This window comes from Crassostrea angulata, chromosome 3 (genome assembly GCF_025612915.1).
Source record: "Crassostrea angulata isolate pt1a10 chromosome 3, ASM2561291v2, whole genome shotgun sequence".
Classification (NCBI taxonomy): Eukaryota; Metazoa; Mollusca; class Bivalvia; order Ostreida; family Ostreidae; genus Magallana; species Magallana angulata.
The window spans coordinates 15,535,001-15,592,579 of NC_069113.1; the positions used below are offsets into that span (position 1 = coordinate 15,535,001).

At 32.3% G+C, this 57,579-nt stretch overlaps 6 protein-coding genes, 1 long non-coding RNA gene and 1 pseudogene across 8 annotated transcripts; 7 read left to right on the forward strand and 1 right to left on the reverse strand.

Annotated features, from left to right (window-relative positions):
- The first annotated feature begins 917 nt into the window (after positions 1 to 917).
- LOC128175748 (PPE family protein PPE10-like) lies at positions 918 to 1,843 on the forward strand (annotated as a pseudogene).
- Positions 1,844 to 8,014: 6,171 nt separating this feature from the next.
- On the forward strand, positions 8,015 to 9,823 carry LOC128178559 (ATP-dependent RNA helicase glh-2-like). Its single transcript, XM_052845794.1, has 3 exons — positions 8,015 to 8,111; positions 8,848 to 9,614; positions 9,705 to 9,823. Exons 1-3 carry the CDS (start codon positions 8,015 to 8,017, stop codon positions 9,711 to 9,713), a joined length of 873 nt encoding a protein of 290 aa, XP_052701754.1. The 3' UTR covers positions 9,714 to 9,823.
- A 5,881-nt stretch (positions 9,824 to 15,704) lies between these two features.
- LOC128175291 (ctenidin-3-like) lies at positions 15,705 to 16,707 on the forward strand. Its single transcript, XM_052840807.1, has 2 exons — positions 15,705 to 16,498; positions 16,592 to 16,707. Exons 1-2 carry the CDS (start codon positions 15,707 to 15,709, stop codon positions 16,598 to 16,600), a joined length of 801 nt encoding a protein of 266 aa, XP_052696767.1. The 5' UTR covers positions 15,705 to 15,706; the 3' UTR covers positions 16,601 to 16,707.
- A 4,656-nt stretch (positions 16,708 to 21,363) lies between these two features.
- On the forward strand, positions 21,364 to 22,598 carry LOC128175292 (acanthoscurrin-1-like). Its single transcript, XM_052840808.1, has 3 exons — positions 21,364 to 21,449; positions 21,602 to 22,386; positions 22,480 to 22,598. The coding sequence occupies exons 2-3, from the start codon at positions 21,604 to 21,606 to the stop codon at positions 22,486 to 22,488; spliced, it is 792 nt and encodes a 263-aa protein (XP_052696768.1). The 5' UTR covers positions 21,364 to 21,449; positions 21,602 to 21,603; the 3' UTR covers positions 22,489 to 22,598.
- Positions 22,599 to 37,528: 14,930 nt separating this feature from the next.
- On the forward strand, positions 37,529 to 39,572 carry LOC128175457 (elastin-like). 2 transcript variants are annotated; one of them, XM_052841089.1, is made up of 4 exons: positions 37,529 to 37,583; positions 38,293 to 38,865; positions 38,908 to 39,341; positions 39,450 to 39,572. In XM_052841089.1, the coding sequence occupies exons 2-4, from the start codon at positions 38,295 to 38,297 to the stop codon at positions 39,459 to 39,461; spliced, it is 1,017 nt and encodes a 338-aa protein (XP_052697049.1). In that variant the 5' UTR covers positions 37,529 to 37,583; positions 38,293 to 38,294; the 3' UTR covers positions 39,462 to 39,572. The 2 variants fall into 2 exon arrangements, with proteins under 2 accessions (XP_052697049.1, XP_052697048.1); XM_052841088.1 differs by having other exon boundaries at positions 38,293 to 39,341.
- Positions 39,573 to 39,918: 346 nt separating this feature from the next.
- Positions 39,919 to 40,961, forward strand: LOC128175749 (elastin-like). Its single transcript, XM_052841586.1, has 3 exons — positions 39,919 to 39,949; positions 40,100 to 40,758; positions 40,868 to 40,961. Exons 1-3 carry the CDS (start codon positions 39,919 to 39,921, stop codon positions 40,877 to 40,879), a joined length of 702 nt encoding a protein of 233 aa, XP_052697546.1. The 3' UTR covers positions 40,880 to 40,961.
- Positions 40,962 to 46,540: 5,579 nt separating this feature from the next.
- LOC128177944 (uncharacterized PE-PGRS family protein PE_PGRS10-like) lies at positions 46,541 to 48,406 on the forward strand. Its single transcript, XM_052844876.1, has 3 exons — positions 46,541 to 46,603; positions 47,146 to 48,173; positions 48,284 to 48,406. The coding sequence occupies exons 2-3, from the start codon at positions 47,148 to 47,150 to the stop codon at positions 48,293 to 48,295; spliced, it is 1,038 nt and encodes a 345-aa protein (XP_052700836.1). The 5' UTR covers positions 46,541 to 46,603; positions 47,146 to 47,147; the 3' UTR covers positions 48,296 to 48,406.
- Positions 48,407 to 49,118: 712 nt separating this feature from the next.
- On the reverse strand, positions 49,119 to 53,525 carry LOC128177597 (uncharacterized). The gene is made up of 6 exons (XR_008242852.1): positions 53,459 to 53,525; positions 51,882 to 52,052; positions 51,574 to 51,735; positions 51,238 to 51,408; positions 50,911 to 51,072; positions 49,119 to 50,125 (listed from the first exon to the last, which is right to left on the reverse strand). It is a non-coding gene; the product is annotated as an uncharacterized LOC128177597 (long non-coding RNA).
- Positions 53,526 to 57,579: the final 4,054 nt, after the last annotated feature.

Consider the following 57,579-nt stretch of genomic DNA (forward strand, 5'->3'; position numbering starts at 1 on the left):
CCTTATCATATATGGTCCTTTATATACGAAATACTGAGATACATCCACACACCGTATTGTTGACATTTACATAACCAAGCTTTAAGCCTATAATAATGCTATTAATTCCATTACACTCTGCTTAGATAGAATAATCTAACTCTCTCTCGGGACAGGCCTTCACCACAGTTAAAATGCCTCCCATACACCCATTTATTCTAAACATGGTCATCAAACAATATTTGGGGCCTGGTGTACATGCTGATGACGTCACCTCAAATTATAAAAGCTAAAACCTGCAGCTTGCAAACCAGGACACCTAACAGAGCCTCAGAGATCCGAGATACAGGTAAGAGATCTTATTATATCTGAGTCTTACATATGGATGCATTTATGATTCAAGTGTATTAATAATGTTTCAAAAGCAAGAGAGAACATAAGTGCGGTTCGATAGGAAAATCACTCCGAAGATTTTTATTTTCAAAATTGTCGGAATAAAGAGAAATAATTCAAAAGAATTATTCCTTGCAAGTAATGGTGTAATTCAATTAAAAGGGAGGTATCATTAGAAATGAAATTTCTTTCATTCTAACTAATTGCTCATTTACTGAGGAACGAAAATTTTTTATTTGTTTATATTTCTAAAGTAAAAAGAACACATTCGAATCCATCATAAAGCGAAATTATTCCAGCTAAATTTCATTTCTTATGAAATATATGTTAGTATATATATAAAAAAAAATCACATTAATAAATTACATCTTTTTGATAAAAATGAATTCAATAGGGATATTTGGGGGGATAGTATATCCAGTAAAAATCTAATATATTACGGAAATTGCAATATAGCTTTTAAACTAATCCATTATCCCATGTCTTTTTAACTTCACTTTAACTTATAATTATCTTCAGTAAAATTCATCATTTTTTCTTTAGTCATGTTCCGTGCAGCAGTTATCCTTTGCATTTTGGCATCTGCCTTATGTGACTATGACAAAAAACTCTCGTACGGCATTGGACCTTTGTCAATAGGAGGGTTTGGCGGAGGAAATCTTGGAGTCGGAGATTTTGGCATTGGTGGAGGAAATCTTGGATTTGACGGTTTTAGCGGAGGTAAAATCGGATTTGGCAATATTGGTGGACTCCAAATAGGAGCACCTTCGTTTGGTAGAGTCAACTTTGGTGGATTTGAAGGTCAAAGTTTCAGATCCTTCTTCTCTAGTCCCGGAGGTGCTGCTGCATCAAGTGCTGCTGTTCCGATGGCCCGTTTGGTGGATCTGCAGCATCTTCTTCCGCAGCTTCTAGTGGATTAGGAGGTCCCCAAATCTTTGGTGGTAACTTTGGCAATACTGGATTTCAAAGCTTCAGATTCCTCGGTCCCGGTGGTAGCGTAGCTACTGGTAGTGCTGCCGCCAGTGACGATGGGTCGGCTGCTGCTTCGTCTGCTGCAGCTGGTAATGGAGCTGCCGCGGCCTCAGCAGCTGCAGCATCTCCATCACTCGGATTCCCTGGCCTAACGTCATTCCCAGGCAGTTACTATTCTTATCCTGGAAGTTTCCCTTCCTATCGCGGAAGTTTCTCTTCCTATCCAGGAAGTTTTTACTCCTATCCCGGAAGTTTTTCCTCTTATCCCAGAAATATCTACTCCTATCCCGGAAGCGTTTACTCATATTCTGGAAGTTTCAATTCCTATCCCGGAAGTTTTTACTCATATCCCGGAAGTTTCTACTCAAATCCCAGTCAATACTATTATCCAGGAAGTTTAAACACCTTTCCTGGTAGTGTGTACTCCTACCCTAGTGTTGATTACTCTAGGTACTTCGGCCGTCTTGTCCGAAAATCAAAGGTAAGACAAATGAAGTAACACTTAACCAAACAAATTCTTTCAAGAAAGTTAATCTAGATATTGAATTAGCATTATTTTTTACAGGTTTATTAGAGACGGTCTCTTTGACATTGCCTGACCCTTGGATTGTCCGAAGAACAGTTTGTTTTAATTTTGAATATGTTGAATAAATGTTTTTTTAGCATCCAAAAAGTCCAATCGTTGATCGTTTTTTGAAAAAAGAAAATGCTCATTTCTGTTCCGACTTTTTTGTTCATAAAATCAGTTCAGTTTACATTTTGTATAAACAAGATGTACATGGTCATAACATGCCTCACAGATAAAAGCCCTAAAAAAAGAATCAAAAGAAGAAAAAATTAAATTACAATGCCTGAAAGAAAAAGGAAAAAAATCTTGTTTACACTAAATGACTGCTTCTATCACAGGTTTTAAATTATCAGTAGTACTAGTATCTACAGAATATTGGTACATAGCATTTATATAAAAAAGCATTTTCCAAGAAAAAAAAAGTTAAATACATCATATGTATCATATTTTAACAAAGGTAATAAATAAATTGTGAAAAAAACCCCCAAAAAGACCCCCCTTGAAACAAACAAAACAACCCCCCCCCCCCCCCAAAAAAAAAAAATCTCTCTACAATCACATCTCAGTTTCAGAATAAACTTTTCAGTTGCAGAAATAATGATAGCAGGGAAATGAAATCAAAGACTGCTTTCAATTTTACAATTTTGCATCATTAAAGGGTGAGAGTGAATCGAACCGCTTCATGGTAAAAAAGTTTATCATTAGCGGATGAAGATGTTTCATTAAGCGTTGGGGCTACTGTGCATTTTTGACGTTTTATGATACAATTTAATCGCTAAGCGATATATCAGTAGCTATTGGCAATGTTAATTGTGAATGCAATAATTTATAGCATTATGGGCTGCATTTTCAACGCATAATGATATCATTAAGCGGTGTTGTATTATTAACGCTTGTTACAAAGGATATTTGTTGCAGAATGAGTAGTACTAGCGTCAGTTTTCCGTTCGACGGCGCCACACGTTATACAGTCATATGCAAAAATATGTTCGGAATTTAAACAGGAAAAATGTCTAAAGAATTCTAAATAATTTTCGACATATCTCTGCTTGGGAGAATCACTGGAAGCGACCGTCTGTTCATTGGAAGTAAATTTCACTTTGCAATAAATCAAGTGAAGTAAACGTCATGTACAAATTAAACGTCATGTACAAAATGCCAAAATTGGCATGCCAAGTTTAATCAAGAAATTGGTTTATAGTAACCACAGAAAATTGTTTAAAGTATCAGACTTGAAGTTTTAAATTCTATTGGTTTTTTACTATTTTCAATTACCCACGTCATTATTATTGTGCATTGCAAGAATATGAAATCAAAAGTATTTGAACTATATAATCTTCAACAAAGAATGTTCTTATATGCTGAGAAATTTTACTCAACGCAACTTGTTTTCTGTTTGCTGAGGCAATGTTTTCAATATAGTAACTTTAAAAATCACATTGCAGTTTGAAAAGCATTTATTAACAAATCTTAAACCAGCATACAATGAAGGATAGGGTCTCATTTCACGTTTTAAAGTGATTTTTTTCTCATGACTATTATTAACCATTTTTCATAAAAAATATTCTGTTTGTAAATTGTTTATATAGTTTATATATAGTGTTTTTGGTAAGATATATTTGAAAAAAATATCAATCCGCTGATATTATTGATCATAAATATGTGAATATTTAATAACTTATTTTATTTTTTCTTTCATAATCAGTTGTACCCATTACCTCCGCTTAGAAACCCCACCTATCGAGTAAAGAGAAAACTTTTGAAAAGCGTAATCTAATTTTTACAAATATTCATATGTAGGGATGCTGAGAGCTTAAGGGAGAAATAAAATTTCGCAGTCTTTAACTCTCTCAACTTTCCTTCAAATGATACATACCAGATACATGTATAAACAAGAATTGCCATAACGAATTTGAAAGAAGCTAATTTAAATATTTATTACCATTCATTATGAGTAATCATAGTTTTCACAGATATTGCAAATAATGAATGGTCCATCGTAAGTATAACTACGACAGACGAATAGGGCCACGTTATTACGAGATCTTTTCTCGTAATTACGAGATAATTAACTCGTAATAACGAGATTTTTTCTCGTACAAACGAGATAATTATCTCATTATTACGAGATCTTTTCTCGTAATTACGAGATAATGACGAGATCTTTTCTCGTAATAACGATATAATTAACTCGTAATCACGAGATCTTTTTTTGTAATAACGAGATCTTTTCTCGTAATTGCGAGAAAATTAATTCGTTAAAACGAAATCTTTTCTCCTAATACGAGTTTTTTCTCGTAATTACGAGATAAGAATATTTTTTATGTCGCCCCTTTCGTCTTTCGTACATAACCGAAATGGAAGAAAGGGAGAAAAACTACCATATAGTAGGCTGTCCGTGGGGGTAACCTGGCTATAAAAAGGATGAAATGATACTATATAACCAGTTCTCGTTGTGGGAGAATCTTCTATATACCGTAGAAGCAGAAATATTCGTTAAGGATAAAAAATTAATTTCGATATTTTCGTTCAGCAGTAATAATCAACAAACTTAAATCCCAGACGAATTTTTAACCTAAATATTAGCTAAAACAGAGTTGATATCCAATACATTCTACAATATGACGAAATTAAATACCAACTAAATTATTTTATTTAAAAAAAAACAACAAAATTTTAACCAAACGAAAATTTGTCCTTCAGTAGTCGGTTTTGCGAAGGGGCTACAATAAAGCCATTTTTTGGGGTAAAGATGGCCAGAGGGAAAACAATACCGGATAACGTATTTTAACAATATCTTAAAATATTTATATCAACATATTTTGGATTTGCTAATATTTCTTAAAAGTCAAGAAAATATTTCATAATTTTGCCTTTAATTATTATTAAATTTTACATTACAGATCCATATTATAGTTTCATTTATTGAATTTATATAAGGAATAAGGAATCATTCTTTGAGTGTTATGAGGTGATAATTTTGGTCGGGGCGTGATCAAATCCAATAAAGCCCGATGGGCTTTATGATAGATTTGATCACGCCCCGACCGAAATTATCACCTCATAATATTCAAAGAATGATTCTTTAGTACTTTTATTTATATTATTTTAGGCCATCGCACGATTAAATCTTTAGATATAAATAAGCAAACCCCACCGTCGCCTCCATTTGGCGTCATTTGTATTATGAATTATATAGTACAAAATCGATACGTACCGTCATCACAGACAAAGACACTGGATAATGTAAATATAACTAAAAGAACCTGAGGAAAAGGCGATTTATCTATAAGTTGCACTTTGAGTGCTGAGAGGTCATGTTAAATTCTCTGCGTCGCCGGAAAAAACCCAAATAGACTCTTTCTTGTTTTAAATTTTAGTTAATATGAAGATCTTTAAAAATACGTTAAAATATAAAAACCTTAAGACTCTTAATACAGATATTAAGTGCGAATGTTAATATATTCAAAACGGTTTTTCATTTTTGTTAAAATTCTAATAAATTTTCTTACAACATACCACTAGTGCTTGAGGACAGAACCAATCCCTCCCCCATCCCTCCTCCCATCCGAGATTTAAAACCCAAGGATAGTTGACTTTCTTGATAGAAATTCCCATTCATGTATCCAACATAATCAATTTCAAATATCTAAATTTTACGGAAAATAATCATATTATTTCAGATAAGATATCTTGCTTTAAATACTTTATTATAACTAGATAAACGGAACCATTAATTTTTTACCTCTTTTGGTAGGCCTAATTAATGTGCAATTATGAATCTTTATACTAAACATTTTTTTTTACTTTACGGCGTCGGATTTGTTTTATTACAAAAATTCCCATATATTTTCTATGCGAAATATTTTGACATTTACAGTTATTAAATCTATGTAACGCCAGACAATAACAAAGATGCAGAATCATGATTCTACATGTACAAGGAAAAATGTTATACTGGTATTTAAGGTTTGAAATTTATGCATGTACATTAGGTGTATTGCAGTACGTCAATAAACACATTTAAAACGTGTCAGGTTAAATTAATATAACTAATCTTAATGGTTAATTTTGCGGCAAAAGCCATCCTAAAAATAGTTTGCCCTGCAATACAGGTTAATTACTCATAAATATTGTTACACTCTCTAATGATTATTAGATGTTGTAGTAATTCTATTTTTAACTGTTTGGTTGTTTTATTGAAGATTTCTCTTTTTACTTTGGCATTCATAACCCCTTGTTTTAAGATTGTGATAATTGTTTTTCCAGTTTGTGAAAATTCGAACATTTTTGGTTTAAAACTACAGACAGTATTTGTCGCCACTCGCAATAGCCATTGTATACGTACAAACACAAATGTATGTTTATTAAAAAAAAAATACCCCTCCCCCCAAAAAAAATCAATAAATTGATTGGCAAACCTGCAGCGTCACTGCCACACAGACGTATTACTGTAACTACATACAGTCCGATGTATTTGCCATGCTCCAGATTTGTTTGCTTTTGCAAACATTTACCGAGTGAGATTCGTCTTGAAATATATAGTTCCTTGTTATCTAAATCTTAAATTTTGTTTCTATTAAGAATAACAGGATTACAGGGGTATAAAAAATCCACTGTGAGGAACGAAAAACTATTTATTGTACATTGTAGCCTTACTTTTTGTAATAATATTTTTTTTTTCAAATATGTAAGTCAATGACCTACTTTTTATCGAAAAATTCCTCACAATTGTCCACCCTTACCACATTTTCTTTATTGTTAAACTTTTATAAATAATAAAACAATTTTTGAGGCCTGAAAACAGTGAAAAACGGATAGCTTTACTAATTGAATAATTACAAATTTTTTTCTCAAAATCAAAAGTTGAATTTAATTTGGTCTGAACTTCCCCTTTCAACATTCCAAATTCTATCAATTTTTTACAAGTATTATAGAAAACTCACCAATAAGAGTTCAAAAGTTCAAAACCATTGGTTGCCTTGAAATAGATATGTTGTATGTATTTAGTTGGGTTTTTAATCATACAACGTAAATGATACTAGCTCTGATATATTATATCTCATAAACTGATTTTGTGTATTTTCTTTTAGATTTTCCTATTGCGTGCCAGTAAGTGATGTGATATTATATATGAAATAATACAACCATAAAAATATGTAAAATGACATGACATAACACATAGGAACGTAAGTTTGCAATTACTGAGTATATTACCACAAAAAAATTCCGAGGAAAAAACAATGAATTGAAACATTAGTCCGAATTTCCTCTGTTTCAATAAAGGTAGTCTACCTTTGTAATAGCATATCATCCTAAAATTTACAAAACATAAATATTCAAAACAATTTTTGATTTCAGACTCTGAACTTTGTAAAACAAGTTTTTGAAATTTCAAACTCTGAGTATACTTAATCCTTAAGGAGGGCCATGTCTTTTAAAAGTTTTTTTTTTTTTTGTTTTAAGAAGTTTTTTTTAAATAAATGGGAAGGTGAAATTGAATTAAATTCTCATTTTTTACACAAAACAATTTTAATGATGGCGAGCATTGTATAATTGTCTGCATATTGTTTCGTTTAAAATTTACACTTAAAATGGTGTTATTAGTGAAATTACACTTTTACAAAAAAGTCATATCAATTAGTTGATTGAATAAGGACACAGAACGTGTACATCGAGATGTTAACTTATTACTAATCAAGGTAATACACATGAATTCATCCCTAGCATGCATCAATTATTATACTTGCAAAGTCCTGAAAACATTTACAGCTACTATTTTTAGGAGTTGAATTTTCTTCTATCATGCGTTTCTAAGTAAGCTTTATGAAATTATAAAGTTGATCATCGGTATGTATAGAAAAAATGTTCATTTATACATATCTTTATATATCCCTGAGAGCGATATCGTAAACGATGTTGTCAAATGAGAGGTTGTAGTGAAGTCTTTTTTTAGCAACAGCTATGTCATATTGCCACTTCACATTATTTAAAGTGCACAAGCTAATTAGATGAGGTTTTCGTTGACCATTTATACAAGTATAATAAATGACTATATATTTCATATTTGAAACACGTTCATTAAATGATATGTTGATCAATATGTACACCTTAATGACGTCACTTAAGACTATAAAAGTAAAAATCTGCAGCTTGCAAACCAGGACACCTAACAGAACCTCAGAGATCCAAGATACCGGTAAGAGATCTTGTCATATCTGCGTCTTGCATAAAAATGTATTTATGATTCTAATATATAAGGTTTCTTAAGCAAAAGATAGAATATAGAATCTGTTTAATAAGAAAATAACTAAAATCATTTTCATTTTCGAAATTGTAGGAATCAAGAATGATAGTTTTAGGAAACTCTGCTTTGCAAGATTTGCATTTATTATTACGTCAGTGATTTAGTGATTTTTCTTTAGGTTCTTTTCATATGGAAAATTACATAAATTGTAAATTCTATAAAAAAGTTGGCTTAAAGGGTAACCATTACACGACATTAAATCTTGAAAAAAAATGTCTTTTTTGTAATCACAATTTCCCAAAGTGTAATTATTTCTTTAATAATAACAAAATGTTCTAATAAAGTATATATTTTTCAACTGGTAAATGGTTTTGTTCTGCAAAGTAAATATTCCAACTATCATATTAGAATAATGATACAGAGCAAGCTTCAGTTATTATAGAAGCTCGTTATTAGCTAATAATTAACTCCATCACGATTTTTATTTTGCCATCTTACAAAAAGGTGACCATGGGGAAATTTAATTTAGTGTTTAGCGAATTATTGTCTTAAAATATTGTGAAAATCAACATTAACGTTCGATTCAAAAGTTCATGAAAAAAATCCCCCGTACATTTATTTCTAATAAATCTCAATCTTCGTTATGATATTGCATATACTTATTTCTATTGGGTATCTGTTCTTTCAGCAATGTTTCGCGCAACTGTTCTCCTCTGCATTCTGGCCTATGCCTTCTGTGACTACGACAAAAAACTTCCATACAGTGCAAACTATTACAGTCAAGGGAGTCTTTTCTCTAGGGGAGGATTTGGTGGAGGAAACATAGGATTCGGCAATTTAAGGGGAGGTAATCTCGGATTTGGCAATGTTGGTGGACTCAGAATAGGAGCACCTTCTTTTGGTGGAGTCAACTTTGGTGGATTTGGAGGTCAAAGTTTCAGATCCTTCTTCTCTAGTCCCGGAGGTGCTGCTGCATCAAGTGCTGCTGCTTCTGGTGGCCCGTTTGGTGGATCTGCAGCATCTTCATCCGCAGCATCTGGTGGATTAAGAGGTCCCCAATTCGTTGGTGGTAACTTTGGCAATACTGGATTTCAAAGCTTCAGGTTTTTTGGTCCCGGTGGTAGCGTAGCTACTGGTAGTGCTGCCGCCAGTGATGATGGCTCGGCTGCTGCTTCATCTGCTGCGGCGGGTAATGGAGCTGCCGCGGCCTCAGCAGCTGCAGCATCTCCATCACTTGGATTTCCTGGCCTAGCGTCATTCCCAGGCAATGTCTACCCCTATCCTGGAAGTTTCCCTACCTATCCCGGAAGTTTCTCTTCCTATCCAGGAAGTCTCTACTCATATCCTGGAAACGCGTACTCCTTTCCAGGTCAATCCTTTTATCCTGGAAGTTTAAACACCTTTCCTGGTAGTGTGTTACCCGGGTCCATTAATCGTCCTTTACACAGATCAAAGGTAAGAAACAAATCAAACCAAACTCTGATGAGTTGAATTTGCAAGAAAATGCAAATTGACTTTTTATCACATATGCAACACTTTTTACAGGTTTATTGAAAATGATTCGTTTGAAATTGCCCGACTCCTGGCTGCCCGAAAGACAAGGATCCTGTTCATGTTGTGTTATTATTGAATTTGTTGAATAAATGTTAAGCATCCACGAAAAAGCAGATTTGAGTTTTTGTATTAAAGTGTTAATGGAACATACGGCATACATTTTCACTATTAACACTCTAAACCATTCCTCTACGCTGTTGGGTAAAAATATTGGGAAAGAAAATTATATATAATCAAATTGTTCTGAATATTGTGAACAATTGAAGCAATCCTTGAATTCACAAAAATTGTACATCATGTAAATAATTGCTCAATTCTATATCAGGATCAATATAAAAAGAATGTTGTATGTTTGCACATATTAGTGCTTCCATTATACACATGTCTAAAAAGTTGCCAATTTTTGCCCTATTTTTTGTAATCGCAAAATGCATTTCAAACATTTAAGGCCAATAACAATCAATTTATCTCTGAGTCAGAACTTTTAAATAAGAAAATCAGCTTATTCACAAAGAACCCTTAACACTAAAATCATCTTATAAAAATTTGAGGTACCCAATGTACGTTTTGAAATAGAATAAGAGATACATAACTTAAAAAAAGTATTTCAAGCAACTTTTCAAACATTTCAAATAATACAATACGTATGACGTAAAACTGCAATCATGGATTTTCATACATAATCAACAATAAATATTGTGCGTCATAAAAGCTGTAACAAGTTGCTAGAAAACCTAACTTTCATACATTACATTTTCTTTATATATGTACTATATTATATCCAAAAATCTGTTATATATTCAGTAACATACTTCTGAAACCTACCGAGTACAAGACGCATTATAATAAAAGTCAAATTTGGCTCAAACAAATCAAACCATCAAAGGTTTTTAAGAAAGATTTGTTCTATCATTCAAAAGCTAAGAGATAAATTCTGCAAGATATTTATGGAAATATCAAACGTCTTTTATAATAGCGTTTAAGAAATTATTTTGTTATATAATTTTTAGTCTAGTTTATTTGCTCTTATTTTAATGAAGTTGCGTTAGAAATTACGCCATTAAAAAAATTAGGAGGCTGGATGGCCAACAAACTTACCGACAAATGTACCAAAAATGTTCAGATATGAATTTTTAAGCTATTTACTTTAATATCGTAAATTAATAATCCATTTACTTAAACCTTTGAAATCTGGGTATTTTCCTATATTTTTATATGGATCTCTTCTTTTAAATGATATCAATACACTCTAAAAATGGCAATGACCATCATACTCTCTTAAACTGGACAATATTATGCTTTGTGTTTGAATGTAAAATCTTAAGAGCAGCTTTGGGCAAACTATGTAAGTCATTATTCACTAATTTATAGATAAAGTTTTGGGTGGAATTATTGTGTCTGTTCAAATTAAAAAATGTCTGATCTATATGTATATGGAACAATAAAAAGATCGAACATTTTTCCTCAACTAACTATGCAACATGTATAAAATATTGAATTTTATGAAATATTATGGTTGTTCCTTATCTTTATATGACTACAGGAACATTAGTAACATCGAAACGTTATTTTAAAAGATCTGATTGAAGTTTTACGAAATTCTGATTTATATTCTGAAGTGTAATCCATATCCAGGAAATCATCACTCTTATCCCAGCATCAACTACATCATTACGGGATGTGAGAACTTATTTTAGGACTAGTATGGCAACTTTCGATTTAGATTAAAGAAAACAAATGCATTTCTACCTACTGGACGGCTATTGGTGATATACTGGACTGGTGTAGATAATTGGGATATAATAATTACAAACGCACAGAAACACAATATGAGAACAACGACTGCTTTCTCTGATTTTATGGGTATTTATCAGCTGTCAGTAGAAAATAAATAGAATAGAATATCTGATAGAATTGAAAGTTACAGACCCAAATACACGAAAAAATTATGTGAAAAAAGCTTATTGCAACAATTCTAAATTCATAATCTAAAATAAGTATGAAGTGTCTGATTAACGTCGTTATTTCTTTCGGCAATATAAAACAATCCAAAAGCTCTGAGCGAAATTCAACCGAATCGAAAGTGTTTGTGATATTAAGCAAAGGTCAAGATTCCGGGTCGCCACCAGAGGTCAAGGTCAATGCATGATTGTTAACTATTTGAAAGCCAAGTTGAAATCAGTCACCCCGACAACAAGACAAATAAATGTGCTTGTTGTATATAGAAAATACATAATAGTAGGTGATCACTTAGAAGTTTTGTTAAATGTAATTAATGTTTTTTAAAAATGAGATGGATAAACACTACAAATTTACAATTGTGACAATAATCCACTTAAGAAGAAAACCCATCAAAATACAGTTCATATAAAACATGAGAAGTGTTCACATAACAAATCATCAATAGCTCTGTTCCTTGCTTGTAACTTGACAAATGTTTCAAAAAGTATTTAATCATTAGAGTATTATAAAATATTTTAAAATTCATGCTGCTCAATGAAAGAATTTAGTAATAGTTAGATCATATTAAATAAAATTTCCGCGATTAAGAAGGGGGCGGAGAAAGCAAAGCGACCGGGCCCCTTCTTCATCGTGTAAAGTTTACTTTATATAATCTAACTTACTAAGAACATAACCCACTTTTTCATTCGCTGATTAAAAGCTCTGCACCAATCAAATATCATCTCTCTTTTGTTTTTGGCTCTGTATGCTGTCAATCGGAATGTGACGTTTCTGTGAGCTTAGAAAAAGTCTTAATGATTAAAAACATCACTTAATAGAATATTTAGCGACTGCGAATTGGATGAAAAAGTGGGTTATGATCTAAACTTTTAAATTCAATAGGAAGAAAGTAATTTCTGATATACCCTCCTTCTTTAATTGCAGTATTTCATACTAGAAAACAGTTTGAATATTTGTTAATATGTCTCATAAATGTAATATTTGCAATGCCTTCTGATAAGAGTATTTATCGATCAAAAATCAAAAATGACCTTTGTAATTTCTTATCTCAAAATATTGAAAAGGATATATTTCTTCAAAAGATCTTAATTACTGCATAAAATGATATTTTTGTATCAAGTTAATACTAAAACAGATAACAAAGATCTATTCTTATATTTTAATGGTAATTTCTTATACTAATATTAATTCAGATAGATGGTATTTTCTTCCAAACATTATAATGTAAAAAAAAAAAAAACGATCGCTGGAAACTCGATTCAAATGCTTATAAATAATGCCCTTGTTTGTGTAAACCAATCATATGTAACTTGATTTTTTTGTGGTTTCCTTTTGCGGAAACAGACAAAAATAAAAAGTACGTACTGCATTATGCAACACCAACGCTTACACAAGGCGTGGCGATCAGAGTGGGATAAACGTAATTGAAAAGACCCAACAAAAGAGATGAATTTTAATTTAATCCATTGGAAGTGAAAATTAATTGAGAAATTTGAGTTCACGAAAATTAGTGACTCTGGGATTGAAATAAAAATAGCCAGCCAAGAAAGACGACTTACATTCAACCTTTCCCATGATTTATTGATCAAACTTTAATTACGCAGCCTTATTTATTTTCGCCACGGGCTTTGATCGATCATTTCAAACAACCAGTAATATAATGTCCGTTTAGGACGACATAAGAACAGTTGACCTGGTATTAATCAATACATTTTTATTAGTGTAAACTGATTTGGAAATGAATGCCTTTTTTTTTTTACAATTTTCACTCGTTTGAGCATAGCTTTTTGTAAAATATGAATACATAACGGTGTGCATAATTAAAAGCATGCATAAATCATAATGTGTTAGAATCGAAATAATACGGTATTGATTGATTGATTTTTGATGTCGTCGTATAAATATATGCCATTACGTGAACAGATTGAAAAAAACGTTATGATTATTTGTTTGCTCAACTGACGAAATTAATTGACACAACGACATCAAAAAATCATTTACATTCCATTATCGACAAAATCAATTATTTTATCAAACAAATCGGTAAAAACTGATGATTACGGAGTAAATTAGTTACAACAATAACAACTGTTTTCTGATACCGGTTGAAACTGGTAATTGCATATTGTTTTGAGATGATTGGAAATGTAATCCATGAAAATTTACTTTTGTGCCTTTAACAATATAACAAACATTTGTTGAATGGTTGACAAACATGGAGTTTCAATTATGTGTATGAACAATATTTAAAACCAAAAACATAGAAATCAATGTTTTGTAACTTCGTATGTGAATTACATGTAATTTCATTCGCTGTGATTTGGTATTTTGCAATTATAGACCAATAAAAATCACAGAAAATACAGTAAAATTATAAGAAAAAACCCTTCACATGTTCATATATGCAAAGAAAACAAATCGGTACATTAAAAATATGATGTTCCATTTTAGGGTGCCATTTTAGGCCTTTATAGAATTTAGTAAGATTATAAGCGTCCATCATCGATTTATAAGTGAGAAATTTAAAAGATCTTACAATTAATTTGCAAAAGGAATAGAGCTCAGGCATGCTTTTGTTTGCAAATTACGTACTGAATAGAAAAAAACCCTAAGATTTAAAACAAAGGACTGTATATGATTTGGGACTAAAATGGCCACCTAAAATGAACATCATTATTTTACTGTAATTATTTGTAGTATAATAATATCCTTAAGGCTATGATTGGTGTTAACTATTAAAAAGTACATGTATATTGCCCTGCATGGTGTTGATTTAATTAAATTGATGTATAACGTGAATTCCAAAAGGGGTCTAATTTTGCATTATTCTTTTCATATGTATCCCTAAAAAAGAAAAAAAATATATTAATGAAAGTGATAAGCAGTATGGTCAAAGAATATGACAAAAATATGGTCAAAATACAACAACAATAACAAAATTGAGAAAAAGGAAAATATATTTATTTGAAATCTTTCGCAAGATCTTCTTTAGGTAAGTCGTAAATTTTTAATGTGTAATAATCACTTTAAAAAACGAGTTTGAAAAATTTTCTGACATTAATTTTGTTTCTGAATTGTCACTTAATTTGTATTTGCTAATATGTTTATTATTCATAGCTAATAGGCATATAAAACAATTTGTTAACTTCGTTATATACATTTTGTACATATGTAGATGTTTTGGTAACTTTTTCAACACAAACGGAGTAAGCCCATAATATAAAACAAAATGTATAGTTCGCAAGTTCAAAGAACTATATACATGTATACTATTAACATGCAATATACTCGCATAAGATACAATTGACATAGAATAAAATTGTGATATTTTATAATTTGTCTTATAAAACTGATAATTTTTAGTTTCCATTAGCAAGCAATACTTTTAAAAACTACAGAATTTGAGAGTGATTGAACAACTATTTTTAAGATATTGAATCTTTCAAGGTAAACAAAACAGAAAACTTGATATTTTGCAAACATTTTAAAATGTATAACTTATCAAAAGAAATGAAACAATAAATACTAAAAATAAAACTATAATAGTTTTTAATAACTTACAACTCTAAAGATTAGATTCAATCCGTTTTTCTATAAAAGTATTTGAAAACCATCATATTTTTTCTTCATAACATTTCTTCATAACATTTCGAGAAAAGAGTTTTAAACAAGTACTGAACAATTAATGACGTTCGATGAAAATCTAAAACACAAATATAATGCGCATTAAAATTTGGTATTTTTGATGAATAATTAAAAACACGTTTCATTATAAAATGATGTTGGTGAAGGGTTACGTCACAGAAGTATATAAAAGGAGGAACTTCCAGTCCACTAGTCAGGACATCATTCAGGGCCTCAGGGATTCAAGATACAGGTAAGATATAAACAACCAATGCAACGCAATGTTCCTTATTGAAAAGATACGCTATGTCTATACATAGCTCTATATCCATTAATGACTGCTCTTATCAAATATATGACGATATATGATGATGAAGTTATATTTCCTAAGTATTTATATTGCAGTCATGATCCGCGCATGTGTTTTCCTTAGCATTTTGGCATTTGCCGTATCTGATTACGATAAGAAATACCATTATGGCACCAACATTTACCGTCCAGGAGGAGGAGGGTTTGGTGGAGGAAATCTTGGATTAAGTGGTCTTGGCGGGGGAAATCTTGGATTAAGTGGTCTTGGCGGAGGAAATCTTGGATTTAATGGTATTGGCGGAGGAAATTTTGGATTTAATGGTATTGGCGGAGGACAATTTGGCTTAAGTGGTCTTGGCGGAGGAAATCTTGGATTAGGTAGTCTTGGCGGAGGAAATCTTGGATTAGGTAGTCTTGGCGGAGGAAATCTTGGATTAGGTAGTCTTGGCGGAGGGAATCTTGGCTTAAGTGGTCTTGGCGGAGGAAATCTTGGATTAAGTGGTCTTGGCGGAGGAAACCTTGGGTTTAGTGGTAACTTTGGTGGACTCCAAGTGGCAAGACGTTCATCTTTTGGGCCAGGAAGTGCAGCCTCGGCAAGTGCTGCTTCTTCTGGTGGATCTGCTGCTGCTTCAGCTGCTGCATCATCTTCATCCTTAGGTGGCTCAATATTCCCAGGAAGGGTTAACTCTTTTCCCCAACCGTACAGATTTCCTCAACAATATGGCTTTCCTGGCGGACAATACAACTTTCCTGGCGTACAATATGGATTAACCGGACAAGATGGCTTTTCTGGACAATATGGCTTCCCCGGACAAATCGGCTTTCCTGGACCGTTCAACTTTCCTGGTCAACAATCCCAGTACGGGATCAGTCCTCTCCCAAAGAGAAAGGTAAGAACAATGAAATCAATTTTTATTAAAACCTTTGTGTAAAAATTCGGACACATCAACATTTATTTGATATATTTTATTCTTTTATTACAGGTTTACTAAAGAATATTCGGACAAGCACCCGCTAGAAAATGGATCACTGGATACACAATGTTATTGTTGATTTCGGTTACTTGTTGGGGTTTTTCAATAAATATTATATGAGCATTCTTCATGGTCGATCTCGTGTTTTGATTTTACCTCATTTGTGTAAATTCCTTTTCTGCTTTTAAGCAAGCACTTTTAAATGGTCTCGACTACACAGACATTTCTCTCTACTCTTTTTTGTTTTGATGTTCAATAGGATTTTTATAACATGCGCGACTTTTAAACCAGTATTGGTGAACATTAAGCGTGGCCAGTAAAACATTTACTTAAACCGACGTGACTAAAAAATAAAAACTTACGTGAATAAAGCGAAAAATGCAAGATTAAGACAAAAGCGAACATTTATTGTTGTAAGTATATAAATATAGAGGTAACTAGATACAACCTCGTTACGAGTAACGAGAAGGTCCTCCGTCCGATTTTTTTAAAAATTAATTTAAATGATACCATGAAATATCGATACAATTTCAAAATTAACACCCCCTCCCCCGAAATTTTAAGATAATAAATAAAAATTCCCAATCACGTCAAACATGGGCCTGACGATGACTTCTTCAAACAGATATTGTAGCGATCAACAACTTTGATTCTATAATGCATAACAAAATATTTATCGTTTCGACGTTATTCGTAATTGATTTTACGAGTTTCTTGGTCCCTAAATAAAGAGGCCAGCCCCCTTTTCTTCATTTTGTTGGATAGAACTTTTGATTCTCTACTACTTTTGTTCTATATGTCTTTACAAAATATCAACCAATAAAAAGATGCTGATCAAATCGTATGAAAATTTTGATTCAAAATCTGTACCCCATTTTCGTGGCTAAGCGAGCTCCAAGGAATAGTGCCACTGGTGCAAAACAACTATATAGTGCACAACCTCAAACCATGGTCTACCTATCCTGAAAATTTCAAAGTCATATCTCTAATAGTTTCTGAGATCAGCTCTGCACAAAACTGGTCGTAAAAAAATAAAAAATCTACCGTAAATTCGGACCGGAAGTGAGGACGAAAAAAAATTTCAAAAATATATAAAATTCAGATAATGTCCCATCATCTGTGAACAAATTGTCGACATCAGTTAATTGTTGTTTTTGAGACATCGCGTGTTTTCTTTTTTATTGGGCCTCCTCAGTCTGAAAAATGTAAAAATGATTTGATGAATTTCTTGGATTTATGTGGAAGGATTAATATTCCAATTAATGATAAGAAAACTTTCTGGCCAGTAACATGCATCACCATTTATGGTATTGAGGTTGATTCTATTGATATGATGAGTCGGCTGCCACCAGACAAATTAGAAAAATGTAGGACTCTTGTATATCAGTTTAGTAGGCGTAAAAAAGTTACTTTGCAGGAGCTTCAATCATTAATTGGAGTCTTAAATTTTGCTTGTTTGGTAGTAGTTCCTGGTAGGGCATTTTTACGTCGTCTGATTGACTTGACTATAGGTGTGAAAAAACCTTATTATCGAATAAAATTTAATAATGAGGTAAGAGCTGATTTAGCCATGTGGCTACATTTTCTTCAAAATTTCAATGGAAAATCAGTTCTTCTTCCAGAGGAATGGGAATCTTCAGATGTCACGCGACTATTTACAGATGCTTCTGGTTTGTTAGGATTTGCTGCTGTTTTTGGTTCAAAATGGTTTGCTGATGAGTGGACACAAACTCTTCTACCTTTGCAAATTGCGGTAAAAGAATTGTTTCCAATTGTTTTGGATTAGGAAATTTGGGGTTCAGAGATGGCAAATAGAAAATCTTATTTATGTCAGATAATATGGCAGTGGTAGAAGTAATCAATAAACAGTCCAGTAAGGAAAAGTGCCTCATGCATCTACTTCGGCGTTTAGTGTTGGTGTGTTTATCTAAAAACATATTTAAGGCAAAGCATATTCCTGGAAAATATAATGTGGTAGCTGACTCCCTGTCACGTTTGCAATTTCAGAGAGCCAGGGAGGCAGCACCATATCTAGACCAACAACCAACTGCCATTCCCGAGCATCTATTGCAGATTTGTCCTCAACCATCCAAACAATCTTAGTAGCAGCTTTATCTCCCTCTGCACGTTTATCATACAGACGTTCATGGGAACTTTTTCTCACATTTCGAAATAATCCAGTGTCGTTACCTTTGTCTACCATTGATATTTGTAATTTTATTCGTTTCCTGTTTGAAAAACAATACAGTTCCAGCAGCATTGCCTAACATGTATCTGCTCTGAGTTATATACACAAAATTGTAAATGCGCCTGATCCAACACAAACATTTATTGTTCGAAAACTTCTTAAAGGATGTCACAAGCTTCTTCCTTCACAAAATGCTAGATTACCAATAACACTGAGTATAATGCACAAAATTCTCTCTGCATTAGTTTTCACTGTTCCAAATGCATCAAATCGGGTACTTTTGCAAAGTCTTTTTCTTCTTTGTTTTAACGCCTTTTTACGTTTAGGGGAAGTTGTCACAAAAAAGGTATCAGATAAAGACAGAGTAATTCAAGTTCAAGACATTACTTTTATGGGAGATCAGAACAATCCTTCAGCAGTTCAACTTGTTTTACGATATCATAAATCACAAAAGAAAAATGATCCTATAATCATATCTATAGAAACCAACCCTGTTTCTAATTTCTGTCCAGTACAGTATCTCTATAGATATAGATCACAATTTCAACATGTTTCAGGCCCCTTTTTTTCAATTGATCAATGGCTCTCCAGTCACATATTCTTATGTTAGCAGTGAGCTTTCGAAAGCCATAGCATTTGCGGGTCTTGACCCCAATAGATATAAAGGGCACAGTTTTCGGATAGGGGCAGCAACACATGCTGCACAGTTAGGCTATTCTGAGAGTTTTATTCAGCATTTAGGCCGCTGGAACTCCAATGCATTACACAGATATATTAGAATACAATCGTTTCAACTGTAATTATTTGTATCTACAATCTTTCTTACCCCTGCAGTTTATTTATAGCAGGCCAGTGAGTAACTGATGCTATTGATCTGTACCAAAAAAAAAAAAAAAAAAAAAAAAAAATGTCCTTATGTTTGTGACTTTTTCCATAACAGAATCTTGTGCGTAAAATACGGAGGGTGTCTCAATTAATTTTATTAGTTATAGTATGTTTACAGGTGTAGTAATGTGAAATGGTAGGTCAGTGTTTAACTGCTATTTTTTAGTTGCACATTGTGTCTTTAGATAGTTAGTTAGTACAAATTTTTAAGTTAGTTTATTAGTTTGCTGCGGGTTTCACCTTGGAATTGCCATTCATGTTACGTTTGTACGGGTTATAGTATAATGAATTATATGCACTTATTGCCAGGTCAGTGTGTAACTGCTGGTAACAGTATGCCAAGTCAGTGTTTAACTGTTGGTATATTTGACTATAAACTGTGATTTGTGTATGTGTTCACATCAGCATCAACAAGTGCACAACTCACCTTAGATGGCACAATGGAATTGCCAATTGTCATTATGCAATTCACATTTGGTGGCATATTTTATTTTTGAGGTGCCATCTTTTTGCTGGTTTTGTATATATTGTATATAATTTTGAACAAAATATTGTTTTTCTGTATTTTAAGGGGATCAGCATATTGATAAGTTATTTAACATTTTGTGTGAACAGCTTTGGGTCTGATCCCCTACTATGTTGTTTATATTTTTCTTTACTTTCGTCATTTTTAATAAATGACATATTTCATCATGCACAAGTGTTGAGTTCATTTATCAGACAGCAAAAACTGAGCTGCGGTGAGGTTGTGCAGCATGAGAAAACATAAAATATATTAATGAAAGTGATAAGCAGTATGGTCAAAGAATAAGACAAAAAATATGGTCAAAATACAACAATAACAATAGCAAAATTGAGAAAAAGGAAAACATATTTGTTTGAAATCTTACGAAAGATTTTCTTTAAGTAAGTCGTGAATTTTTAATGTGTAATAATCACTTTAAAAAACGAGTTTGAAAAATGTTCGGACATTAATTTTGTTTCTGAATTGTCACTTAATTTGTATTTGCTAATATGTTTATCATTCATAGCTAATAGGCATATAAAACAATTCGTTAACTTCGTTATATACATTTTGTACATATGTATATGTTTTGGTAACTTTTTCAACACAAACGGAGTAAGCCAATAATATAAAACATAATGTATAGTTCGCAAGTTCAAAGGTCTATATACATGTATACTATTAACATGCAATATACTCGCATAAGATACAACTGACATAGAATAAAATTGTGATATTTTATAATTTGTCTTATAAAACTGATAATTTTTAGTTTCCATTAGCAAGCAATACTTTCAAAAACTACAGAATTTGAGAGTGATTGAACAACTATTTTTAAGATATTGAATCTTTCAAAGTAAACAAAACAGAAAACTTGATATTTCGCAAACATTTTAAAATGTATATTAACTTATCAAAAGAAATGAAACAATAAATACTAAAAATAAAACTATAATAGTTCTTAATAACTTACAACTCTAAAGAATAGATTCAATCCGTTTTTCTATAAAAGTATTTGAAAACCATCATATTTTTTCTTCATAACATTTCTTCATAACATTTCGAGAAAAGAGTTTTAAACAAGTACTGAACAATTAATGACGTTCGATGAAAATCTAAAACACAAATATAATGCGCATTAAAATTTGGTATATTTGATGAATAATTAAAAACACGTTTCATTATAAAATGATGTTGGTGAAGGGTTACGTCACAGAAGTATATAAAAGGAGGAACTTTCAGTCCACTAGTCAGGACATCATTCAGGGCCTCAGGGATTCAAGATACAGGTAAGATATAAACAATCATTGCAACGCAATGTTCCTTATTGAAAAGATACGCTATGTCTATACATAGCTCTATATCCATTAATGACTGCTCTTATCAAATGTATGACGATATATGATGACGAAGTTATAATTCTGAAGTATTTGTATTGCAGTCATGATCCGCGCATGTGTTTTCCTTAGCATTTTGGCATTTGCCGTATCTGATTACGATAAGAAATACCATTATGGCACCAACATCTACCGTCCAGGAGGGTTTGGTGGAGGAAATCTTGGATTAAGTGGTCTTGGCGGGGGAAATCTTGGATTAAGTGGTCTTGGCGGAGGAATTCTTGGATTTAATGGTATTGGCGGAGGAAATCTTGGATTTAATGGTCTTGGCGGAGGACAATTTGGCTTAAGTGGTCTTGGCGGAGGAAATCTTGGATTAGGTAGTCTTGGCGGAGGAAATCTTGGATTAGGTAGTCTTGGCGGAGGAAATCTTGGATTAAGTGGTCTTGGCGGAGGGAATCTTGGATTAGGTATTGGCAGAGGAAATCTTGGATTAAGTGGTCTTGGCGGAGGAAACCTTGGATTTAGTGGTAACTTTGGTGGACTCCAAGTGGCAAGACGTTCATCTTTTGGGCCAGGAAGTGCAGCCTCGGCAAGTGCTGCTTCTTCTGGTGGATCTGCTGCTGCTTCAGCTGCTGCATCATCTCCATCCTTAGGTGGCTCAATATTCCCAGGAAGGGTTAACTCTTTTCCCCAACCGTACAGATTTCCTCAACAATATGGCTTTCCTGGCGGACAATACAACTTTCCTGGCGTACAATATGGATTAACCGGACAATATGGCTTTTCTGGACAATATGGCTTCCCCGGACAAATCGGCTTTCCTGGACCGTTCAACTTTCCTGGTCAACAATCCCAGTACGGGATCAGTCCTCTCCCAAAGAGAAAGGTAAGAACAATGAAATCAATTTTTATTAAAACCTTTGTGTAAAAATTCGGACACATCAACATTTATTTGATATATTTCATTCTTTTATTACAGGTTTACTAAAGAATATTCGGACAAGCACCCGCTAGAAAATGGATCACTGGATACACAATGTTATTGTTGATTTCGGTTACTTGTTGGGGTTTTTCAATAAATATTATATGAGCATTCTTCATGGTCGATCTCGTGTTTTGATTTTACCTCATTTGTGTAAATTCCTTTTCTGCTTTTAAGCAAGCACTTTTAAATGGTCTCGACTACACAGACATTTCTCTCTACTCTTTTTTGTTTTGATGTTCAATAGGATTTTTATAACATGCGCGACTTTTAAACCAGTATTGGTGAACATTAAGCGTGGCCAGTAAAACATTTACTTAAACCGACGTGACTAAAAAATAAAAACTTACGTGAATAAAGCGAAAAATGCAAGATTAAGACAAAAGCGAACATTTATTGTTGTAAGCATATAAATATAGAGGTAACTAGATACGACCTCGTTACGAGTAACGAGAAGGTCCTCCGTCCGATTTTTTTAAAAATTAATTTAAATGATACCATGAAATATCGATACAATTTCAAAATTAACACCCCCTCCCCCGAAATTTTAAGATAATAAATAAAAATTCCCAATCACGTCAAACATGGGCCTGACGATGACTTCTTCAAACAGATATTGTAGCGATCAACAACTTTGATTCTATAATGCATAACAAAATATTTATCGTTTCGACGTTATTCGTAATTGATTTTACGAGTTTCTTGGTCCCTAAATAAAGAGGCCAGCCCCCTTTTCTTCATTTTGTTGGATAGAACTTTTGATTCTCTACTACTTTTGTTCTATATGTCTTAACAAAATATCAACCAATAAAAAGATGCTGATCAAATTGTATGAAAATTTTGATTCAAAATCTGTACCCCATTTACGTGGCTAAGGGAGCTCCAAGGAATAGCGCCACTGGTGCAAAACAACTATGTAGTGCACAACTTCAAACCATGGTCTACCTATCCTGAAAATTTCAAAGTCATATCTCTAATAGTTTCTGAGATCAGCTCTGCACAAAACTGGTCGTAAAAAAATAAAAAATCTACCGTAAATCCGGACCGGAAGTGAGGACGAACAAAAATTTCAAAAACATATAAAATTCAGATAATGTCCCATCATCTGTGAAAAAATTGTCGACATCAGTTAATTGTTGTTTTTGAGACATCGCGTGCACAAGATTTGGAAAAAAAATAAACACTACGAAAAGAATATCGTCTTCCGTTGGAAACGGAGGACCTAAATAAACAAACGCAATTGAGTAATAAAAGATAATCAAAGTACTTAGGTACTGAGGGGAGTTGGTTTTATCGATTATCATTTATTTTAAAATAAACTTATTTTGCATGGCAATTAGTTTCTAGTCTGTATTTGAATTACGCACTTGTTTATTATATGAATTTTTAGACTTTTCCGACAAGAATTTCGAGAAACCCCATATGAATCAAGTTGTGTAATATTTAAAGATAGATTTCAAATTAAACTATATATTAGTAATCGAAACAATTCTAAAAAACGTATGGTTCCAAGCACTATTGATATCGAACTCTAGTCTCGTTTAACTAGACCTCTCTGCTTGTCGGAGATTTACGGAGACAGCCGAGCGTCTGGTTGAACGAGACTTTATTACACTCTGGCGTAGGAACACATGAGACTACAAACATATCTAAATTGTTCGTATTTTTATAAAATCTGACTATTTTTAAAGTGTTTATAGATAAGTTTCCTTGAAAAACAATGCTTCATCATACGTTACATCGTATTTTTGTATTATTTTCAAGAACTCAGTCTTGTCAGCGGCGATGAATTGTGCTTAGGTCCAAACACTGTTTCACTTTCGATTTGCCAGAGTAGCTGCATAGGAGAATTAATTAAAATCAACTCCCAAAAACCTTGTAGAACATAAACCTTTTGTTAAAATAATTGATAACTATAGATACAAAAGATCGATTGTTAAGCAAGAAATGAAACGGATTTCCAAACTTTATTAAAACCAAACCTACGTTTTTATGTAAAAAAGTTATATAAGTTATCTGCCCTTTTTGCCAATTCCAAATGTTAATTTTTATAAAAAGCAATTTAAGTAATAATCATAAAACTGCAATTCTACTACAGATCCAATATACCACGAACGTCATCAGTAAAATATTAGATCAGAAACACCTATTTGTCTCGCACTGATCATGGAAGTACAACTTCAAACCGTAAAAAGTTTTAAAACCATGTCAATTTCACGTGTTAGTTCCAGCCAAAACAATTTGTATCGTCTCAAATCTTTATTTTTAAGAGATCAATGCGGTTGTTCCTAGCACCTCCCTAGCACATTTTCATTGCGTGTTTTTACATAAAATATATAACGTGTAGTGTTAATATTCGTATTAAATTGCCCTTAAAATATTAGAAATGTGATTCAAAGATATTTGTAAATTAGTGAAGAGTATTATAATCCCAAGAAAAAGTCTGTCGTCTGCATGTAATTCCTTTGATCGATACACATGTAAACATTACTAACAAAACCGTTGGGGTTACACGGAACAGCCGTCAAAATGACTTTGATCGTCTCTCTATAGGAGAAACGATCTGTAGAAATACTGGGCTTTTAGTAGAATAGAAATAAAGTTCTTTTTTCGTGAATGTTGCAGGATAACCTCCTCGGTCTCGAAATGTTGCTTGAAATATAAAAGCCTCGGCTAACGCCTCGACTTTTATATTTCAAAACAATATTTCTCGACCTCGGAGGTTATTCTGCAACATTCACGAAAACTCGTACTTTATTTCTTAAATAAAATGCAAATAACCCCAGAACTTTGCTCACAAACAAAATAGAATCATTGCTAAATTTCATGTCTCATAAACAGTATGCTTAATAAGTGAACCGTTCTTTTTTAACACAATTTTTTTATTTAACGATTAAAATCAAATAATGAATAATTTAACAATTGTAAACTAATAACATCAATATTTATCGCCTAATTTGGTTGTTCTACACATGTCTTTAATGTTTCGTTGTGCATTCTCGTAAGATAGGAACTACAATTTTTAATATAGTTATAAACTTTAGCCAAAGTAAATTGTTATATATTTTACAATTATAGACTTCATTTTAGGTCAATATGTTGTTAGATGGACTCATGTCAAGTGATATCGACCGAAGACACAGAAAGTAATATCGACCGAGCTTGCTATTAATTGACGTCGATATCACTTAACATGGGTTATTTAACCACATATCGACCGTAAAATGGTTATATTATATAATAACTCGCAGCACAGTAATGGTTGTCATGAAATTCTTTGATAGACCAAAAACTTTGAAAAATCTAAATTTTGACGTAAAAATAATCTACAGTTTTTTAAAATACTTTGATAAATCATCAACTAGCAATTTAAGATATCTATTTTTTTATAATGACCACTAGCATATTACAACATTTTCAGTGCTATCATTTATTTAGAAAATCCTGCAAATTGAATAAATAAAAGCGAAAGGCCGATCTCGCTTCACAGTTAAATTAGACGTCATCTGCCTCTTGATGACGCACTATTTGAACAGATAGCAGGGTATAAATAACAGTTTTAAAACAAAGAAAAATTATTTTGTTCCACCGTCGATTCCTTCCCTAGTAGGGCAATTATTTCTATGTAGACGACTTTCTTTACCAAAGAGGAATAAAAAAATTTAAAAAATGCCAAAACGGAAACACTTTTTATTTGGAAAAAAATGAGTTTCATACGTTCGTCATAGTTTTACTTTCAACTTTTCAAGCGGGCTTTGAAACAAAAGCCGCCACGATTTTTCAATCTCGGCTATGACAAACTGGGCATGCCGCTTAAAATTGTAAATTTGCATAGATTATTTTCTAAGTTGATGGTCCCTCGTCGCGAATCATTGCCAATATATTCTTTACAAACAGAGAGAGAGAGAGAGAGAGAGAGAGAGAGAGAGAGAGAGAGAGAGAGAGAGAATCAATCTTAAGATGTACATTTGACCATACCTTGGCTACTGACATTACCCATTGTCGGTCTTCCATTTTAGGATTTTCAGGATTTTGAGAAGTTCCCTTTTTTGGCAAGATTTTTTTTAGATGAGGTTGCCCCTACCCCCACCCACACACACACTTTCAAAAACGATGGTTCGTGCCTTTTTGAAAGTCAAATTATTCAATTGGCGTAATTTGGTATAATATGACACAGCATAAATTGCTAAATATACGTCATTTACTTTTCCACCTTCTAAAACTTTACGTTACCATGCAAAAGAGCAGTACCGGAGTGACAGTGAAGGGGTTTACTATTTTATTTATCAATTCTAGAAACTTTTATCGTTATATGTCTAGAATTGTATAATTCAATCATTTACTTGGCATTCAGTTTTATTGCTCATAAGCTGATTCATTTTATGTACCTGAAGAACAAACACCTTAAAAAAGAGAAAGAAATGATAATGATTTATTATTCAACACAAATTAAAATGAGAAAGGATGCATTGTGGTAACTAAATGAATAGTACATGTGTACTTTATTCTTCTTCTTCTTCAAAATATGCAGAATTAAAGAATTTGCTAGCTGACTTGGATCGTCTTTTTTTGCTTTAACAGCAATCTACAAAAAATAGAATATCATATATTACTATTCTCTTGTACAATGTTTCCGCAATATCCTAGTAGTGGATATTGCATTACATAAACTGTTAAGGATATATACATATATTTGGGTGAATTGTGTGCAAAACTGAGAGAAAATCTTCATATTTACTATCAGAAAACTTTGCATACTAAATGAGCATTCTTAATTTTAAGTCAGTTCCTAATAATTAGCAAAAGTATCAGGGAATAAATTTTCAAGATGATATCAAATATAATCAAGTAGATGAAACTAAATTTTATGCATGTGCAAGAAAATTAGAAAGCAGCACGACTTTAAAAGAAGACATAATTTCAAAGAACATATTACGATTGGTCAGGTAACATTGTGTGTGTATATATTGGAAAACATTTAGAACATTTAGAAAATAACATATATTCCATCAAGGGAAATGATCTTGGCATTGGTCATAATTATCAAAGTTTTATTTACATATTATCGCTGAATGAATGAAATCTTGCTTACACCTTGATTTGTGCTGAGTAATGGTATATTGCTGATTCTGAATTATGTGAGTTATTGTCTCTGGTGTGATCCATAACTTGTCTCGTCTGAAATGCATGTCACCATGCAAAATCCCTGGGTCCTGTAAATAAACTCCACTATACTGTTACTTCAAGATAACATCGAATTCTATATTGTGTTTTGGTTGAAAGGCACTTCAAAATATTGTACAATAATATGTAACCATGATCACACCAAATGCCATGCCACTGTATTAAAATGTATATGAAGAGGTACATTGAGAAATGCGCAAACTCAAATTTATACTAACCTATTGAAAAAAATAATTTTTTTTACTGCCACACACAAAATATGATATAAACATATTTTTCTTGATCTTTTCTACCAGGTATTCAAAATGTGAAAATTCATTAAGGGAATTGACAGCTTTATAGTAGCAAAACATTATTTTTAATTTTTATGACTTAAATGAAATGAATCAAAGCATTAAATTAATCATAAATATATTATGCGCATTTCTATCGAACATAGCAACCAAAAAATACAGTTAGAAAGATAGCCATATATTCTGTTTTCAAATGTTAACATATATCAAATTAATTTTTACTGTCCAGTGTGTTTAACAAATCATTCTTAAGATACACGAATAAATCTGATGCTGACTCTTTAAAACCGTCAGAGTTGTAATTACAATTATCCAATGTTTCTACAGTATATAAATTAACGCTAAGTCTAGATTACATGCATGTACAAATTTATCCGTACATATTTTCATGAACCTATTGCTTCATCCCCGATTCAAATTTTTCTAAATATTTTTTTTGCTTTTAACAACCTGTTAATGTATCTTTAAATCACCATATCCTGTTATTTCATAAAAAGGGTGAACAATTAACTTTTTACATTGATGCATACTGAGTACACTGTTTTAAAAATTTTGTTCAGAAGAAAATGTTTATCAAGTTTATTACGGGGACTTCACACAGTAATGTTAATAATAAATAAGCACGCAAGCAAAATATTACATTAACAAGAGTTTAAATAACTTTATTCTGACATCTTTAAATTATCTATATACATTTACTTTACCTTTCTATGCAATTTAAAGAAATATGCATAAAAATTCAACTTTTTCGTGATTCAAACCCCATCTAAAATGTAAGACACGGTTAAAATCCATTCTGACTGCGTTACCTCGACTAATCAAGACATGAACTACAGAAGGTATTAATGATTTTTTCCAAAAGTCAGATTTATTAGGAATATGCCTCTTTGATATAAAAATCGGAAATGGCAGTTTTCATGAAATTGTTTTACTCTAAACTTAAGTTTAAATTAATTTTCTTTCAAAGAAGCAGTTTTTCACAATGATGAGGATTCTTTCAAAAAAGCGTGAAATCTGGCACAATCATAAATCGGTTATTGATATCTCTAAAATCCTCAATAATATATATATATATATATATATATATATATATATATATATATATATATATATATATATATATATATATATATATATATATATATATATATATATCAGGTTCCAGTAAATGTTTTACCAAACATTTCTCTTTACTCCTTACTAAAATTCTTACAGTAGTGAAGGAGAAACTTCAAGAGTACTCCACAATAATATACCTTAGAAGTGGTGTGAATCAGATGTAGATACTAAAAATCTCTAAAGAATTATTAGAAACTTTGAGGTCAAAAAATCTTACAAAAATCAATAGCATCAAAACGTACTATTTTTCAACGCTTTATACAACCATTCCCCATGAAAAATTAAAATCTAGGCTTTTTGATATCACATACAGTTGTTTCTTCAATAAAAATGGAAGTCAAGTCGTAAAAATGCTTACCTTGTCATTGGAAATCTAATAATTTGTTAAAAGCCATTCTGATTGCACACAAAAGTACTTTGAAGTTGATATTAAAAAGATGCTTGAGTTTCTGATAGACATCATCTATATAGTTTTTGGAAATCAGGTCTTCCAACAATATGTTGGATTCCCAAAAGTCAGTACAAACTTTCCAAATAAAATTCTATACTGCTTTACATACAACAAAGCATGCAAAAAAAAATTCACATCGAATTCTGTAACTTTGATATATCCATCTTATCTCGGAAAACTAGCATAGTAACTGCAACACCCACTTTAAAAACCATTTTACAGAGGTAAACCTAGAATTCTTGCAAATATGTGATTTTTGACATTGTGTTCGGAATAACTTTAATAAGTATTGGGATCGGTATTTATTTAGTAATTTGTTTCGTCGCAATTCTGGTTCAATTTCATTTGTTAATTATGTTTGTTTCACAATTGCTTCATAAAATTAAAACCTATATCAAATCCATATAAATGTACATATATAAACCTCGGATTTTATAAGTTCGAAAAATATACTTTTTAAGATTTGCAATTTTAACGAATTCCTTTTTAAATTATAATTGTTTGATAATTTTTTTATGATACTAAAACGTATAATTTATCCATGCACAGAATATTAACAATTCTCAATTTATATAAATAAAAATAATACGTTTCTTAAAAAAAATATGTAAAGTTAAGATCTTACATTGGTTTCTTGTTTTTAAACAGATTTAAATCTAGGAACTTTTTAAATCCATCAAAGGATTCATGTTTATTGGTGTTTTGAGCCATCATTTTTGGATACGGGGCCGAATAGCAACATAAAGAATGTCTTGTCCCACATTGCAAATTCTAACAAAATATGAAATAAAAACATATTAATTTTATTATAAAAAGATAATTGCTATAAACATTGGCTCCTATATTTGATAAATTTTATTGCGTTGGGAAAATATTTAACGTATATCTTTTACAAAATGTAATTCAAATTCACAAGAGTATGCAAACAATAAGAAATGAAGCTATGCATATTATCGTTTACCATTATTTATGTTACTTTAGTTTTCAAAATGTCATAATTGACAAGTTTGTCACTCATTCTAATGAACTTTCCTTCTTTTTACAGTAGCTGAACACATCCATAATAATATTTTTGATTTATAACAGTATTAACGGTATTCCTAAAATTAATATTTAAAATTGGTTGACTGATATAATTCCTAAATAAATTCATATAAATTAATAAAGAATATTAGGAGACAGGGTAAAATAAAAAAAATGATTTATTTGGTTAAAAAAATTACTGGTTAATATTTTACTCATATTGAAGCTGAACGTGATTTGAAATGCTTACATCTAATATTGATTTATCAAACTTATTATGCTAGTTGATTTATAGGGATAACTTTGTTTATTTTTTATTTAAAATTTTTTTTTTATCATACCCCTTTTAAAAAATTTGGATCAGCTCAAATATAAAAATTTCATGAATATATATAATTATTCATGAAAGTGAAATTTCGATTACAATTTATCTAAGAGTGTTTGTCGAATTTTTCATATTAAAGATCAACAATAGCATTTAAAATTTAAAAATAGTATTGTAATAAAAATTGAATTTTCCTGACTAGTGTTATCAGTATATGTATGTAATGTTATACGTTAGTATGCAGTTATTAACAACAAATGTAAGCCTTTAGATAAATTGCTATATCCATTTTTTGCGGTTTTATTTAACCCCCCCCCCCCCCAAAAAAAAAGAAAAGAAAAATAAAGTTATTGATAATTCCGAGACTTATATTGTCATTATATTGTAAAATCACATATCAAAAGAAACATTTCATTAATTTATCTAATAATGTATTGGTCTGTGGAACCACCTGTTCCAAGTAGTACGTTTTAGTTTTAAATGCGAAATTAGACTTGCATTGAGAAAACAATAAAACAGATGGTATCACGTTTTGTGAATGAAGCGAGATTCGTAAATGTTGTTTGTAATTTTAAAAATTCTGTAAGTGTATGCAGTATAGTAATCGTGTATTATTAAGAACTATTCGTTTGACAATTTTAAGATTAATTGGATTGTTTGAAAAAAAAAATGGCTCATCTTTGAAAAACAGTTAACGGACATGCAAATAGTTTTTGATGAATCGGCGAGAGGTGTTTGACACATGTCAGATGTAAGGCAACAACGTTTAAAGAAGGTTGTCAAATGTTAATTATCTGTCGAAAACCTGAAAGTTTTATGGAGGTTGATGACTCTGTACTGACACAAGAATTGGGGAATACCCCTTTTTACTTGGAAGGACTCAGTTTCTTAATACAATGTTTTAACCAATGAGAGGAAATGATCAACTTCCATTACATTATATTATTAAGAATTGCTAGTTAGATATGGGTCTTTGTTCCTTTAAAAGAACAGTGTCGCCTAATACATGAATATGTGACTAATAGGTCCAATGAGCCAAGTGCAGTTTAGATTAATGGTTTATATGTTTACAGTATAAATTACAATGTTTATAATAATGCACAATGTCCCAATAATAAACAATTACATGTACTTACTATTACTTACTGTATGTAAAATGTAAATGTATCGGAAAATGTCTGTATGAAAGAAAGATGAAAAGTTGCAATGCGGGATTGAATTTTAAAAAAAGTAAAAAAAGAAAATGAAAATGCGGGACTTTGTAAAAACAATATTTTGCTTAAAAAAGACATAACGACACTTAGATGTTTTAATTTTATAAAATGTGTGATTATTGATATATTGACACACAATATACTTCCACGAGAACACTCAAATTCAACTCGTTTAAAGTGCAGTTAAATAAATTTAAGGTATATGGATTAAGTTTAATAACTTTAAGCATTAAAGTATAAGTTTTAATATAAATAAAATGAAGGCAAAGTGTAAAGAGATGATTTATCAAAATTTAAATTCAAAAAGGAAAGAAAAGATTTATATTTATAATTACATGGAGGTTCACTCTAAATCTTAACTCCATCAGTTAACTTTGTTGCAGAAGTCTCTTGATCAATTTGTATTAAAAAGATTAAAAACAAAAGAGTACATAAATTTTAATACATAAACGATTTATTCGCAAAGAAACATAATGTCTTTCATTCCGAATTACGATGTAAAGAGATTTTTACAACCATGTTATTTCAACAAACTGTTGACTTTGGTTAAAATGTAACTTCATAAATCTTTGCAGACATAGATCATACAAAAGCTACTCTGTTCTTGGTTTACATAATGGAAGAAGAAAGAACCACGTAAAAACACAGTATAATAAATGAAAACAAAAATCAACGATAAAGGTTTCATATCAATTTAAAGGTTATGCAGATGATTTCAAATCATTTCCCACCACTTTAAAATCATGCATTTTAGATTCATCTATTTTTTCAGGAAGCAAGATTAAGAGATATTTCCCCATGAATCTAATCAGAAAGTCACGCAATCTTGAGCTGTTATCTTGGTTATCATCAATCAGTCGGTGCACTTTTCTAATGACTTCCTTTAATAAAAACTAAGTATTGATTTGTTGCATTACCCTTAAAGAACTTTTATGAACGAAAGTCAAACATCCCTAGATTTAAATAATTATGTATTACTTGGCTCCATTAAGAGTTTAACATATTCTCTTCTCTCGAACAGCTTAATTAATGATAAGTCAACTTTAAAATAAGATTCAAGTTTTACAGGAAAAGTAAGTTCCTTTGTACATGATATATCTGTACATAATTTACACGTTTATTTCAAGACAGCAACTAAGAATTACTTTGAAAATTTTAAGGATGTAAACTTCCCCCTAAAATTCTAGAAAAGAAATAATTCAATAGATTAGTATTTATCAGCATATTGTACACAACGAAAGATCTTGCAAATCACCATAACTTTCATATTCTTTATTTTTTCGGGATTTTTTAGTCCTACTTGCAGACACTGGTTCATTTTGTTGCACAGACTTTGAAACTTGCACTGATTAAAAGACTACATTACCTTTGATATTTGTATTCGTCCATCGTACTTGTGTGGTGAAATTTAAAACATTTTAGCCTCCTTTAAAAATCTACAAGGTCAATCTTTTTAAAGCGTTTTACTTGTAACGTCTATATGGGAAAGATAAATACTAAAAATGTGAAATGTATGACTGACATCCCTTGAAGCCTTACTGGGTAAAACGTGTTGAAAATTAAAAAAAAATCTCTCCTTGAACCAGAAATCTAGCAGTAAAACAGGGTATTTTGGAAGGTAAACATGGAGCTTCCATCAAAATTGTAGAAATGGAGAAACGGAAACTTATAAGGGTTTCCATCAAAATCGTGCGATCCATGCCCTCGATAGATCAATGATTTCTGATGTAAAAATGGATTTCTATTGCTAATATAGTAAATGTTATTTAATCACTTAAATTTGTTTTCTTCCTTGCCGGTGTTAAGAAGATAAATATTAGCAAGGAAGCATAATATACCAAAAATGTGAAAGCCATGGTTCCATATTGTTATACGTTCTGGGGCTAGGGTAGGGTATTTAAAACGCGTTCAAAGTTTATTCTTTTATATAATTTTTTTCTTGACATCTCGCAGTGAAACGAAAAGGCACTAGGATGAACTTGATTATAAAACATCTGGCATTGAGTTTCAAATGCAAAAGAAAGGAATAGGTTATGTAGTGAAAATTGCTATTAATTTTTTTTCTACTATCCTGTTTAAAAAAAACTTGGTGAGGTAGATATTACAATTTTGAATCTATAATAGCGATGCAAGGTTGCAGAAATAAGCAAACGTGGCCCCGCAATGATCTATCCGAAGCAACTGCAGTGACGAAAGTGTCATAATATAGAATCTATTAGTATTTCAGTATAAACCCTCTTTTAAAATTCTAATCAGATAACTTTATTATAAATAAAATTACATGTATATTAACAAACATTTGATGATCATTATAAACTTAAAGATATGCATTAGGGTGTAGGGTTTTTTTTCTCTCGCGATTATCTCTAACGTATCCCCACACATCATGTATCTTTATAAGCACATTCAATTGAAGCCAGTTAAAATATGTTATATGTTATACATTATCTCCCTTATCAATACATAAATTAAATTTTAACGGTTTTCGCATAGCCTAATTTGTTGCGTACACAAAAAAGGAAAATGCAGTTGCTAAGTGATGCAGGTTATGTCATATTTTGATAATTCAAATCTTCCAAGTAGTTTCGAATGTAAATATTCAAACTACTGTGCTTATGAGAAAAGAAAAAAAAATTAATCGAAAAACTGTTTATCAAGTTAGCTGAGAATGCATTGGTTTCTATTTAATATATATTCCATTAAGCTAAGCAAGGTTAAAACAATCATTTACTCTAGTATATAGAATTATATATCATTTCGTCTAAACCCAGAGCATTTTTTTTTCAAAGTGCGTTAATATCGACGATATCAACGCACTTTGAAAAATATCTTCTTTTTTTTCAAAGTGCATTGACTTGGTCCCGAAATTAACGCACTCTGAACAATTTCTTTAAAGTGCGTAATTTTTCAAATTGCAATTGCGTTGTAAGAGTGCATAAATACAATACTCTGATTTAAAACTACTACCACCTCCTTATACGGACGAAAATATTACACGCTTTATGTTTTGTCTAATAATAAATCAAAAGAACTTCGTTCCGATTTTTCCAATCTTACTCATGCAGAAAAACCTCCCTCCAAAGCGGTATCAAACGAAGAATCACCTGAGACATTGAAATTTAACAAGCTATTATCGTTTGAACGTCGCCGAATTTGATTGGCCTTTGACGATTTTTTTCAACTACAAGCGTTTCAGCAGATTTAACAAGATCCCTTCTTCTTTCTCCTACAGTTCAGTGCATTAGATCAAATCGTTAGTGGTCGAAGACTCGAATCAAGACAGTGTGACAAAGGAATGTTCCAGAAAAACAAGCATTTTTAATATCGACAGAAACGGAATATTGTTAGTTAATATTTGAAGTGATCATATATGATATTTCGACAAGTTTAAACTTTTATTTTCTTTTTAATCTTGTTTAAAAATAATTAATTGCGACTAATTTATGTCATTCAAAATGACACTTTGTAATTAACCGTCACTTAATTAGTGGTTACGATGACAGGTTTAAGTAGGACATTATTCATAATCGTCCAGACGTTTCTACTCAGTTTAAAACCTAATCAGTCATAAATTATCATGATCATCACCTTCTCTAAAACATTGGTTAATGGTTTTTAAAACTTAGCTTATTCATGTAAATTTAAAATATTTTAGTCGAGCGAAAAAGATATAAACACTACATGAAGGCATTATTATATAATTAATAAAAAAGGTATTTAACAAATGTAAAAACTAATAAATTGGAGAATCTGAAAAATACCATAGAAATCAATTTATAAAAAAGTTTTCCATAAATGTTTTTAATTTTTTTTAGCTCGATGCATTTAAACGTACCTACACTTCCTAACTTACGCTCGCATTTGTAAAATATCTTGTTATGTACCCTATGTACAATGGATATGGTTTGAGAGAAACAATAAAATTACCATTCATTGATAATAATATAAAATGAACACATTAAAAAGAACCCACACATGATAAAAACGAATGATATAAAACAAAATACGCCTTTTGAAATTGACGTCATGTTTTAAAAATACGTATTATGTTGATTTTTATTTTAAAATAGATTATATATCTTTACATTAAAACTTAATAATAATATTTGACAGAATATGTAGTTTCATAATAAATTAAAAAGTGGTAACTTTTTATTAATTTTGAGTTTCTACCATTCTTTCAATTTCACAGGAGTTTCTTTGACCCTATGCGTTCAAAACGTGCACATTTATGTGTCCATCTCTACGAGCGTTCGTCGATACAATGTTTTGTTATGTTCTAATTTGATTTACCCTCAATGCTTCGATAAGAAAATCTTTTTTAAAATCGTAAGAGTTTACTAGTTTTATAATAAGACATATACGAATTTGTAAAATATTTTTGATAGCAAAACTATTGATAATGTCCCTAATTTTTTAGTTTGTTTTTAATTGACATTTTGAATCGCAAATTGGAATTGTGATTAAAGTGGTCCATAGCACCCCCAACAACATTAAATCCACTAAACTGTTTGATTCCTGACATCATTAAAGATCTTCAATCTTAATTAAGTAGAAAAATATTTTAAAATTTGCTCTTTCGATTCACACTATTCATTTATTTAAAAGGATCTTAAATATGTTTAATGTTTGATAAACAAATTAAAAGCGAATATTTTTGTATTTAGCAAAATTTCAAAATTTTAATGTTTATTTTAATTTCATGTTACAGTTTTGGGACAAGGTAAACTGTTTTTAAATGAGCTGTAAAACATTAAGTGAAAAAAATAATTTCCTCTTTCTCATTTAACACCGTTTAAGAAGAACTATCAAGAAAGAACAAATCCATAACCAAATTATATAGCAATATTTTCCCCCTAATGTGTAGTTGAAAAGAACTGTCAAAAACAAAAGGATAACTTACCCTCTAATTTGTTCAGGACAAACTTTTTATCGTATTCTGTTTTTTTAGCATAACGAATAAGTATTTTCTAGATCTGAACCAGCCAAAAATATTGTATGTGTGTCGACAGTTTTTTATCAGGACAGTTAGGTTAAAGGTGACTATAAACTTTTTGTAATCTCACAATTCTGCGCTTTGTTTCCATAAATATATTAGTAACAACCAATGAATATTAATTCAATTATCAAACAAACAAGATAACTGTGCTCTGAATTTGATGACTAAGAGGAAGTGGAATTATAATGTGGTTGAGGAGGAGCATGGTCCATTATAACGGGAATATGATTTATATAACTATATCAAAAATAGATTATACAAGATTAAAAAAAGAAAAGTCATTACCTTTCATGAAATAATCATCATGATCAAAACGTTTGATTAGTTTGTCTCAAATTTGCATTATAATCACGTTCCACTGTTTTATTTTTAAGAATTAGTTTGTTTTCATGCTTTATATTGATGACGTATGTTTTTGAAAATATATAAAAGGGATACGGTTAAACAAAACAGTAGGACTTTTAGTTTAAGAGCCTCCAGATCCACACAGCAGGTAAGAAAGATATATACCTCTCGTTTACATTTCGCAGCTTCTAAATCGAATTTTTTTTTTACTATATTAGTCTCCCTAAGAAGAAAAGTTCTGTGCTTATGCTTTCTTTTTTTTCTATACTTAATAATAGTTTAAAGCTTAACAAATAATATCGAACAATTTAGAGAAGATCTGATGGTTATATTAAATTGTTGACCACCCAGCTACCATAAACGGGGCTAAGTAAATTAAGAAACGCCAACGCTTTAAATTGAATAGTCGATTGCTCATATTCCTATTTTTTCTGTCGAACAATAGTTCAAATGAAGCCATTCGTTTAATTACATTATAAGTATATTTAAACTACTTTTCAATAAAAAAATCAATAATAATAGACTCATATATATCTGATAAATCATTGTAGATGATTAAATGTAAGTTCAGATATTATTTATTGTCAACGATTTTTTTTATAAACCCAAGTAGTAAGGAAAATAGCGGCTTTTTAGTACTTAGTAGAATGAATTTAACATTATCTATGTTAAATACTTTTCATCTCATGAAATGTGCACCTAAATACGGTTCCAACAATATGCTTTAAGAATAGTTGAATGATGTATTACCGAGAAAGCACTATCACAAGCCCTATCCTAAATTACAACATTGAATAAAAATTGGCAAAATATACACATCTTTTTTTTAGACCTAACTATTTGTCTTCCATTTGTAGTCATGATCAAGCAAATCTTCCTCCTCTGCTCCTTGGCCAGTGTTTTTGCCGATTCTGAAAAATACGGTGGTTGCAATGGCTACGGATGTGCCGTTGGTGTTAACCAGTACGGCCCAGGGGGTGCATCCAGAAACTTTTTTTCCTCTGGAGGATTTGGTGGACAGCAAGTATTGGGTGGACTTGAACATCAACTGCTCGGTGGATCTTTAGGAGGTCTAGGACCCATTGCTGCCGGTCCAGGGGGCGCTGCTGCTTCAAGTGCTGCTGCTACCGGTGGACCCTTTGGAGGTTCTGCTGCATCATCATCAGCAGCTAGTGGAGCACCAGGTTTTAGCTTTGGAGGACCCGTTGGTTTTGGAAACAATGGTTTCAATGGTTTCAATAGCTTTGACGATGGCAACTTTGGCTTGAATAATTTTGGATTGAATTCCGCCGGGCCCGGGGCTGCTGCCTCATCAAGTGCCGCTGCTGCCGGTGGACCTTTTGGTGGAGCTGCTTCCTCCTCAGCCGCTGCATCAGGTGCTCCTGGTTTCGGTAACAACGTCGGTTTCCCAGGTCTTCAAGGATTCCAAGGTGATCTCCAAGGATTCCAAGGTGGCCTTCAAGGATTTCAAGGTGGTCTCCAAGGATTCCAAGGTGGTCTCCAAGGATTCCAAGGTGGCCTTCAAGGATTTCAAGGCGGTCTCCAAGGATTCCAAGGTGGTTTCCAGGGAGTACAAGGGTTCCAGGGATTCCCAGGCGTCCCATCCTTTGGATTTCCAGGGAGTGCTGCAGCCGGAGCCGCGGCTTCTAGTGACGACGGATCAGCCTCCGCATCCTCTGCTGCCTCTACTGGTGCCCAAGCCTCCGTTTCTGGTTCAAATTTCCCAGGTATTGGACGACCTTATCCATTCCCCGGAAGTGTACTTCCTACCTATCCCGTTGTACCGCAAGTTTACCCAGGAGTCCCAACCTACCCACTTCCAGGCGTATCCACTTACCCAGTCCCAGGGGCGCCCGTAACATCTTATCCATTTCCCTCGCGTAGACCATTCAGACCGATTGGAAGGGTATGTATCTTATTTATACGGCATCTTCATGTCTTACTCTAAGCAGAATCTTTATTTATCAATTCTATTAAGCATTCAAATGAAAACCAACTTTTTTTTCTATTTCAGAAGGTATATTGAGAAAATTTGTCCAGAAATACTCAATCCAGGAATACTTTGATACCCTCTCATATTGTTGTTGTTGTGTATCTGTTTTAAAGCAATCAAATTATTAAATAAATAATACTTGAATTGTTGTGCTTTGTATCATCACCATTTAATACAAAACAAAAGGTTTATTGTGGTTAAAACGTTTTTCGTTTAGCATCAATTCCTTATTAATCCAGTTAACGCGAAATCTTATGGTCAAAGATGTAACAATTTTTATGAATAGGACCATTGTCCTCGAACATTCATATCATCTAAATTGCGCAATTACCTATTTTCTGAAATATTGATTCCTCACAGTGTATGAAAAGGGTTTGGTTGTTGGAACGCAGTAAACGTTGGATATAAAATGCGCATTTGCCAGTCATGAAACAAGGAGTACTAATCTAACTTATTGTGAAGGTAGACGCCTGAATGAAAACTAATTTTGATGGGACCTTTACTATTTCCAGCCATTCACAGTCAGTTTTGTGAATTTCTCGTATTTTTCAAAGTAATTTCATTCAAATAATTGACAATTCTCATATGGCTCGTCGTAGTGACACCAGAAAATCTATTCAAGCAAAACGAGATTACGTTTTTCAAAAACCAAAACATAAAGACAGCATGAGGACCCGTTGGTTTTGGAAACAATGGTTTCAATAGCTTTGACGATGGCAGCTTTGGCTTGAATAATTTTGGATTCAATTCCGGTGGACCTGCTTCTGCAGCCTCTAGCGCTGCCGCCGCCGGTGGACCTTTTGGTGGAGCTGCTTCCTCCTCAGCCGCTGCATCAGGTGCTCCTGGTTTTGGTTTGAATGTTGGTTTCCCAGGTCTCCAAGGATTCCAAGGTGGTCTCCAAGGATTCCAAAGTGGTCTCCAAGGATTCCTAGGTGGTTTCCAAGGAGTACAAGGTGGTTTTCAAGGTGGTTTCCAAGGAGTACAAGGGTTCCAGGGATTCCCAGGCGTCCCATCCTTTGGATTTCCCGGAGGTGCTGCAGCCGGAGCCGCGGCTTCTAGTGACGACGGATCAGCCTCCGCCTCCTCTGCTGCCTCTACTTGCGCCCAAGCCTCCGTTTCAAGTTCAAATTTTCCAGGAGTCCCCACTTACCCAATTCCAGGCGTGCCCACTTATCCACTTCCAGGCGTACCCACCTACCCAGTTCCAGGCGTACCCACTTATCCAGTTCCATGCGTGCCCACTTACCCACGTCGTGGCGTACCTACTTACCCACTTCCAGGCGTACCTTTACCCCCTTTTTCAGGTCAACCACGTAGACCATTTGGAAAGGTATGTATCACTCAATTTTCGAACAACAATTGCAAATGTAACTCTTAGCTACATCTTTATTTTGCAGCCATGTAATAAAAGGTTTAACAATTTCCTTTTTCTCTTTCAGAGGGTATATTGAGAAGTTGAGAATAAACCAATCCAGAAATACACTGATCACCATTTGCAATATTGTTGTTGTGTGTCTGTTATTAAGCAATAAACACAGGGCGAAAAACCATCTTTAAGCAAGTCCTTAAAGGTGGCTTAAAGGTGACTTAAAGGAGCTTAAAGGCTATACAACCTTTAAGCCGCCTTTAAGTCACCTTTAAGCAAGTGCTTATAGGTCCTTAATGTCCAAACTTCTTTAAGCTACCTTTAAGCCACCTTTAAGCATCTTTAAGTGGCATTTACGCTCTCTTTACACTGCCTTTACACTGTCTTTAAGTGGCCTTTAAGTCAATATTGATCTTGACAAGCTGAACAATAAAAACATATATTAAATGCAAAAGCTCTTTTATAGAGATGGGAGGGGGTCATCCGAGTGATAATATAATTTACAAGGAAGGGGGGGGGGTGTTCCAGGCGGTTTTAATCGTCGCTCCATTAAACACAGATCGCTATCATCAGCACCGCTCCGATGGACACAGATTGCCGTTATAAAATTCTTTATAATTTTTGGGGGGTTTCAAAATTATTGTAGGGATGAGCGCAGTCTCTGTATCTTAATATGTGCATAAAACTAATTAAAGTATGTTTGTTTCCTATTATAAATTAATCGGTGAAAAATCTCTCTCTCTCTCTCTCTCTCTCTCTCTCTCTGTTCATCCGGTTATTAAACAAAATAAAGATAATGAACTCTCAACTGCCTTTGTTATATCGGGCAGGATATTACTGCTTTGTTTGTCTAGACATAGTTTTTTTCGTTTGTGTATATCTAATTAGAGTCTATTGTTTGTCCAACTTAAGAAAACCCCTGGAACTAACACAGAATATACAAGATATACACAGCAGTTGTGTCGTGTGCCCAGGTGCATGTTTGTGTATATCTAATTAAAGTCTATTGTTTGTCCAACTTAAGAAAACCCCTGGAACTAACACAGAATATACAAGATATACACAACAGGTGTGTCGTGTGCCCAGGTGCACGTCAGGGTTTCTAAAGGCGTTGAATCTTAGTATGTACGAGTATACGATAAGTCTATTGAATAAAAGTTAATTTACATTTGTAATTCATTTTCAAAGTATTATTTCCTAGCTCTGGGTTTCAAAGATGTTACGTCTACAAATTAACGATACATGTATGTAAGAGTAAAATCTTGAGGCTAATTAATTAATGTACCGGTGATCATAAATAGGGGTTGATTATTTAAATATATGTATAAGGGTAAACATGTCAAATATACCCGGCCTGGCACATCATACAATTGTATGTACAAGTCATTTGCAGTTGCCACATGCAGTAAATACGTCACCGGTAATTGGTAATTTTGTTTGTTACAGAATTGATAGTTTAAAAATCATGTACATGTACATACAATTACATGTAAATATTTAAACATATTTGAACGGTGCCGCGATCATGAAAACCGGGAAATTGAACAAATACCCTAATAGTATCAATGCATTTAATAAAAGAAATGATTTCATTTTCTTTCTTACATTTTTATAGCTATAAATTAGATGAACGTATATCTACTCGGTTTAAATTTATTAACTAAGAAAGCCTTCTATAGTGAACCTAACGGTTTCCATTTAGGTATAATATATTTTTGTTCACTGAAGACCAAGTTCCGTTTTTCATTCTAAATACATGCATGCATGTAATTTATAAATTAGATATAATTGATTGTTACAAACTGAATGGTTTGTCAAAATCTTTTCAAGTAAACACATTCAATACAGTGATGCAATATCCATTGATATATAGGATATAAAAACGCTCATATATATGTAAGTTGCCGTGGCGCAGAGGATGTGTGGTGATGCTAGTAAACTAATGGTCCCGAGTTCAATTCTCGCCGTGGCCGTTTTTTTTGGGTTTTTTTTTTTCATTTTTCTTTCTAGAACAAAAACCGTTTTAATACCTTTTCTTTCATAAAGTTAATACATTTTGTTGGAAATTAAGCACAATTTTCAATTAAATTTTTTTTAATGGCTTAAAGGTGGCTTAAAGGTGGCTTAAAGGTAGCTTAAAGGTAGCTTAAAGGTGGCTTAAAGGTGGCTTAAAGAAGTTTGGACATTAAGGACCTATAAGTTGTCCTTAAAGGTGGCTTAAAGGTGGCTTAAAGATAGTCTTTAAGCTGCCTTTAAGCCATCTTTACGCTTTCTTTAAGCCACCTTTAAGCAATACATATAGCTTAAAGGTAGCTTAAAGGTGGCTTAAAGATCGTCTTTAAGCTACCTTTAAACACCTTTAAGCTATCTTTAAGGAGGACTTAAAGATGGTCATTCATCCTGTGAAAAAATTTTTACTGACAATACGGCTTACTGTGGTTTTATCAGGGTTTTTTTCTGTTTTGCGGTAAAGTGTGATGATTTTATTTGTTCGGCCGTAGTTGAGGCGATCAACGAAATTAAATTTTCAGTAATAAATAGAATTCACATCAATTTTAATGAATTTTGTAAGACAATTTTCAACAAAGCTTCGTATAATTAAAACTGAGCATTGTACATTATACAAGACGATTAAATGCTTATGGTGTATGAAAGGGAATTTATTACTGGAAAACAGCGAATTTTACAATGTATATTAAATGTGTACTGTGGCATGGAGCGCAAATACTCTTTACTGTAAAGAGGACGCTCATTTAATACGGCAAGTTTATAATCCTTTGCATTTTCGGTCAACTATAGGCCGATCAATTTGGAGTATTTTTGTAGAAGTTTCTTCACACTTCTAGCATGTTAAAATAATCTCACTCTATAACAGAGATACACTAAATCTGAAGACATCAAATATAAAACTTAATAATTTTTGTTATTATTTTGCACGCAATGAATTATTTGGTGAAAATAACCAATGGAAGCAAACTGAAAAAATTAAAAACATAAATCTTCATTAAACACACAGAATGCTTGACTGGCATTTTGGAATGACCTTTGAATTAAAATTAAATCGACAGTTTCTATTTAATTAGGTTGGCTCACTACAGTACACCTCTTTGAAATAGTTTCTCAAATCAACAGAAATTTACATGATTCTGATGGAAATGATTTATAAAAGTATAGAAACCGATGGAAATTTTGGATTAAGAAACAGTTTTTTCAAGCATTTAGTTAGGTCAATGTGAACAAAATCCCAAGGCGGGTTGAAAATCATGACCTGCGGTTTACAAGCCCGATACTTTAACCACTATTTATATAATGTATTTCTACTCTTATGTTTTTCCTATAAAATGATCATACAAGAATTATAATATTGCGGAATCGTCAAGAAAACGGCCACACAGTGTTGTCTCATTGAATATGACATGTCCAGTATCATTGATTTTTGGATTGAGGTGAAATAGTCGTAAAGTACCCAGATAAAGTCTTTGGTTAAGAAGTAAATTAATCCAAAAAAAATTATCATAATCATAAAAATTATTGATATACTGTCTTGAAACATTTTAAGATATGATTTGTGTAGCTTAATATAAATAGCTGAAATTGAAACCCCTCGAAAACCATGTCAACCGACGCAATGCAGAGGTTGACAATGGTTTTCGAGAGGTGTCAATTTCAAATGTTTCTGAAATGACTTGAATTCTACGGAGAACTGTACGCGCATAATGTACGCGCATGTAACAATTCGTTTTATTATACTTTCATGTTAAATACTGAAATCTGATTGTAGAAGACGCAGTTGGTAATCCGTTCTATTACCCTTAGCGTTAGCAACACACTTGACAACGGGTAACACAACCCGAATTGTTACATGCGCGTAAATTATGCGCGTACGGTTCACCGTGGAATTCACTTCATTTCTATATAAAAGCAGTAAAATTTTCTTTAAAATTAAGACATTCAGTATAATAAAATGAATAGTGCCTGTTTGGGAGGGTAACTGTTGAAATTGACACCCCTCGAAAACCACTGTCAACCTCAGCATCGCGTCGGTTGATAATGGTTGTCTTGGGGTGTCAATTTCAACAGTTACCCTCCCAAACAGGCACTATTTATATAATGGTACCCGTTGCCAAGTATGTTGCAAAGGCTGAGGGTGACAGAACAGATTATTAACGAGACCGGGGGTGGCTGCCATTTTAAAGTGCTTTTATCTGTATACAAAAAAGATTTTAACTTCAATGTTCTATAACTCTTACATCGTACTGAAAATGTCTTTTGAAAGAAATGGATATGATGGTATTGAAGCATTATTTAAAGAGTCAATTGATGGTAAACAAAGGGTTATAAAATGCAAAAAATAATTTCAGCTGTTTTTCAGCATTTTCTAACCTTTTAAAGGGAGGTAACTTTTAAAACTCTAAATATTTTGTAATATTTTCCTTTTATTTCTTTTTTTTTTATTTCACTATCGATTTTTTTAAATGCTCAATCTTTATTGCACATGCATTGATTATTATTATGTTAAAATTTGGAAATAATCTTGTGGATACCTTTTTTTGTTTTAAATATTTGGATTTGTAAGACATATATATTTTTGGTAAAATTGTGATATTTTTCTTTTTAACAAATAATGGTTAGTTTTTCTGTGTTAATTTTTTGTGATGTTATTGCTATGTTTTTTGCCTTAATTTATATTTCTTATATTTTTCATAATTTTTTTTTTACATTATGTGCAATTTTTCTTCAGTTGCAATAAATGATAAAATAACGATGATTGTGACGTGGTCTTTAATATCAAAATGTAAACTAAGATTATATGAAACATGTTTGCAAATTTGGTGAATCTTGGAGACATTTTTTGGACCCCCAGACTCCTTAACTGCGTCTTAACCGATCAGATTTCAGCTTTCAACATGAAAGAATAATAATAACCAATGTTTAGTAAAGAAAAAAATCTATATACTTTGCATACCTTTAAATGTTTTGAAAAACCTGTATAAAACTGTATGGTTTATTTTACCATTATAAATTGGGAATCTCTATTTGTATGTGATTTCAATATTTTTTATATTCCGAGGACGGTTAACATGCTTAAAAAACTCTCCGAGGCAAGCAAAGTGTCAACATCAGAACTGTACCTCTGAGACCTGTCAACCCGAATTTTTTCGACGAGCTTCCGCCCTGCAATTAATATTTGTTTTATTCAAATAAACAATACAAACATGTTAAAGACAATCATTCTACCGTACTCTTATTTTATTTTTAGAAAAAAGTGTCAGTAATTTCTAGACCTGATTCAGCCGAAAATACAATGTGCGTAGACAGTTTCTGTTAGGACATTCCGGTTAAAGGTGACTATAAAACATTTTGTAAGCCGAAAATCCACCGTTTCTTCCTAAAGAACTATAAATATACTCTTCACAACCAATAAATATCAACTCACTTATAAAATCATCAAGAATATTCGGTTTGTATATGATTAGTAGAAGGAAGTGTAATTATAATTATGTGGTTGAGGAGGAACAGAGTCCATTAAGACTTGAATTTCACATAAATAACTATATCAAAAATAGATTATACGCGATTAAAACAGAAAGGTAATCACTTTTATTTGTAAAATGATCATGATTAAAAAATGCATGACCATTTTGTCTTTAATTTGTATGCAATCACCTACCTCTGTTTTATTAATAAAGATAAGTTTATTTTTATGCTAGATAATGATGACGTTGTTTTTGAAAATATATAAAAGGGAAAAGGTGAAACAAAATAGTAGGACTTGTAGTTTAAGCGCCTCCAGATCCACACACAACAGGTAAGAAAGATTTAATCTAATCGTTTGTACATTGATGAAGCCGACCACCGAGCAATTATACTTTTCTCCGTAAAAAAAAAACAACTTGCCCCTCTCCTTTTTAAAAAAATAATTGAGTTTGTTTACCTATACAAAATGTTTCTACTTCAGATATTTGCATGAATATATACCTTTTTAAATTAAAACCATTTCAAATCATTTGAAATGAATACAGGTACTTTCGATTGTACATAAGGGATCATCTGATTTTGTCACTAGGTTTATCCTACAACACTGGCTAATTTTAAGAAATGATGAAAATATTCAAAAGCGAATTCTAAGTATGATAAAAAATACCTCTGTTTTAAACAACCCTCTCCTTTGAATGTATCGCTAAAACAGTGTCCTAATTATGCTTTAAAAGAATTGTTAGCATTTTCAAAAAATCTAACCTGGGAAATATAATCACAAACATTTTTTTTTAATATCGTCTAAACAAGAAAATAATAATGCAACATTAGACAAACATGTTTAAAAACCCCATCTTTTTTCTCTACTTGTAGTCATGATCAAACAAATCATCCTTCTGTGTTACGTGGCCAGTGTATTTGCCGATACTGAAAAATATGGTGGCTGCAATGGCTATGGATGTGCCGTTGGTGTAAACCAGTACGGCCCAGGGGGTGCATCCAGTACCTTCTTTTCCTCTGGAGGAATTGGCGGACAGCAAGTATTGGGTGGACTTGAACATCAACTGCTCGGTGGATCTTTAGGAGGTCTAGGACCCATTGCTGCCGGTCCAGGTGGAGCTGCTGCTTCAAGTGCCGCTGCTTCCAGTGGGCGCTTTGGAGGCTCTGCTGCATCATCAGCAGCAGCTAGCGGAGCACCAGGTTTAAACTTTGCAGGACCCGTTGGTTTTGGAAACAATGGTTTCAATGGTTTCAATAGCTTTGACGATGGCAACTTTGGCTTGAATAATTTTGGATTGAATTCCGCCGGGCCCGGGGCTGCTGCCTCATCAAGTGCCGCTGCTGCCGGTGGACCTTTTGGTGGAGCTGCTTCCTCCTCAGCCGCTGCATCAGGTGCTCCTGGTTTCGGTAACAACGTCGGTTTCCCAGGTCTTCAAGGATTCCAAGGTGGTTTCCAAGGATTCCAAGGTGGTCTCCAAGGATTCCAAGGTGGTCTCCAAGGATTCCAAGGTGGCCTTCAAGGATTTCAAGGCGGTCTCCAAGGATTCCAAGGTGGTTTCCAGGGAGTACAAGGGTTCCAGGGATTCCCAGGCGTCCCATCCTTTGGATTTCCAGGGAGTGCTGCAGCCGGAGCTGCGGCTTCTAGTGACGACGGATCAGCCTCTGCATCCTCTGCTGCCTCTACTGGTGCCCAAGCCTCCGTTTCTGGTTCAAATTTCCCAGGTATTGGACGACCTTATCCATTCCCCGGAAGTGTACTTCCTACCTATCCCGTTGTACCGCAAATTTATCCAGGAGTCCCCACTTACCCACTTCCAGGCGTATCCACTTACCCAGTCCCAGGGGCGCCCGTAACATCTTATCCATTTCCCTCGCGTAGACCATTCAGACCGATTGGAAGGGTATGTATCTTATTTATACAGCATCTGCATGTCTTACTCTAAGCAGAATCTTTATTTATCAATTCTATTAAGCATTCAAATGTCAACGAATTTTTTTTTTTCTATTTCAGAAGGTATATTGAGAAAATTTGTCCAGAAATACTCAATCCAGGAATACTTTGATACCCTCTCATATTGTTGTTGTTGTGTATCTGTTTTAAAGCAATCAAATTATTAAATAAATAATACTTGAATTGTTGTGCTTTGTATCATCACCATTTAATACAAAACAAAAGGTTTATTGTGGTTAAAACGTTTTTCGTTTAGCATCAATTCCTTATTAATCCAGTTAACGCGAAATCTTATGGTCAAAGATGTAACAATTTTTATGAATAGGAGCATTGTCCTCGAACATTCCTATCATCTAACTTGCGCAATTACCTATTTTCTGAAATATTGACTCCTCACAGTGTATGAAAAGGGTATGGTTGTTGGAACGCAGTAAACGTTGGATATAAAATGCGCATTTGCCAGTCATGAAACAAGGAGTACTAATCTAACTGATTGTGAAGGTAGACGCCTGAATGAAAACTAATTTTGATGGGACCTTCACTATTTCCAGCCATTCACAGTCAATTTTGTGAATTTCTCGTATTTTTCAGAGTAATTTCATTCAAAAAATTGACAATTCTCATATGGCTCGTCGTAGTGACACCAGAAAATCTATTCAAGCAAAACGAGATTACGCTTTTTTAAAACCAAAACCTAAAGACAGCATGGCAAATGATATATTTTTATATAATGTACATAGTCTGCACACAATTATTGCAATTACCAAATGAAAGGAAACAGAGAATTATACTTTCAGCCTGAACTGAATTGTTGAACTATCTGATTAAACTAAAATGTCTAAAAGCTCAAGTTTGCAACTCAATGAAACATTTAGATCGCTAGACAAAACAAAAACAAGAATAGAATAATTTAATAATATAAACAACTCAAAACGCAAGTATATAAACACATTTACTTTTCAAAACTTCAATTCAATATTTAAACTTTTTATAAGCAGTAACGACTATAGAAGTATGCATTACGAAATATCAATTCTTGTTCAGCGAAAAGCCGTCGAAGCATTTGAAGCATTACAACGTTTTTTGTTCTATCTTAACCCTTTAAAAACGTCAAAATTGCATATAACCTCTATTTTGATTTTACCTTATACATTCTAACATGAAACTAAACTTTATAGGACTTGAGAATATGGTGGACAAGTATTTAAGCTTCCGTTTCTTTAACAAAAAATCTTGCAATTTACGGTACAGTAGAATTCTCTCTTTTGTAAATAATAAACCTGTTTTCCTACAAAACAATTTTTATGGAATTATGATTAAAAATGTCAAAGCAAATGTAAAAAAAAATTCAAAAATGTAGTGATGAAACATTAGTATTACTAGGCTTACTTATAACTACAGACTCTGAGAAAATTTGTAGCTTAGACATATGTATACCTTGTGCTAAGCCTAACCCTTTTCTAACGTATTACTAAGCGTACTATTACAGCTGTACGTAAGCAAAATGAAGATATCGATTACACTGATGGTAAGACAGTATCATAACAAAGTTAATCCATTATCATTACGTCATTAAAGCACGTATTGTAAAAAATCTTGTTTTCGTTGTAGTTGGTGTCGACTTTGTTGTTGTTAATTGTGGTTTAGTGGTTGTTGGTTGTGTCGTGATAGTAGTTGTTGGTGTGGTAGTGGTAGTTGTTGTTGTGGTAGTGGTAGTTGTTGGTAACGTAGTGGTAGTAGGTGGTGCAGTAGTGGTAGTTGTTGGTGTGGTAGTGGTAGTTGGTGGTGCAGTACTTGTTGTTGGTGATTGTTTGGTGTTTGGATTGGTAGTAGTTGGTGGTGTTGTAGTTGTACTTGGTGTTACTCTGGTTGTAGTTGGTAGAGTCGTCGACGCCGTAGGACCTAACGAAAATATTTTTTTAACAAAATAAAAGGTTTTAGTGCCTTGCAACGGCAAAGTGTTTAATGTATTGCATTTGTACTTTTTACATTTCTTCTGACAAAGTTTAACGTCAACATGAACATCACAAGTTGTTCTTTAGATAAAAGCTGCACGATTATAGACGTATTTCTTATATTTCATAAATATCAGGGTATTTTTTTTTGCTTAATATCAAGATAAGAGTCAGAAATTAACTATATCTGATTTTAAATACTTTGACAAATTGCGATGGTAATTTTCAAGAACGCTTTGTTACGATGTCAATTTATAAACAATATCTCTCGTGAATCTTAATCCATGATCATTTATTCCCGCACGTAGTCTTACTTATCATAGAAAAATGATTGAATAAAATTCCGTTGAAAAAAATACAGAGAGAAGTGACAAAGATTATTCAAAAGCTTCTTTTTATGGCAAAAGTTACATGTTTTTAGGAATGATATATGTTACACAACAATCATAGGGAGTGATAATATTTTTTAGAAATCGTTAATTCAAAATAAACTTAATAATTTCATTGAATTTATGCTTTGTTATCGTAGTTACACTTCAAGAAAAAATTTATCTCTGGTAAGAAAAACATTTTTGATTTGTGGAAGACATATTTCAGCCCGGAACGTCCAACGAATTGCTATCATCCCTCATAATATTTTTATAAAAGCTTTGAAATGATATATTTCCATATCGCACAGTCCATTATTTGACATTGATTACATTTTTAGGGCTTACAATTGCAAATATTTACCATAACAAGGGTGAGTATTACATGGTAAGTATTCATAAATCTGTCCTTGGCAATCAGATCCTCCAAACAATGGAACAGGGTTCGTACAAGATCATAGCCTAAAAGCGTGTCCGCCTCCACAAGACTTAGTACAAGAATATGTTGTCCACGAACTCCATCCTCCTACAATGCGATTAGGAAAGTATTACATTGAAAAAAATTGCTTTAGATATCAGCAATTATTGATGTATGTGCTAGGAGTAACATTGATTTATCATTAGTGTAACAACATAATTAATTGCAGATTTTTTAACTACAACTCTGTAGGACGGTCCATTAAATACAAACCATGCACTGCTATTATACATGGCTTTGCTTCATCTCCTCCAACAGGACAGGCATGGGAAGAAATGCAATTTCTGTGTCTTGTTCGAGAACCAATGCCAGAAGTAGACGAGCAATGACTCCAAGATGTCCATGATGCCCAACCTTTGAAGTTACTTGTTGTTGCGTAGCTGCCTGTAAGAATTCATATATATATATATATATATATATATATATATATATATATATATATATATATATATATTTATACATATTTATATATATACACACACGCACACACACCATGGATAACTACGCAGAACAAAACAAGACATTGTATCCATTACAAATAATATTTACTATGGCAAGGATGAGTATTGCATGATACGAATTCTATAGGTTGTCCTCTGCATTGGGATCCCCCAAACACTGGAACAGGGTTCGTACAAGATCGTAATCTCAGAGCTTGTCCGCCACCACAAGACGTGCTACAAGAATAGGTGGTCCAGGAACTCCATCCTCCTAGAGTTATAAATTGTTACACAACATTAAAGTCGTCGACAATTACATTAAGTATGTGTTAAGTTAACCATTGAATACTATGAAGTGTACATGTAACGATAAAACTCTTGTTGTTTTAACTTTAGAATTAATTATTTAAGACAAACCGTGTACTGCCGTCACACATATTTTTGATTCATCTCCGCCAACAGGACAGGCAGAAAAAGAGTGACAGTTCCTGTGTCTTGTCTGAACGCCATAACCAGAGGTTGTAGAGCATTGACTCCAAGATCCCCATGGGGCCCAACCATGAAAGGTACTGAATCTTGCGTAACTGGCTGTTAGAATTAACAAGCAGATTTTCCGTTCATAAGTTGCAAGTAAACAAGTTACACTTCGTTTAATATCTGTTAAAATACGATTCCAAAGTGTGTCATTTGCGGATTTGAATGTTTTTTGATATTTCTGCATGTAACATAACCCTTTATGTTAATAATAATGATGATAATAATTATCTTGTTTAAAGTAAGTAGAAAGGCTTAGAAAGACCTAATATATATATATATATATATATATATATATATATATATATATATATATATATATATATATATATATATATTCAAATAAAAAAAAAATTCTAAGTCTTTCTACTTACTTAAAACAAGATAAATGTGGTGGCAAACACATTTTTATACGAGGCTACAGCTATGTATTTTTGAATAAATCGGGACCTCCCGATAGCTCTTCCACCAAACAGATATATATCTAACAAAAATTTCCAAAAAATAACTTTTTTGTTATTTTCGTGAAAAATTACAATTTCAGACAAAATAAAGAATTAAAAAAATACGTTGCATAAAAAAATTGATCATGATAAGTTTATGCAGGGTCTTAAGGTTATAAGTTGTACTTAATTAACATACAACTGGGTTTAGGTTTACTGGATTTAATAAAGATTGCGAAAATCGAATTAACGGTGAATTTCATATAAGGGCATTATATCATTGAAGAAAATGCAGTTAGATAATTTAAAAAATAAGACAAAACATTTTTGAACAACAATCTTCATCATGCTTGAATGTATTTTCATTTATTGATAATAATTATAAAACAAACAATGCCTTCCAAAATAGCAGGTTTTTAAATGTCTAAGGAGTTGTGCGGATTGAGATTGCGTCAGCTTCATGTAACTTTTCAAATTGATTTCTATGAATATTTTATACCAAGACCATAGGCAGTTAACTACTGTATAAAGGGAAATATTTGTCCCGTTTTATCTTTGCCCCTTTCGCCCTCGTCGTAATTTGGACGAATTTTGATGTCTCAAATTATGTCGTTTAAAACACAACTCTGTCTGGGCGAATTCTAAAAGGGGCGAAACTATTTGCAAGTGTCTGAAATTACAAGGGGTGAATATAACCCTGTATACAGTGTATTATCTACCCGTTAAAATAGTTCGAGTCACTATAAATAATTTTTTTTATTATAGTAATACGTAAATGCACACCGGGCAATACAATGTTCCATGCAATGCTGTTTACAAGCACTTACTATAAATACAAAGAGCTGTGAAATTATCCCGTTCTTTTTTGAGAGTGAATAGAATAGTAAAAATCTATTTTAAATAATCTTTTTGGAAAGCTAATTGTAAAATTGCCACTAATAGATGAAAAGGATATCATTAAATCATTATTTTTAACATTCAGGAATAGTTTTAATACACACACTAAGAAAGTCTTACCAGAGCAGATTACAGGAAGAAATCCAAAAAGAAGAGCTAGACCCCAGTAACACTGCATATTTTGTTCATGAATTATATTAAACTAAACTGAATGTCAACTTACTCCAGTTTTAATAAGATTCTTATCTATAAGGTTCAGTTTAGGTCGGGATGTTGAATAACAGTTCTCACGTGTAGTTATAAAAGTTCTTTGTGTCACTAAAGGTCAATAAGAATAATTATCAATTTTCTTGAATTTCTTTCAGCGAAGAGGATAGAGCGTAATCAGTCTTAAATATTCACTTTGAAGTACTGAAGTTTTTATTCCAGGTATTTGGAATTTGCTATAATCAATATTAACTCTTTTGAAAGTCATTTTTGGCAAATTAAGATTGATTTAAAATTCATACTTAAAGTAATCGTTTAACTTTATCTAGAATATATTGATAAGGAAAAGAAAAAAAATGAAATTTATAAAACAAACATATGTTTTTACATGTTTATAAATGACACCCTATTTTTTAAGATAATTTTTCTCGTCAATTTATTTAAAAATTTCAATTTTATTCTGCCATTTTGCAATTAATCTCTCTCTCTCTCTCTCTCTCTCTCTCTCTATTAGGGAAGGCAATCAGTTACAAAATTGCGTATCAGTTAGTCGCATGACGTTCCGACCGATTAACCGGTTATTCGTATCAGAAATTATTTACTTGAACATATTTTCAAAATTTTATTCTCATATGAACTTTATTTTTTACGTGGAAGAAGACCCAAAGGTTTCAAAAGCAATATTCAATTAAACCAAATTAAAAGAGACGGCTTAACATCATACACACAAAACTTAGACATAATTGTATCTTAAACTTCGACCTCTTCAGAAAAATATTATTGAAAGCCCTATTTGCCAATGTGGATTACAAGAAGATTCTTATCATTTGTTTTTTGGTTGTAAAAATTATACCAATGCACGAAATAAATTATTTTCAAACCTTTTGAGCTTAAATCAAATTAACATTATTAAGGAGGCTGGGGGTCAAAATATAATATAATATAAAACCATCAGATTTATTTCAAAATTTTATATGCTATTTCTGAAGCTATCAGCTACTATTTGATAAATATAAATTTCATATATTTTGATAAAATTTTTTATCATTTTCCATTATCTTTATGTGGAACTCCTCTTTTAAAGGAGATCAATATTGTCTAAAATGGCAGCCACCCCCCAGCCCCCTTAATTGTCATTTACTTTTGTGGGGAGATGAATCTCTGAGTGTCAATTTAAACCAACATATTTTTTAGCTGTTCAAAGATTTATCAGAGATTGTGGCAGATTCTTGTAATTTTAATCTTACTGCCTAGACCAAATTCAAACAGAACTGTTTTTAAATACATGTACGCTTGTTCAATAACTTAAAGGACAGGTGACACAATTACAAAAACATTGACCAACAAGTTGAATTGTGAGTGGGATACAATTTCTGCAAAATTTTCCTTACTACTCCCATGTGTTTCACAGCTATTGCTGAATTACTGAGCTGATAAGACGCGTGACCTCAATATGCATATCTGAAACCTCTGAGATCGGCAACCTTCGGTGCGACGTAATAGCCGACACACTGCCCATTCGCTGTATCTTTCAACCATAGGGATTTCTGAATTGCTCTTATCTAAAATCTGAAGTCATTAACTTTTGCTCATTGCTATTAAAGGTTTGAGAACCCAGTACATAAACAGAGTTATTCTAAGCTTAGAAACCCCATTTCTGTTTCCTCGGCAATTATGAATAGGGGTAAAAAATGTGACCTGTACTGTTAACTTTTCATTGATCTATATACTTCATGCTGGAAAAAATATGTCAGATGTTGGATTTGTAAAAGATAAAAATCATCAAAACTGAAGAAAGGATTTTGTTTTGTCAACACATAGTAAGTGATAATGTATAGAGACTTTTCGTAACCAGAAATTTCACTGGATCTTAAACCCTAAATAAACCCTAATTAAGTTAATTGGACTTAATAAAGGATTTTTTTTTATTTATGAAGTATTACCAGAAATCCTGGTACCTGTAAGCAAATATGTTTGTAAATTTCTTTAGTTCCACAAAATCAGGGGTCTATCTTAATCTCAATACATGTACTAATAACAGAAACATCTTTTAATTTCATTTTTTAGTATGGTATTTGATCATGTTTGTTTATTGAAATTTAATTAAAAGAACTATATATAAACCAATTTTCATAATCGGTAAAGACTGACACAGTAGTTTTTTAACATAGTATTCAGGTTTTAAAAACGTATTTATCTCAGACTCCTTGAATTTTATCCAAATGTAATTTGATCTTTCTTTTAATAGTTTATGAAGATCATTTTTTGGTAGTACTTCTGAGTTGTGTATAATTTTTTCTCTATTGATCAAACCTTTAAAAAAAGCCCCAAAACGAGCTGTTATGCACACTGATTACTTCTAATATATATACTGACATTAGATTCAGATGGACAATGGATTATTATTTTTACAGCAACACCAATTGTTACAAATAGTACACAAAAAGGGATTTATATGTGATATAATAAAAATCAAACTCATTGTGCTCCCAGTTGAGTTTTTTTTTTAAGAAAAAAAATATTTAGATTATTATCAACTTATTCAAATCAATGTTTTGAATCTGCAAGATTGGATTAATATGCATATTCAAACAATATATTTAAAACTTTACTGAATACTGACAATCTGAACAAGTGGTTGCCTGTCTGGCTGACAGGATGATAATCTGCAATAAATGATTATCAATCACAGAATCTTCAGATGCATTCTAATTTAATTACTTTTTTTCAATTCCTATTACCACTATCTTATGTACACAAATTTCTCAAAAACTCCATTAACCAATAATACAACATGTAATCTTGTACATTCTATAATCTTACTACTTTGTTTTCAGGAGAGGGTTCATACACTAAACTTTTCAATAAAATATTCTTTTAATAAATTCACTTTGATCTGATAGTGCTTTATTTCAAAATCATCATTTGCAACACAAATACACTATCCTGAACGTGTAAATAAATCCTCGTCCATTGCTCTGTTTACTATGTAGCCGATAGCTGACTATGTCATCTTTGACGAATAACGCACAGGGGTTTCTTATCTCATTAAAGATCGGCAAAACTCGGAGATCTGCTGCAGCTGGTATTTTCAGCACACTTAATTGAGCTGTGTGTTCTTATCTGATGCTAGTCAAATGGATAAATTGTTATAAACTGATTTATATTTATCAAAGAAAATGTTTTTAGAAGAAAATGATTTTGTGTCACCTGTCCTTTAACTATTTTAGTAATATCCATTTTTGTATACTTTCCATTCTAAACTAATCTACAGTTGTAAATTGTTATAACCGGTAAGAACCTCGTAAGTTTAAGAACTTGTATTCGAACCATTTGTATGTGTTTATATAATTAAATATGTTCAAACCAGACCCAAAGTAAGTTAATTTGTTAATATGATCATGTTTAATGAGATCAAAATGTGAAAAAAACATTGTAGTAATTCACATGTAATGAATGAACATGCATTAAATATCACGGACAAATGCTTTTTATTTATATAGTGATATTGCATTGTCACTATCATCATATTAATTAGTCCTTCCGTTTCAGTTTTTGTTCAAGAATATCTTAATGATCTATAACGACTGATGATAATCGGCTTCGAAGTTTGTTAACAATGATGCCTGTCGTAGAAAATATCCTTTCAGATGGCAATTGTGTACATGTATCCCTTGGATTAATAAATAATCTCAAGCTAGACCCGCGAAATTTGGAAACAGCACTTAATTTCACGACCAACATTTAAGATGATCAATGTTTTGCATTTCATTTTATTGAAATATTTCGACACTTCACTTTTCGGTTCGTTCAGCTTGTCCTGAAACGCTGTTAGAAGTCCACAGATTGATTAGCTTTACATTTTTAGGAGAGGGGTTATTCTTCGTTGATGATCTAGAGACCCGCGCGTTTAATCAAATAAATGGAAAATCATCCAGCAGAAACGGGAATGTAATTGTAAAACTGCCAGTACATATTCAATATTCCTTTCACACGTAAAGGTATTGTGTGGTCTATACAATAAAGACTTGTAA

Excerpts from the sequence above, each read along its gene's own strand:
- LOC128175291 (XM_052840807.1), top strand. The coding sequence starts at position 15,707 with ATGATCCGCGCATGTGTTTTCCTTAGCATTTTGGCATTTGCCGTATCT.
- LOC128175457 (XM_052841088.1), top strand. The coding sequence starts at position 38,295 with ATGATCAAGCAAATCTTCCTCCTCTGCTCCTTGGCCAGTGTTTTTGCC.
- LOC128175292 (XM_052840808.1), top strand. The coding sequence starts at position 21,604 with ATGATCCGCGCATGTGTTTTCCTTAGCATTTTGGCATTTGCCGTATCT.
- LOC128178559 (XM_052845794.1), top strand. The coding sequence starts at position 8,015 with ATGTACACCTTAATGACGTCACTTAAGACTATAAAAGTAAAAATCTGC. Across the intron at positions 8,112-8,847 it reads CTCAGAGATCCAAGATACCG|CAATGTTTCGCGCAACTGTT; the intron begins GTAAGAGATCTT and ends CTGTTCTTTCAG.
- LOC128175749 (XM_052841586.1), top strand. The coding sequence starts at position 39,919 with ATGGGACCTTTACTATTTCCAGCCATTCACA. Across the intron at positions 39,950-40,099 it reads ACTATTTCCAGCCATTCACA|GACCCGTTGGTTTTGGAAAC; the intron begins GTCAGTTTTGTG and ends AGACAGCATGAG.
- LOC128177944 (XM_052844876.1), top strand. The coding sequence starts at position 47,148 with ATGATCAAACAAATCATCCTTCTGTGTTACGTGGCCAGTGTATTTGCC.